Here is a 65,668-nt window from a genome sequence, read left to right on the forward strand (position 1 = left end):
GTCTGAGGGCTCGAGTTCTAATCTCACCTACTGGAATTTGGATTAAGTCACTCAACCATTCTGAGCTCATGGCTTGTAAATGTGATAAGACTTCTTATCATAGTGTATCACAGTTTTCTTGTAAAGATACAATGTAATTGTGTGTAAAGCTTTTTGTAAATTAAATCATCCTTTTGATATGAATTAATGGGGATATGAGCTAATGGCATTTTGAAATAATTAATTCTGCCTATTTATACTTGAAGACTTTTCTCTTTGCATGGGGAAATAGAATATAAATGAGCTTATGTTCTGCTGATGGAAGGAAGGGGATATAATTACATGTTTCTGTGTATATGTCTTATTTCTTATTTCTTTCAGAAGGAAAGATCAAACTTGAAATGAGACTACGAAGAGTTAGACCTTTCTATAAAAGAAACTCACAAGCAAAGTCCCTGTGATTTCACGTGGAATGAAATCTGTGATATATACTGTAAGAATCCTTACAAGCTGTTAAGTCATTAGAATTGATAGAGAAAACAATTATCTAATTTAGCATGATTCAGTATGATTGATCTGATCTTACAAGGAGATGTTATGGGTCAGAACGTGAAACAAGGTACTAAGTAGAACTGATACAAACAATGCTTGTGTTCACACCTTTAGAAAGCCCATATAAGCAAGAAGCTCCCAGGGCCAAAGAGGACTCTGAGACAGATACAAAGGCACTCTGGGAAATGAAGCCCTCTCTTGGAGGCAAGTCAGATTCATTCCAACTTTCACCTTGGTGCTGGCTGGAGACATTTGGAAGAAGAGAAGCCCAAGCTGGCAGAGGCAAAAGATTAGCAGCAAGAGCTCTTGGAACCAAGGAGAGATAGGCCTTTAAGAAAGCTAATTGGGCCCCAGGAAGAAGATTCAGAAACCAGAGTTAATAAAGGATTTGAACTTTTAACACCTGGCTGTATTTGGAGTGATTATTACTCAGAGCTGAAACAAAGGCTGCCTCCAGAAAACCTCCCCAAGAAACCTGCTACCAGAGAGAACCATCTTATATATATATAAAAGGCTAAGGCTTGAGTTGATGCACTGAGGTCCCAAGCACATGAGGCTAAATAGTAATTGGACCATACTCTATTAATATATAAGCTTGGAGAAAGAATGGCCCCCGCCCACTCTTTGTGCAAGTCCTGATGTGTTGTATAGGAAATGACGATTCTGGTGGGTGGAGGCAGGGGAGTGGAAAAGGAAGGGGAAGGAGAGACTTTTTGCATTGCCATTGCAACAACCTTTCTGTTTGTTTCTCTTCTTCTTTTTGCTTTTGCTGAGGCAGTTGGGGTTAAGGGACTTGCCCTTGGTCACACAACCAGGAATTGTTAAGTGTCTGAGGCCAGATTTGAACTCAGGTCCTCCTGACTTCAGGGCTGGTGCTCTACCCACAGAGCCATCTCCTCCCCTTCCACTCCCCTGCCTCCACCCACCAAAATCGTCATTTCCTATATAACACATCAGGACTTGCACAAAGAGTGGGCGGGGGCCATTCTTTCTCCAAGCTTATATATTAATAGAGTATGGTCCAATTACTATTTAGCCTCATGTGCTTGGGACCTCAGTGCATCAACTCAAGCCTTAGCCCATTACATCTCCCGCTTTCTTTTGTTTTTGAACACAGGTGATCATGCCATCCCTGACTCCTCAGGGAGGTCAGAGCCCCCAAGGGGAGGTGATCACACCCTCCCTGACTTCTCAGGAAAGGAGGTGAAAGCACCGAAAAGGAGGTGATCACGACCCCCCTGACTTCTCAGGAAGGGAGGTGAAAGCACTAAAGAGGAGATAATCACACCCTCCCTGACATCTCCCTAACAAGGGAGATAAAAAGCACCAAAGGGAGGTGGGAGTTGCCAGCAGGTTTCTGGGCTGAAGGGTCTTATTATGCACAAACTCATCAGCATGGGAGGTATTACACAAGCACATAGCAACAACGCAGAGGCTATTAGTGATGACTCTCCCCACAGTCAGTGCAGGCTTGATGTGGTGTAACAAACATGAATTATACACCCAAGTAACGGTATAACAAACAATATAAATCAACATTATGATGTAAAAGATTGCCAGAAGTCCTAGAAGGAGAGTATGTAAACAGCAGTCACACATACACCTTCTTCAGCAGCCAAGAGATAGTCCAAAACCAGTCTATTGTCCATTGCTTCACATATCAGGGAATCCAATGATCCCCCCAAGTTTTTAAAGTCCAGCAAAAGTCTTTTTGTGTCTTAGGGAATCCAATGATTCCAGCAGATTTTGAAGTCCTGTAACAGTCTTATCATTTCTCAGAAAATCCAATGATTCCTGAGGGCTTTCAAGTCTTATGTCTCAAAGAATACGATGATTCCTGAGGGATTTAAAGTCCTACAACAATCTAATGTCTCAGAGAATCCAATGATTTCCACTCCCCTGCCTCCACCCACCAAAATCGTCATTTCCTATGCAACACATCAGGACTTGCACAAAGAGTGGGCGGGGGCCATTCTTTCTCCAAGCTTATATATTAATAGAGTATGGTCCAATTACTATTTAGCCTCATGTGCTTGGGACCTCAGTGCATCAACTCAAGCCTTAGCCCATTACAAAAAGAAGAAGAACATCACAATATACCAGAAAATCCACACTGGAGAGAAACCTTATAAATGTAATCAATGTGGGGGTGGGGGGAGGGAGAGAGGGGAAGAGGCAGGCGGGTGGGCAGAGCCAAGATGATGGAGAGGACACATGTTTCTTTCTGATCTTCTCCTATGACCCTCAGCTAATTACCAAATCTAGCCTCTGAATTGGTTCTGGACTGGCAGAATCCACGAATAATGGGAGTGCAACAAATTACCAGCAGAAGATAACTTCGAACATCGCCAGAAAAGGTCTATTTTGGTCAGACAGATTTCATACCCTGAGGAGACTAAAAGCAGACTGTCTACAAATGAAGTTCCAAAGGATGATATAAATTGGTCCCCACACAAGGCTCTCCTAGAAGAAATTTAAATGGATCTTAAAAGAGAGCTACAAGAAAAATGGGGAAAGGAAATGAAAACTTTGCAAGAAGATTTGGAAAAGGCATATAACTCATTAAAAGATTGATTTGACAAAATGGAAAAAGAAAACAACTCCCTGAAAACCAGAATTTGTGAAATGGAAAAAGAAAATGACTCCTTAAAAGAACCTTATAAATATCTTTCAAGAAATGAAACGATACTTTTTGAGGATGTATTTTGATGGAAGTGGATCTCTTCAATAAAGAGAGCTAATTCAGTTTCAATTGATCAAGGATGGACAGAAGCAGCTACACCCAAAGAAAGAACACTGGGAAATGAATATAAACTGCTTGCATTTTTGTTTTTCTTCCCGGGTTTTTTATACCTTCTGAATCCAATTCTCCCTGTGCAACAAGAAAACTGTTCAGTTCTGCACACATATATTGTATCTAGGATATACTGTAATCTATTCAACATGTAAAGGATTGCTTGACATCTGGGGGAGGGGGTGGAGGGAGGGAGGGGAAAAATCGGAACAGAAGTGAGTGCAAGGGATAATGCTATAAAAAATTACCCTGGCATGGGTTCTGTCAATAAAAAGTTATTAAAAAAAAAAGAAACCTGCAAAAAAAATCATCAAGAAAATCTTCCCTGATTTCCTAGAACCAGAGGGAACCACTGATGACCTCCTGAAAGAGACCTCAAAATGGAAACTCCAAGGAGTATTGTTGCTAAATTCCAGGGCTATCAAGCATTTAAAGTATCAAGTCAAGGAGAAAGCTCTGCAAGCACCCAGAAAGAAACATCAAATATCAAGGAAGCATAGTCAAGATTATTCAGGACCTAGCATCTCCCACATTAAAGCATTGGAGAGATAGGAATGTGATATTCCAAAAGGCAAAGGAGCTTAGACTACAACCAAGAATCAACTACCTAGTAAAACTGAGCATAATCTTTCAGAAATAATCATACTGATATATTTAGCTCATCTGTCTTTAATTCATTGTTGAGGGATAAATAGTATACTTAAAATACCTTGTTCCCATTGCATGCATTCTCTATCAAGATTATCCTGAATTTACCAAATATGTCTTTACAATTATTAGGGAGATGTTGAGCCAATATGGACATGGACCTACTGGCCCTCTACCAGGTAGGATGAACTAAGATAATAAAAATGATAGCTCTTCTGAAATCTGCTTATTCAGTGCCATACCAGTGAAACTGACAAAAAATTATTTTCCAGAGCTAGAAAGAAAAATAACAAATTTCAACTGGAAGAACAAAATCTCAAGAATATCAAGAGAAATAATGGGGTGCAGGGCAGGGAATTTAAAGGAAGATGGCATAGTTGTACCAGATCTAAAACAAAATTCTAAAGTGACAGTCATCAAAACCATTTGGTACTGGCTAAGAAACAGAGTGGTAGATCAGTGGAATAGGTTAGGTTAGGTTCTCGAAGAAGACCAAACCGACATCACTTATGTTAGAGTCAAATTACAGTATGTCCAACTGTAGTGTTCTCTTCTTTTTTATAATATATGATGGTTCTCTGTGGGCAGGTTTCTTGGGGAGGTTTTGTGGAGGCCTTAGTTTCAGTTCCAAGTAATAATCATGTCAAATACAGAAGTTAAAATCCAATCTTTTATTGTCTCTTCCAAAATAACCCAATTAGCTTTCTTGGGTTCCGAGAGCTCTTATTGCTAATCTTTTGCCTCTGCCAGCTTCTGCCTCTAGCTCAACTCTGACTCCTGGCAATCTTCCAAACTGAATTTACACCACTGACTCAGCTCCTTTTTATGCTCTTTTAGAGGTGTCAACTCAAAGGTTGACTCCTCCTCCAAGAGTGGGATTATGGGAGGTGTAACTTGTGAATCTCCCGGACTTGACTTGTGAACTCTAATGTGTGAGCTCTAATGTGTAAATTCTCTTAAAGGTTTAAGTTCTAATGTGTGAACCAATTACTTAAGCATGGTTTTTATCAATTCTAGTGAGTTAACACAAGGATTCTAACATTCAACTCTGGCTGATCAGCTCAATACAAACTCTGAATGCTCTGCCCAGGTCACACACAAATAATCCACATGAACATTTGGGGTGGCTTCTATAAATTTATGCACTTCGTAATTCTTTTGGGCTAATTCAGTTCTACTTTGCTCATAGAACCCAGAATCTTCCCTCATGAGGGCACACCATGTTGGGCAGTCTTGTGTCAGAACTTCCATTCTAAAGTTCTCAAGACATATCTTGAGAATGTCCGTGTCACTTTTTTTGACCACCTTGTAAGCACTTGTCCTGTGTGAGTTCTCCATAAAATAAGTTTTGGCAAGTTTTTTTGGAATCCAAACAATGTGACCAGCCCAACAGAGTACCCTTGGAATGCTGGGCAGTTTAGTTCAGGAAAGGATCTTGGTGTCTGTTATCTTATTTTACCAAGTGATCTTCAGAATCTTCTTCAGGCAATTCAAGAAGAAATTCAGTTTCCTGGCATGGCATTAAAGTCGGCAGAATGAAAGAGAGGAAGATTAGAAAGAAGAGAGTCAACCTAGTAATCAGAAAAGGCCACAAAATTCTAGAAGGGGGCTCTGGTTTACATCTAAACCTCCCCTTCTCTCCTCCAATGAGAACGTTTAAATTGATTCTGTATCATTTTCTTATTCATCCTTTTTGCAATTGATTTTGTCCTGTAACTTCTTAAAACATGCTTCTGTGTCTAAATTTAGTTCAAAATTCAGCTGACCTGCAATGGGTTAAGTTCTGAAGTCCTATTATCTTGGCAACCCTTGTTTTATTTTTGCTGTCTTTGGGAGATATGGAAGATAGCAGAAAGCTGCATCTTTATACCATAAAGCTGCCTTTCCAAGATGTCTCCTTTGCTATCCAAAGAAGTCTTAATCCCTATCTGGTAGGTGACTAGATTGATGGCTCTTTATTACCAAACTTCCAACCAAGCACATTACCCCCCACAACTCAGCTAAGTAACCAGTTATATTATACTCAACCCTATGGAGAGTTAAATCTCTCAGTGAATACCTGGTGTGGTCCAAGAAATACAATTTTTCCAGAAAATGATATCATTCCTGAGAGCACAGGGTTATTGTTAAGTCAAGCTGCAGACACAATCTACTTGCTGAGCCTTAGCGCTGGAAAACAGTATATTTAAAATATTCTGAGATTTTCCCTTTTGGCCAAAGGGAAGTAATCTTAAAGAACCCTCACCTTTATGGCCAATAAGAGAAGCAGTTTAGTTTCTTGAAGGGACTTATTGGAGAAGTGTGTCCCAGTTGTCATTCCTAGCCATTGTTTGAGTCATGGAGAAAAGGGGCACAAGGATTTCAGCATGAAAAAATGCTACCACTTACTTGAATCAGGATCTTGGTGGATGGACACATAAGAGGCAAGGAAAAAAAAACTGCTAGGACAATAAACTCAGCCCTTGTCCAGAATCTTGGTATAACTGCTTTATCTGGATGTCAGTTGCTTCTGGGTCCATCCACTCAAGGGCAAGGGATTTCTTCAGACATCTTCCCAGACACATGAGGCTAGAATTTAATAATACAATAAAGTTTTTCTCACAATTCCCATAATTATAGTAAATCAAGTACAGATCAATTAGAGGGTTCACAATGGGCTAGTTCTGAGAAGGAGATTTATATGTATCTTTTCTTGGTCAATAAGTTCTAACTTCAGGACATCTCTAAGGGGGCTCTCTTTGCTTCCAAATCTAGAAGTTCTGACAATGGAATGCAACTAAATTTGGTTTTGAAACTAAATCCTATACTTGATATGTTTAATTCATTTGTAAATCTGTCTGGTCCTAGTTATTTTTCTTAGGAAGTTCATTTATGACCCATTCTGCCTTTTTAAATTAGATATTTTTTAATGGGAAAATAATTTCACTTTCAATACAATTTATATGTAAAATTCTTAATCCTCAATCCAATTTTGAGAATTTATTACTAACATACTTCCAGCCTGAATTTTCATGATAAATTTGGAATCCAATCATATTCATATATATATATATATATATATATATATATATTATATATATATATATATAATTCTTAGAGAAAATAGTCTAACCTTATGACTCTGTGGGATACAGAATTAAAGTTCTATAATGATTAATATAGTACAAGGAACAGGGATTATGAACATGTGATGGATGGCCCTGGGAAATAGGGGGAACTAAGACCCTCAGTAAATACCTAGTGCTAGTCCAAATAATACACTACATAACACACTATACACACTACATATAAAACATTAATGCAAAGGTGAGGTCACTCAGGATGTACCCAACATTCTGGGTGCTGGAAAACAGGGTTTTCTTTAAAGTATTTCCCCTAATGTCTCCTAATCACCTTTTCCCCCAGTTACCTTCATAAATAAACAGTATTATTACTGGGTCAAAAAATACACATAGTTTAATAATTCTTTGGCGTAATTTTAGATTGCCCTCCAAAATGGTTGGATCAGTTCACAATTCCACCAACAATGAATGTTTTTTACCATAACCCCTCCAACACTTATCACTTCACCCTTCTGTCACTTTAATCAATCTGATAGATATGACATATTTCATGATTTTTTAATTTGCATTTCTCTGATCAATGGTGATTTAGAACATTTTCAAATGAGCATATTTTTTCTTCATTATTCTTATCCTTTGACCACTTATCACTTGAAGAATTTGATTCTTATAGATTTGACAAAGTTCTTTATGTATTTTCTACTTTAGACCTTTATCTGATTGTCTATAGAAATTATTCCCAATTTTTTGCTTCCTTCTCATCTTGGCTACATTTGTATAAATGTGATCAAAACTTATGCATTTTACATAACTTTGTTCTCTGTCCCTTGTTTATTCATAAATCATTTACCTATCCACAATCTGAAGTTACATGTTCTATTTTTCCTGTAAAATTTATATCTAGGTCATATATCCATTTTGACCTTATCTTGGTAAATTAGGGTATTATTTTATGCCTAGACTCTGTCACTATACTACTATTATAGAGGGCTGAAACTCTTGAGTTGATGCACTGAGGTCAGGACAGCCAAGCCCTTGAGGCTAACTACCAATTGGATAATACTCTATGGGCATATGGTTGGAAATTGGCCCTTCCCACTATCCTGTGCTGGCTCGATGATTGGTATATACAGAGGATTGTAGGAGGGACTAGGGGGTGGAGTAAGACCAGCCAGAGTCACTCTTTAGCGGTAGATGAGGAAGAAGACAGTTCAGGAGATTCTCTTCCATCCCCTTCACTTCTACCCCTAAAGACCAAGAATAAAGACTAAGGACTTTTGCTTATCCTGACTCCAGCTGATTCTGGGGTGTCCTGGGTGCTAACATGGTGGTCACACACTATTTTTTAGCCCTCCCAACAATTTCCACCAAACAGTGAATTCCTGTCCAAAATACTATCTTTATACTTTGTCAAATACAAGGTTTTTTTTTTTTTCTGCTGTAAATTCTATTTTTATTCTATTCCACTGATCTACCTTTCTATTTCTAAACCCCTATTACTGCCTTTATAGTTTCATTAAGGGATCCCCTGAATTTGTCTTTTTAAGTTGTCATATTTTCCAGAAACATCATATCCAAAGCATGCAGTAGATCCTGAATGTACCAAGAAGAAACTCTCTCCCCCAGTTGACATCATTTGTTTACACTCCAAACTGGATTCTCCGTGGTCTTAGGAGGCAAGATAGGCACCAACGAGTCTGTGAAAAATATGCACCTTTCCCCTTCCATACTACGTCCCTCTTCTTTTCTCCTCCTTTTGTTGTACTGTCATAAATATGCAAACTTCTAATATGATTGTGAGCAATTTGGGTTCCACAAGTGTGTTTGTTTCTCTTATAATAACCTAGTTTTCACCTCGGGCACCAGACATCATGAAATGGGGGCAGTGCTGGGCAATGATTAGAGAAAATGACTCAGACAGACTAGCAGGTTCAGATGTGGGGATTGGTACCAGCATGGGGGTCCCCCCCAGCACTCTCTGTAGCATATCTCAGGTGAAGGACTTCCACTTCTCCACTCATATCTCAGGCTCTTCTCACAAGGGAATCTCACAAGTTATCTGAGGAGGAAAGCCTTGTTTGGTCAAGGGCATTCCAGCCAAGGCAGGTTTGAGAATCCGATATGGATCAAGGTTGTCCTAGCTAGGTTAGGATCTGGACCAGCCTTTGAGCTGGCTGAAGAGGGTCCAGAGCGCTGGCCAAGGTGCTGCAGTAGAAGAGGGAACATCGAAATAAAGTGCCTTAGTTCTCCTGGGTAACCAACCAAATAAAGAAGATACTTAAGACCTCTAGATGTGAATGAGTGGTAAAAATCAAAAGCTTAGGGTTATTTTTTGTGGTCATTTATGTGTCTGTGTGTTCTCTTCTTCACGGGTACTAATGAGTCTTTCTTCTTTGTCTTCCCGTCTCTCTGTCCACATAGGGTGAACATCCTTACCTGTTGGGGCTATGCCCAAAGGAATGTACATTTTGATCACTGAAACCTTGCAAGGTATCTTGAGTTTAAGGATTAGGACCACGCCTTAAATACAAATGACTCTACCTCTCATTGACCAATAACAGGTCCAACCAAGCTCAAGTCCCACTTGGGCATGATTTACATCCTGATTGGTTCAGAGTGAGTATGAATAGCAATTGTTTCCTTATTGACCAGAAACCCTGAGATTGATTTTGGGAGGGATTGTTTCATTTAGTGTCTCCTTTTTTGACTAGATGAGATACCATTTTTGACCTCAAATCTTACCTAGTTTGCTTCAGACTAATCGAAACCTGTTAGAAACCTTAGCTTAAGAGAGCCAAGCTCTCCCATTACATTCAGAAACATCTGCAGCCATCCTGATCTCTATAGCCCTCCCACTTCAATCCAATTTGTTTGCATGTCATGTAATGGTGCTCTTCCAGAATAAGGAACAAACAACAACCACTTCAACTCTATGATAGCAGCTACCTTGTTTTGTTCTTTGTTCTGTAGTCCCCAAAACCTATAAAAGAAAACTCATTCAAGGTCTTGGTTTTGATGAAGCTAAGATTCAATTTATTGCTGAATTCATGCCTTACTAATAATGATTATGCTTGGAATTTTGTGGCTCAATTCTTTTAACTGTTAAAAATTGACTTTGTTTTTGTACCTCTTGACCCAAGTGATTAACTTTGCTTCTTATTAGGGATTGTCCTTACCTGAGTAGACCAGCTCAATTAACCCTTAGTGATTGCATCCCATGGAGCCAATTCCCACTCCTGGTAGTTATCCTCTGAGAATGGAGGTTTGGGGAGTAATGAGAGAAAGCAGTATGCTAAGCATGGGGCAAAAGTCTAGGGATGCTTTCTCTTGCTCCTTGAAAAGTCCAAGTTATGAGGCTAACATACTTGAACCAGACAAAATGTCCAGGGGAGAAAGCTGTCAGAATTGCCCAAAGGCTTTCAATTCACAGACCAGACTGGATCTGGCTTGTGAATGTGCCCAATCCTGCTGTGAGTTACCAAGACAAGAAATTACCGCCTACTATAATACTATTCTCCCACTTTCTTAAGCATCAGAAGTGTGGAAAATACAGCTGTCTGATTCACTGAGCTAAGGGTGGATCCATAGTTTCATAATAGGGAAGACTTGGGGGCAGTCAGATGACAGAGCTAGTCTGAGAAGCAGGAGGATCAGGTTCACATCCAGCCTCAGGTATTCAAACAACAGCAAAAACCCAAACATTATAGGGAAGCCTATAATGAAGGTTTTGCACACCTCCCCTTGGAGATTTAGGGTCCTGGACTTGAACACTAAGGATGCAATACAGACAGAATGTGAATAAGATGAGTGTGTGTGTGGGTGTGTGTGTGCACATAGATATACAGCATAAACCAAAGGCAATTGTAGATCATTGCACCCTTCTCCCCCCTTCCCCCATTTCACCCTCAGACCACAAGCACAGGGTAGGTCATAATTTTCTCCATTGATTTTGCTTCAGCCAGTCCACAGTCGATCAGCCTTAGACCAAAGTGAAGGTTTTTAATGAAACAGCTAGACAGATGGTCATTCCATCACCCCCTCCCTTCTCTCCCCCATATGCCTCAACCCACTTTCTTACACATACATCACCAGGCAGTGGAAAAGTGAACATTCATGGGAATTCTGGGCAGAGGATCTGCACATGCCAAACCAAGTGACTGAGACCCGAGATCAGAAGGGGCCACAGGACAATTCCAATAGACTTGGGATGAAGAGCGCCATCTGCACCCATAGAGAGCACTGTGGGGACTGACTGTGCATCCCCACAGAGTGTTTTCACCATTTTTGTTTTCTCCTTTTCCCCCATTTTAATCTGATTTTCTTGTGCAGCATGATAATTGTGTTGATATGTATAGAAAAATTGCACGTTTAAAAAGAAATGGCCATAGTCCTGCTATAACACATTCTGAGGATGAAAACTTGTTCCAAGTGGTTGGTAATGACTGGAGCACAACTCATGTGTTAGCTTGCATATGCTTTCATTCTGGACAATGGCAAACTAAGACAGAAGACAGCCCCACTTCCCAGTGACCCTTGAGCTGCTACCATGGGCATTCCAGTGCCCATGTCCACAAGCAAACTCCCAGTCCTTGCTAGAGTAAACCTTTTAGAGCAGTTGGAGCTGAGGCTGAGGAAAGTCAATCCACCCCTCCCTCTTATCCACTTTCCACCATGGCCTGAGACCACTTTCTCTCCCAGAGCAATTCCGCTTTGCTAGCACGGGCCATGAGAGCACCGGGGAGCAAGCCGAGCAGCTGGCCCTCAGCCACTATTTACTGTCGTGTTTGAGCATTAGCATGAGACTGTACTGCCACGGTCTTGATTTGGTTCCTTTTATTTTTTTTTAATGTGCCACTGGCCCAGATTGCGTGCTGTGCTGCCATCCCTCTGTGACTTTCATTGTGTGATTTTGTGTAGCCAGGGATGTTTCTGTTACAGCAGAACAGACTGAACAGGGAGGTCTGCTTGGGGTCTGCTTCTATCTTTGACTGCTGAACCCCCTCCTTTCTCTCCAGAATCTGCTGCCTGCAAAGCACGGTTCTCTCCAGGTAGTTGTCCACTCTTGCCTCCACTGCCTTCAGCCAGATGTTTTCCTTCATTTTGGCTTTTGGAGATGCCCAAGGCAATCCATCCACTAAGGATGTAAGGTCGAGGTTCTTTCCCCAGACCTCAGCCACCCGCATTATGTATGGGGTCCCTCATTAAGAAGAGACTCCTCTTCTGCCAACCAGATGTAAATAGCATCCTTTGCTCCCCTTCCCCCAGCTCAAGACCTCCTTAGTCAAGGAAAACCTGCACCTCAGCCCTTTGGACAGAGATTGAGCTCAGCAGAGAGGGAGGGTCTTCAGTCTCCCCTGCCAGCCACCTCAGACATCTGCTGGGAAAGCTTCTTCAGTCTTCCTAATCAGAAGCTTCCTCTCCTCCCTGAGGCTCCCATGCTCTGCTCCTCAGATGATGAGAAAACTTTTTTCTCCTTGGGTTCACTTGCCCAGGAAGGCTGAAGGTTCTAGGCTGAATTCAGACCTTCTTAGAATTCTTTTCCTAACTGAATCTCTGGACTTTTTACTGGACAAAACGGCTGAGCCCCTCTGCTGTGTCCTCTGGGGCTCTCCATCCAAAGTTATTGAACTGATGTCAACAAAGCCATTTCCATGGATCACCTGGAGAAGGCCAGCTCCCTGGGGCAGTTCTTTTTCCTCAACAGAAAAGCCATTTGGGCTGTCTTACCCCCTGGAGTCTTCATGGTCCATAAAAGGTGGCAGTGAGACCCAACACCTCAGATCCATTTCAGAAGTGATGTAATGGGGAACTCATAGGACAGGAATGGCCATGAGCTTCTCCAGGGATGCAGAGACTAGTGGGGACTCCAGAAAAAGGTCCGAAGCCTATGTATTCTTGGAGCAAGGATGTGTCGGGCACCAGCATCGTACCCAACTGATTTCTGCCTTTGCGGGCTTATTCCTGCTGTCAAGAGCATGGCACATTTCAGAATCCATGTGTTGTTGGGAGGGGAGCAGGTCCCCTCGAAGCATCCCTGTCAGAGCACCCACAAGCCCTTTGATATCTGGGTGGGAATTGTTGGTATTTTGGGGGAATGCCAAAAGGGCTTATAAATCATTCCAGATAAGGCAAGAAGAGTTTAGTAGGAAATCTATGTTAGGTTTAAAGGCATCATAAATATTGAAATGTAAATTCAGTATATGTGAACTGGCCGTCCTAGCAACTAAGTGCTTAAAGAAAAAGCTGGTCAAAAAATGAGAAGCAATGAAAAAACCCATCATGAAAGGAGCCCTCAATTTGTGAAGCTCAGGTAAGCACCTTCCAGGGACCAAATCCAATATGTCCTCGTGCCAGCACCTTCTAGGGACCAAATCCAATATGCCCCCGTGGCTATATTTAAAGTTTCACCTTAACCTCTGGCCCTTGTAAAGCTGATGGAGACAGAGCCTAGGGGCTCTGCCCATCCTTGGATTATGGGTTTATGGGTCAGAGCTTGCTATAAGGTTCACCTGGGAAAGCAGAAACATTGAGTTCTTCCAGGAACCAAAGAAAGCAAGAAAGGAGGGAGGGTTGGCTAGGTCCTCTTCTCTTGTTCTTCCTCAAAAAAAGAGCAGCTTCCTGGTAACCAGCCTCCTGTCTGGTCCCTGTAAACTGTGGGCAGCCCTGTCCTACACCCTCTGGATCCTAACAGGATGGGCTTGCTCTCTGTGAAGGTCTCAGTAGCAAGCCTGTTGATGCTGCTCCTCCTTCAGCTCTCTTCCCTACATGAGTGGAGGAAGCCAAAGATGTCTTCCTAGAGAACAGGAGATCTATATTTGGGGATCCACTGATCTTTTGGTTCTCTTTTTATCTGCAGGTTTATCTCAGCCCTTGCCCAGCACAAACCAAGCCTTTAAAACTGATGAGGGTAAGTAAACAAGTGATAAATGAAAAGAATAAATAACTGAAAAGATAGAATGAGTGGTTGGACCTGTCTCTTACATCTCATCACTTTGTAGACTTTCTAGCCACCTCTACATCATCCAGCCTTTCTTCTTCATGGGAGTTGTGCCCGACTGCAGATTCATAGGAGCAAGCAGGACAGAATTAGAAACATGGTCTTCCTCCCTCATCTCTCTGCTGTCTAGACATGGAGACAGGACTCTTCCCTTCCCAGAGCAGAACAAAAGACTCACTATTCATCCATCCATTTATCCAACCATCCATTTACCCATCAATCCATGCTTCTTTCCATCTCTCTGTGCTTCTTTCCTTCCATCCATCCTTCTATCTATCCATTGACCTAGAAAAAAACCTGGAAAAGGCAACACGTGAACCACATTTGTCACTCACTGACTGACCTGATGCTCTGCCTTCTCCTTTATTCCTACAGTTTAGGCCCCATCCCCATACAAAGAATATAAGACACAATTTATTTGGTTATGTGTTTTCTATTTGCTACATCAAAGGAGATCTTGGTGGATAGGAAATGCAAAAAACAAATGACAGAGCAAGTGTAGGGAGACAGCCAAGTGATCTTGTGTTCTGCCCCTCCATCCTCCTCCCAGTTGAATTACAAATACTTTAATGTCAGTCTGCAGAAATATTTCTTAGCCAGATTGAGTGATGTGCAGGAAAAGTGGACAGCAGCAGGAGACTAATGACCTAAAGCCCCTAGAAGTGCAAAGAATTGTGCAGGCTACTCTGGGCCTAAGGAGGAGCATTTCTGTAGGCACTGAGCTGCTCCTCATTTGAATCCATCACTAATAAGCACTGAGGCATTTCCCCCCAATCCACACTCATCATCCATATCAATATTATGTGCATGGACAGTTCTTGCTCTATGCCAACCAATTTACACACACACACACACACACATGAACATACCTGTATATCTATGTTAATACACTGATTTATATGCACAGTCACATTTAAGTATATTACATGGAAAATGTAGATAGGATTTCTATCCTCAACTCCTCTGTTTCTCTTATTCTCTTTTGGTTCCTTTTATTTTTTTTAATGTGCCACTGGCCCAGATTGCGTGCTGTGCTGCCATCCCTCTGTGACTTTCATTGTGTGATTTTGTGTAGCCAGGGATGTTTCTGAGTCTAAGACTCAACACTTCCTAGCTTTGTGACCCTGAGCAAGTCACTTAATCCCAATTGTCTCAGCAATATACATACACACACACACAAACACACATATATACACACACACACATACAATTTATCTGGAAAGCCTCAGCCTCATGAATATTTATCATGGGAAGAAAATTGGGAACAAACAAAATGAAAATACCAACTACTGAGCTGTCTAGAGAATTCTGAATGACCAATGATCTTGATCCCATCTCCTCTAGAAACATTTTAAAATATACTCTTTTGTTCTGCCCTCTCTCTATTGTCATCCCCCAGAGGAACAATAGTGAAGACTTGTCAAAAACCACAGGTTCCCTGCAAATCTTGACAGCCATTAGGAATGAATAGAGTACATAGTTACAAGTCTAGGACCTCCAAAATGTCAAAGAGAAAATTATCCCATAAACAATGTAATAACTAATTATTAAGCAACCAGGGTCACACTGCTGTCTGAAGCTACATTTGAACTAGACAAGTCCAGATCCTGATTTTGGGCAGCAGTCCTGAATGCCATCACTTCCAACAAACAGAATTCTTAAACAGTGCAAAACCTAGATGGTAACACAACGCCTTGTAAGCAGAATAAAAGCATTCTTAGTGTTTACTGTACGTATCAATGGTGCTTTCATAATTTTGTATTTTGGCCCATACGAAAAAGGGAGTTTGTATAAAGACAAGCCTATAATTTCAGAATTGTTCTTAATATCCCCCAGGTTCCTGTGTGCACATTAACAATTGGCACTTTGTGGTCTCCTTGACAACCACAGGTCCCATTTTGGGGGGGAACAGCTTGAGGGGCAGCCCAGCTATGAGCTCTCATAGATCTCCTGTAATCTGTAGCGGGTCACAAGCTCTGTGAATCATCTGCACTGCTTAGCTCCTCCTCACCTGGCAGATAAGGAAATAGAGTCGCTGTGTGCAACCCCTCCCCACATCTGTTGCCCCATCTAAACACAGGTCCACTGGACCCCGGCATATTGGTCAGAGTATCTTGGCCCTTTGCTGGCTACAAATGTTCTTCCTCAGGTACCCAAGTGATACCAGGGGAAAGGGCTCCAGGGCTCTGAAGCCAGAAAGACAAGGTCAAATCTCACCTCAGATATGCCCCAGCTGGGAGATTGCTTCACATAAGACCCACTTGGCAGGTTATTGGGAGGAGCAAACGAGACCGTAGATGTCGTGGATTGGCAAGCCTGAAGGTGCCATTATGGTCCTTGCTAGTGAGGGTCCTCCTAGTGTACAGAAGCGGGTAGGCTTCCCATCCCTTCTTTACTTTCTGGCCGCAGCAGGGGGCACTATCCGGTTCCAACTGTTATGTGATGTAGAATGTCTGTAATAACTTTCTTCTCCACCTCCTTATCTTGGAGGAGACATTTACACTAGAAGAAAAACTATTTCTCTTCCTTTCTTCCAGTTGGAGACACCGAAGCCCTTTGGAAGGAAAAATACAAGGGTTACTTTCTACATGAAGAATAGATAAATTGTGGAGCTGTCCTCAGTCCTGATCAAGAAAAAAGAAGCTTCCTAAGGCTCATTTTTGGAGAAATCAAGATTGACATCAGGAAAATGTTTCAGAGGAGCATGCCTTGTAACTGATGCAGGAAAAAAAAAAAACCCAATGTGGAAAATCAAGAACAATTTATTGTAAAGCTAGTTACTAAGAGAAGAAAGGATGTTCTACTGAGATCTATTCACATTCAGATGATATCCAAAGGGAAGAATGATCATGCTGAAAAGGGAAGGGAATAAGCATTTATAGAATGCCTACTGTGTGCTGTGCACTGTCTGTGCTCAATGCCTTTACAAGTGTTACATCAAGTGATTTTCGTAAGAGCCCTGCAAAGTTACTCTTATCTTCATAATAGTTATTATGCTATTACCTCCACTTTACAGTTGAGGACATGGAAGCAAATAGAGGTTGAATGATTTGCCCAGGCTCCCACATCTAGAAAGTATCTTGTCATCTTCCTGAATCCAGGCCCAGTTCTCTAGCTACTACTGTGCCACTTAGTCACCTCTAAAGGAAAAAATAGAGGCACACTAAAATAGGATCGTACAAAGGGACAAATTTATACTTCTCTTCTTAAGGAAAAGCCAAGACCAAACTACTTGTACTTTGTTGGTTGCTCAGAAGTTGATAAGAAAATGATTTCTATTCACCAACTTGCTCTATTTTCTGTTTAAAGGTGGGGACAGGTTGGGGAAAGGCAAGTTAGGGCGGGAGAAAAAGGACACTGAGCATTATCACATTAACCCTGAAGGAATAATAAGCTCAAAATGTCCTTATGTTCCTGGTAAAACAGTCACTGGGAAAATATGTCTTTGCTTCACATTAAAGTCAGTAAGTATTGAACTAAGTTCCAAAGATTGTACAAAGTCCCTTTTAGCCTAATTCTAAGATTTTATATTTAGAATCCTTCAGGCTCTAAATGAACAAAATGGCAGAGTAGATATTTTCTGATTACCAGAGTTTCTCAGACATCTTCAAAATCAAAAATATGTGCCAAAGATAAAGCAAATCTAGCTTTTTCCATGGCGTGGACACCCAGAATTCAAAAGAAAGGGGAAAATTGGCACTAACCCCATAATTCTTCAGGAGCAAAAATATTTCTGGGGACTGTACCTCAGAAGTACCAGTCTTGCAATGTTTTGACCTGCAGGTCCGGACTGCCAGTGCTGGGCCAGACAACTGAGGAACTGAGGGAGCAGGACAGGTCACCAGGGCAGGAAGTTGTGCATTTGGGCAGCTATATAACACTCAAAAGTCTGAGAAAAGAGTCCAGTATACAACTGGGGCCAGTTTGGACAACCCAAAAGTCAATTGGGATTGAAACTTTGGTGAACTATGAATTAGCCAAGGTGGAAGGGGGCTAAGACATTATGAGATACAGTCCTCAAGGAAACTACAATCAGAGGGGACAAAGAAATGAGAGCTAAGAAAAATAGCAGGGAGTAAAGATTGAAAATACTAAAAGTACTGGGAAAAAATTTCTCAAAGATCCCAATCACAGATTTATTAATCTATGGGAAAACTAGTAAAAAACCGAAGGAAATATGTTCTACTAAAATTCAGACATCAATAAATCCATACTACAAAGTGAAGGAAAATAAACCAGCCCTCCAGAGAGAGAATCCTGTGGAATTTGAGAATGTGGGTGCTTAACTGAGAAATGAGAAGGATGAGAACAGAATTTATATCTTGCAAAGTAAAAATAATGAACAGAATAGAAATACTTGGCAAATCTTCCAAAAATAGAACCATTGATGGGAAACACAAATGCCCACAAAGGAAGAACAATTAGAAGAAAAACAAAAACAGTTAACATTAAAACACAAGATACAGACAGGATGATGGGTCTCCCAGAATATTACAGGACAAACAATTGGCATAACCAGAGAAATAGGGTTATGGAGAGAACTTCCCAGAGCTTCTGAACATAGACAATGAAACTTCAATCCACAGAATTCTCAGAAAAAAAAGGCTGCAAATTCCAAGACAAATTCAGAAACTGCAAGTTCTACAGCCATCAGGAAAAAGACCTTCCCATAGAAAGGAAAGGACATTTCGGCATACCAGAGGGATCTATCCTGCAAATATGAGCTTAATCACATAGGACAAAAAAAGGATATTCAATAAGAGCTGGAAGCATTTTTAAAGTTTATTTCTAATACACATTGCTTTATGAATCAAGTCAGGAAGAAAAATTGGAGCAAAAGGGAAAAACCACAAGAAAGATAAAAAAAAAAACAGAAAAATGAAGTGAATGTAGCATGTGTTGATTTACATTCAGTCTCTTTAGTTCTTTCTTTGGTTGCAGATGGCATTTTCTGTCCAAAGTCCATTGGGACTGCCTTGAATCATTGAAGCACTGAGAAGAAGAGTCTTTCCTAGTTAATCATCTCATACTCTTGCTATTATTGTGTATACTGTATTCCTGATTCTGCTCATTTCGCTCAGCATCAGTTCATGTAAATCTCTCCAGGCCTTTCTATAATTGGCTTGTACATCATTGTACAATAATATTCCATTACCTTCATGTACCACAACTTATTCAGCCATTCCCCAATTGATGGGCAGCCACTCCTTTTGCAATTCTTTGCTACAACTTGAAGCATTTTTAGAAAGAAAACCAGAACTGAAGGACTTATTTTCTTTTTGAACACCTCAAGCAACAGAAATACTGGAGGAGTAAATAAACACAGCAGGCAAGGATAGAAATGGCAAGGTACACAGTGGAGCAATAGCACAAATGGCAAAGATCACACTGAAGAGGTGGACAAGGGGCATTACAGACAAAACATGTCGCCACCTGCCTATGGATGAAGTCGTCATTGTGGACCACAATCCAACACGGGAGGGTATGTGCAAGGTGGGGAGGAAAGCAGGGGATGGAAAGAAGGGAATGGTCCCCTGAATCAAATCAAGGGTCAGAGTTAGGGTTAGACTAGCAATGAGAGGACAGGACTTCTGTGAGCTCACAGGAGCAAAGTAACAAAACGAGGAAATGAGCCTTACTTTGGAGATGGGAGGGGCTTCCACTGATGGAAAGCCCCTATGGGTAAAGAGAGATGAGGACTTTACCCTGGATGAGCCTGGGAACCTAAAAAGCTTACTTGTCCTGGGAGAAGGGAGTTGGGCAGCTGGCACCAGGAGAAGTGGGAGAATATGGACATAGACTACTTCCAGACAAATATAAAGAAGAAAAGTTCAATAAGACAGAGGGTATAGGTCTGTGGTAGAGGAAGAACTTAACCACTGGGCAGTATATAAATGGCATTGTACTGAGAGTAAGACACAATGGAAAAGGGATTTCATGGGGGAAGCTGAACAAGGCATTGGCAGAAAGTGTCCAGAAGGAAGAGGGCAGAGCTCAGCATGAAAACTTTAATTGTATAAAAAAATAGAGAAAAGAGGATTACAGGGGTCAAGAATTAAGAGAATAAGGATCTAGGAGAAATGGAAAGAGAAGATGGATGATGAAAAGAGAAATCTTTTTTAGAAAGGGGTACAAAAGTGAATTTAAAAAAAATCATGAACAGGACTTGCTGAAGGGGGTGGAGAGAAAGGCAAAATCTTTTTTTGAGTAAGAACAGGGCAAAAGATAGGTAAGAAAAATAGGAGAGAATAATTAATACAATCCTAAAAGGGTTAGGGTTAAAAGTCAGGAATCATAGAGATCTTCATTAGCACTGATCTCAGAAAAGGAAATAGATCTAGCTGTAAATCAAAAGCCAAATCCCCAAATAAAGAACTGAGCTTTTTTGAGGAGTGGATATGGGTTATGGGAACATAAGACTTTCAAGCTCCCTTAGTTTGGGTATGTAAGAAGTTAAGCAGAGAGAACTATCCTAGGCCTACTTTGTAAAGTGGGAAAAGGCCTGCTTTCCCTTTGTGGAATTTAGGGTTAGGAGTAGGATTAGGGTTAGGGTTAGGGTTAAAATTAACACTAACCTTAAATAAGACAGGGTCTGAAATTTTGCAGAGCCCTTTCATGCCTGCATATTTCCATAACTCCACAGCCTAATTAACAAGAGTTCAGTAAAATGGTCTTAGGGTTGCTGTGTCTATCTTCATTTTCCTATTGAATCAGGCTCAGATTTTAGGCATCTAGGTTCGATGATTATATATTAATCAATCTGAGTGAGGTATACTTAATGCTGAAGTTCTGACAGTGTGTTCAAGACTGCTAGAAGTTTCAAGAAAAATTTAATTTTGTGGGTTGGTAAGAACCTGCCCACATCAGGTAGATATGATAAAGATCTGAGCTCACAAATTATTAACCTTTACTTTACACTTTGCCTTTTACATGTAATGTTCTCCATTATAGCCGTTAATAATCTTTGTAATTTTTTAATGCTGTGAAGTAGGAAATCATTATTTAAATGACCTTCTACCCAATTACTATTTAGCAAAAAAGCACTTATTTTGAACTGATATGCAACTTTTGTAGTGACCTGTATCCCTGGGTCACCTGGTCAAGCACACAGGAGACTTTCTTAGCCAATAATCATTTGGAAATGGACAGATCAAAAAAGGGTTACACAATTCTTAAAAGTCTTAGAAATGATACAATCTTAGATTGAGAGAATGTCTAGGTAGCAGGTAGCGTTAGAGGGAATTAGTTCCTGGCTGGAGTTTTGTCAGTTCAGCTGTTAAACTAAATGACTTTCAAAGATAGTTGCTGTAAAAAAAAAAAAAAAAAGTGGAAGAATTGGTTTAGCAGACTTCACCAAACTAATCCTTAAATAATGGCAGGTTAAAAGCCTTCCCATGCTCTACCAAAAAATATGATCATGAGGACTGATGGTAGCTACCACAGGTGAAGTCCATGCTTTGTTATTCCTAGTCAGTTCAGAGAGGTATTGGTCAAAATGGCTTTAAATAAAATCACGAATAAGAAATTGAATTGATGGAGAGAACTTCAGCAGAAAAATCTTTGAAACTCCCTTTTTATGACCTTAGTTATTTTGGAACAGCAATAAGATGTGCATAAGAATCACACCCAAATCTATTTGGGCAGCATAGAGCTTTCCTGTTCCCATCCAGCTCTAGAGAATTCCTCATCTTTATAATAGAGGCCCATTCTCCCAGAGTTTCATAACTGAATTAGCACACTAACAGATGGTTTTCACTGGATCTTTAGGGTAATACTGCTGTCACCTCTCATCAGCTTGTTTAAATAGGCCATATTTGCCACATTTTGGCAAGGCAGATAGATTATTACATATTTATGTATTTTCATGAAATGCAACAATCCATTGTATATTGCCAAAATTCTTTAAAGAACTGGGACAGAAGGACAAGGCTATAGGAAAATTGCTGGGGTTTCTACCTATTAAGATAAATTTGTGACTATTTTTTCTAATGCATGACTTTTATTATCTAAAAACATGAATTCAGTAAGTCATTTGGTACAGCTCAAATGCATTTTTCCCATAAGATGGTGGTGCAAGGATCAAAATTCAAAGATTGAAATAAGGAAAGAATTGTTCTGATTTGTCTTAGTTGGATAAAAATGACAGAATCTCTAATAAGACCATGATCTGAATTACTGGACTCTGTCATATCATTCTAAAGATCATCAAAAGATCCCAAGATTTTGATGTTTGGAACAATATGGGTTTCAAAAAGAGTAGCTAGTTGAAATTGGTTTCAGTGAAGTGTTTCCATGAAAGTCCCAACTTAGTTTTTTGTATGGATGGTTAGGAATGAAGAAAGTGAAAAAGTTTGGAGAAAGAGAGAAATTTATTTCCTATGCATTGTCCCATTCATTTTACCCTCAAAGAATGGCCATAATCCTAAATCCTTTGTTCTGAAATGGGATGAGATAGAAAGTCATTATGGAAACTAATTGTTAGCAATCTATTGTTGAGCAGAAGCAACAGAAGATTGTCCATGGTTTGCTTTTAATGTAGTAAGAAAGCCAATACTTGACAAAGTCACAATTTGAAGGTTCATTTCAAGACAATGAGATTTTGGAATTCCTTCCCTAAATACTTTGGTCATTTTGTGACCAAACTGCCAAGGTGCTTTCACCAGAATAGGCAGATGATGAGATGTTTATAAACATTCAGGGAGGCTGTATGATGCTAAAATTCTTTAAAGATGTCCACACTTGGAAAACTGTTTGAAAATTAGTTTCAGGAAAATGAGGATTTTAAAAAAATTTTTTAAACTACCTTAGGCCACTGTAAAGAAATTGATGCTCAGCATTGCTTTAGCAAATGATGAAATTAACAGAGTGTCCTCAATATGGTCTTTGCAGAATTCAGCTCTTTTCTCTAACATCTCTCATCCATTTATTAAAATAGGTTTCGTTTTGACCCAAGGTAGATAGATGACAAGATGTTTCTACATCTGCAAGAGTCATTATACTCAATTTGATAATGCTGCAATTCTGATACTTTGCTTGGAATTATCTGAGTAATTTGCACTCTTTATAATTGATATGGTAGTTCCAGGAAAGAATTAAGGATTTTCAGTTTTGCGAATGTGTAGACAATGGGTTAGACATGGTAAAGAAATTCTGAAAATGCAATACACCACTATTCTCTGTCTTTTCATTTTGCTTCTTATACTTACCATTCACTAAGTTGGTAAGTATTTATAATACCTTCATTGGAAGGAGGAGACATGAGAGGAATAATGTGTGGGGCATCTAGGCACTGGGAGCATTCTTGTGGCTAGAGCATCTGTGTGAAGAGATGTCCCTGTAAAACACAAGCATGCTGGGGTAGCTCATGCTTTGGATGCTGGAAAATTGCTGATGTTTTCTATAGATAAGTTCCCACTGTTCTCTCTGGGACTGGCTCCACTGGAGGCTTTGTAGCCACTGTTCTCCAGGTCATTGTGATGCTCTCTTTTCCTAAGATTGATTGCTCTCCCCTGAACCTAAAGATTATTCTTCATTCTAGGTGTTCCTCAACTCTGGCTATTTTGAGGGCCACCTGATTGCCTAAACATCACACACTTAAAGGATTCTATGGTTTCAGCTCTTTTCCCAGCTCTTGGAGCCATCCACAAGATCCACTGGGATTGTTGTGGTTAATAAGCCTCTCCCTTCCATAGGAGAACCTAGATCCCTTTCAATCAGCTTGCTGAGCCTGCTCTTTCAGGCTCTTTCTGTCCCTGGGCTAAGGTGTTATCACCAGGGCTGTCTGCCTCCATAGTCCTCTGTTTCCTGAAGGTGCTCTCTTCAGAAGTTTCTATGGGATTAAAAACTGAATCCTATCTGTTGAAATTTCCTTTAATAAAAGAACTTTAGGAATGTGGAAACCATTCTATATTTGTATGACCCGCAAGAGCTGGCTCTTTTATGATATTTGGTTCAAAACTCCTTGACCTGTCCCCTGGATCACATATCTCTCCTTTTAATAGCTTGAATGAAGAGTTAATGTTCCTCCACAAGTTGTTGGCAATCTAAAATAATTCATGGACATGGTAGCTCAAAGAATCCTGTTGTCAAAAACACCTCAGCTGGAATGAGAATTGACTCAATGGAGGAAATCAGGGTTCTTCTCAACCATCTGGAAACTGTCTTGGAGGAAGAGGACTAAGGAATAGGGGTGTCTGGCTCCAGAGGATGTGAATGGGAGTTCTAAGGAGTGAGTGGGTATTCTAAGGTAATGGGCTTCATTTTCAGTGTTATTGCTCTAGCAGAAGTTAGTTGACTGTTGGAAGTGTAGGAAAAAAAGAGAAGAGGTAAGAATAGAAACCTTCAAAAACCTCTTCTGTCAGACTATGAAGCTAATTAATGAGGACAAAAAAATTCTACAAAAGGGATCAGAAGTAGGATTCCCACATCATCATGGAAGGAGAGGCAATTCATAAGAAGACCATTATATCTTAGGAAAAGTCTTGTGCTTCCTCACAAAGGGAAATGGATTGCTAGGAGTTGGGGCATAATTCCATAAACTTAAACTAATAAAATTCATGGATGAAGTTCTGTCTGCTATCTTAGTTTGGCTCAAATAAGGACTTATTCAATTCAGACCTCCCTTCTCTATTCCTACTCAAATAGAAAGATATATGGGGAAAAGGAAAATAGGACTAGAAGAGAAAAGGATGTGAAAAAATAAAGGAATTCCCAGCTTTGGAAATAATTATTTTTCTAAGGCAAGGAAGGCTGTTTTAATCTATTAGTCTGAAGATCACTCCTAAATATGAAAACTGAGGAACTAAAATAAGATTCTTTTCCTTCAAAAGGTTGACGACTCAGTTGTCCCTCTTTTAATGTTCATGGTCACTTGAGCTGACATAGCCAACAATACAATTTCTAATATACCTCCCAAAAATTAATGATGTTTTCCTCTCTTGTTTCTATACTTTCACAAGTAAAACAATGTCTTGATTCTTTAATTTACTGGATGTTACTCTAGTTTTTGTTACTAGTTTACAATATGAAAATTTCCAAACAAGTTTCTTTACTTTCTAAATACTCCCATCTTATTTTCTCTAACTCTGATTCCTGAATTGATAATGTCTACCCACTAGAACCAGCATCCCTATACTTTGAACATATTCACCATTAGATAGACCTGAGGAGGTCAAGTTGAGTTTCTAATAAAGACTTGGCTTTATTGTGTTTTGAATCTTGTGAAGATGCCTATCCTGGCAAATTGTGGTTTGGGGAACCTTATATTATTGATCCACATTCCCATTCATTGCCAGAAAAGAGAGATCCTAACTTATTAGTGGTAGGTCCCAGAAATCAATACTTTCAGCACACCAGATGTCACCTGGTCTTCTCTTTGGTGGCTTCAGAAATCATCTTTATTATTTGGGGAAATCCCAGTTCTGAGAGTCAATATTGGAAACACACATCTCCATAGAGATCACTGTCCTCTTCCAGTCCAAGACAATACACACATGTACACATACACACACATATACACACACACACACACACACTATTTATATATAGCTGGCATGAATTCCCTACTGGGCTCCATTAGTTCAGTTTCTAAGGCACAAGAAAATCAGCAGTGTGAACCAACCCAGGCCAAAGTTAGAATTTATATGGAAAAGAAGGTCAATTTTCTATTTCTGGTTCTAGCCAGGACTTTCAATTTTGTAGACACTCATAATAAACAGAATTTTAGAAAAGAAAGACAAAATACACAGAGTAGTGCTCCAACTTGTTACAGGGACAAGATTTCCTTTCTCCCATCACTACTACACCACAGTCTATTGCACTAAACTCCATTTTTTCTGTAGCCAAGGCAGAAAATGAGCTATTTCTAGGTCTGCATGAGGGAACATGTATGAAGTTGTATAATTCTGAAATTCTATAATTAATGTAAAAGTTCCCCAAGTTACTGAAAGAGGTTGAGGATTTCTTATGTCTTACATTTTACAACTAATACCATGAACCAAGTTGTTATAATATTGCTGTTAATAAGATTGGCAAATTGGAAGATGGCCTTTGTCAATTATTATTGAGCAAGAGTAGCATTTTTGCAATGATACCAAGCTCTTGACCCATACCTGATCTGGAGATAATTGTTGCATTTATTTATGAACCCAAATGGAGACTGGAAGCTTTCTTCTCAAGGAAAGAGAGTGTAGAATATCTGACCATCTTCAAGGGAAAGACTAGTGGAGAAAATTATAGGCTTCCCTAAATTTGGCAAGACATTTATAGTTTGACTATGTACTGAATGGCTTCCAAAATGGTCAGCAAAGACAGGAGAAATAAGACAGTGAACTTTACCATAAGAATCTTTAAGGAACAATATTCCTATTTAGAGACCAAATATACTTCTAAAGAAATCTTTTGTTTTGTTCTTTGGTAAAAAGTAAGCAAGGAGGAGTTAAAAAAAAAAAAGTTAATTTCCTTCCATAGTAATTACAGTTAAAAATGGCAAATGCATGGGAAAGCAATGCTTCTCACTTTACCACTTAAGTGATCAGAGAGTTGAAATGGTCTATATATATATACATGGAGTCATAAAATATGATTACTTCAACAATCAGTCTATGGAAATTAGCCTTATTCCTTGATATCAGTTTTGTCAGACATCAAAATAAGTTTAAAAGTAAAATCCTCCAAATAACACACTCTTTTTGGAGAAATGGGTTATAGAGAATGTTGTCAACCTTTCTGAACAGGTCAGCTTCCCCTCCTCCTGCTAGCCAAGATTGTCAACTTTGTAGGTTTTATCACATCCAGAGGTCTTGAGTGGAATTAGGATGTCCTCTCTGCCATCTCTGTTGTCCTGAGATCCATTTTGGTGTAACTCAGGTTGGCAGATGATCAGATGTTTCTAAGTTAAATGAAGGAACATATCATATAATTCTGAAATTCTATGGAAAAAAGACATAAGCTTCCCAAATAATTTGAAGATAGTGAATATTAAATAACAATTTGAATTTACAAATACCATTTCTCATATATGATTTTTTTTTCTTTAAAGGGAAAACTCAGTGATGATTGCTCTGGAAAGGATCAAATGAATTTTTAACTTTTAATCTTCAGTAACATTTTGACTTCAATTGGTAGGATCACAGTATCATAGATTTAGAACTGAATGAGACTTTAGAGTTTAGCTAGTATGTACACTATAATTGATCAATCTGTAAGAAAAACCACTGGGGCAGAGCTCTGAGCCAATGGCCCTTTAATAAAGGGTCTGTGATCTCTTCTAATGAAGTGGATCTCAGATCTTCCTCATACTCTGAAATGCCTCCTCCTTCCAGGGCCTTAATTATATAAGACCTGATGCTAGATTTAATATTTGAACACTCCAAACGGGCTACACAGAATACAGAATTCCATTGATCCATAGACCTTGCTTTGAGGGCCAAAAATTATGGATCAGCCCTCCCAAAATGAAATAACAGTTGGGGGGGGGGGGGACGGGGAGAGAGACCATAGAGCATCTCCACTGATTTAAGTGATCATAAGATGGTCACTTTTTCATGTTGGACATATTGGACCTGTTTCCCCAAACAGCAAAACAAAACAAAAATAAGTTGGGAGACTTTCCATGCAGTTGAATCACATTTACCATGCTGGGCTTGATTATCATAATAAAGAAAAGCAAAAGTGGAGGGCCGGCCCAGGTTAGTTAGCTTCCTAACTAGTGAATTTACAATCTGCAGGCCACAGTTCTGGTGCCTAATATATAGAACTTAGAATCACTATCCCTTTGGAATCATAACAAACTGATTAATACTGATTGGAATAGAATAGGGGTCCAAATGAATCATCTTTCACACTAGTTAACAAAGGAGGATTCTAAAATTATTCTGTCAGAATATCCATCTTCCAAAGCTCTGGAAATTAGAGAACGTATGAGTACAGATTAATTTTTTTTTTCTGATTTGTCTTAGTGGGGTAAAAAGAATAGCACTCTGATTAAGCAATTATAGAGATCATTGTGATTAGTTCTTGCTAACTCATTATACAGATCACAAAAAAGAAAATTATTTTTATCTTGTTAGAATCCACTTAAGTGAAGGACTTGCTGAAAATGAGACTTTTCAGCTGTCATTAAGTTCAATAGGCTTTTCACCTCTATTAATAATCTCACTATTTTGCCACATAGATGAGTTCATTCTGACAAGTTCTACGATAATAGCTCACTTAATTTCGAGAAGATGGGCTTTAAAAGTCTCATTTACTTGTTCTTTAATTGTGTGAAGTATAAATAGGAAGCTTAATTCTGTTATTAGAGACATGGCCTTACAATCCCTTAGTCTGCATGAGCAGCAGATCAACATCTGCAGTCACGTTTGGGGAGGAATCAGCCATGCCCATGCTTGAGAACCACAACTTTACTTATACACATGACCAGACACCCAATCATGACATTTCTGCCAAGTCAAGAAAGGGAGGCCCTACTTGGAATCTCAGGTTGTACATAATCTTAGAAATTAAAAATGCTAGAGCTGGACCATCCCTAACAAGAACATATTAGATGCTCAATAAATGCTTTTTCATTCATTCACTCCCATCAGCACCTTTGAGAGCACACTTTTGTTCCACAATTTTATCAATCTTATTTTTTCCTTTGTGTTGTGGGAGATTGCTGGATGGATGACTTGGTCATGAGCTGGAACCTTTGAAGTTGAGGCACCAAGACCACCCTTGTCATACCATCTTAGAGCCCTAGAATGTTTAAACTGGAAAAGAGAGAGGTTAACTGCTTTAAACCCCACATTCAGCAGCACACTTTTGTAGTTTTATTTTTCACACACTCCTTTCTTGGAGGGGAAGTTATGGTCAACAAGGTTCTTTTTGTTGTTGGTATTCTTTAGCCATTTCACTAATGTCTGACTCTCTGAGACCCGTTTTGGCATTTTCTTGGCAAAGACACTGGAGAGGTTGGCTGTTTCCTTCTCCAGCTCATTTTATAGATGAGGAAACTTGAGGCAAACAGAGTCACACAGCTAGGAAGAGTCTTAAGGCCAGATTTGAACTCGGGAAGAAATATCCTTCCTATCTTCATGCCTATTGCTCTATTCACTGTACCATCTAACAAGAAAAGTTTTCTAGAAACAGCCAAGTCAAGAAAGGGAGACCTCCATCAAGCAAAGAATGATTGAACCATTGGGCAGAATATCACCTCTGTGTGTCTCTGTTAATACCTTCCATTGGTGGTACAATTTTGTGTGTTTGTCAAACCCCAACTGGGTGGGAAAGCAGACTAATAATGTCTGCTTAAGCCAAGCAATGACAGGCTAATAGCATTACTGAATTCTAACTGACCAGCCACCGGTCGAATATAGCTTGATTGCTTCAAATTAGGTTAGACAAGCATTTAATTAAAGAGCTCAAAACAAAATTCCAAGTTAGAAACTCATTTTTTCAGTTTTGTTTTCTGGGAAATGAGTATTTGAGATCCTTTAACTACTTTACTAAATTGCAAGCATAAAAAAGAGTGGAAGGGGAGAATGGGGACCAAACCCAATCTGTAACTGTGCAAGATACAGGAGGAAACAGGGACCAATGTATACTTGTATTCTGTTTGGAGGCAGGAGATCAGAGGAATTGGATTTGGGGAGGGAAGAGATAAAGAGTTAATCATCACACACAGTCCTCAATAATGAGCTGGACTGCTCTTATTATTCCATCTCCTTCACCTAATGGACCGAGTTTCATGTTTAGGTAGTCAGAATGAAGATATGATAGATATTTCTACTTATACAGGAGGCAATAATATTCCATTTTATAATGCTGAAATGCTGTCATCCAAATGCTGGATAATTAGAATTATCCAGACTAATGTTGAGTAATTAATTTCATGGAAAAGTTGATCTCCTTTGTGCTCCTTGCTAGATTCTGGAGCAGACATAACCAAGAAAGTCTGAGAACAGGATACACAAGTACCTCCTGCTTTATACTTATTTTGTATTTCTTAGCTTCCATAAGCCAAATGATAAGCTTATTGTTCTATATTGATGTGAAACAGATTTTCATGGCCCAAGATGGCTTTTGGATTAACTATTCTTTTAGCAAAAAGTGTTTTTATAGAGATGCACCATTCTTGACTGTAGTAACATGTCTACATTCTGGAGGACCTTTGTTTCACTTGTTTATCTCTCCAAGAGAACACAGGAATCTTTTTTGATCAGTAATCATCTGTAAACTATCAGATCAAGAAACACTTTTCTGTGGAGAATAAAATAGAAAAATGATAGGACTCTCATCAAACACTTCCAATAAGGAGGCCAATATCTTGATGGTTCATCCATGATATCTCATTACAGTGATCATTAAAAGATCTGGTGGGAATAGTATGATTGGAAATAATTTCTAATTCTCAAAGTTAAAATAATTTCCAGTAAAGAATTTCCATAAAAGTGGGGTGGGACTTCTGGCTTGGGTGATAGTGAAGGTAAGAATGTTTGGAGAATAAAATACATTTCTACTTTGTGCCTTGTATATGATTTTTCAGTGGTTTTAAATCTATTATTCTTTGATGGTGTGAAATAGAAAACGACTGTGGAAGCTGTCTTTTTAAAGGCAATTCAGCCATAAGTCCATTTCTGCCAAAATGAACCAGAATCAAACTGGGCAATCTGATATTTGGAGGGTTGATTGAAGAAGAATGAAAATTTATAATGCTTTTTTTCACTACACTGATAATTATACCTAGGATGGATTTTGGGGATTTGCCATGTTGATTTCTCAGAATTGATTTCCCTGAAAAGTTTCCTCAGAAGTCCCAATCATTTTGGCAGAATTGGGATTAGGAGGTAGGAGAAAGAGGCTCAGGAAAGTGGAGAGTGAAGCCCACTTAGATTGCTATCCTATGTTTTATATTTAATTTTCATTCTGTATTCTCCAAAAAACAAATCACTGTAGCTTATTCTTTAATACCCTTTGGAGAAATTTGTATGGAATTTTTTCTTCAGCAGCAGATTTGTGAACTAATGAGTCATGCCAATGCTTGAGAACTATAGGTTGACTTCTTTACCTGACTTGTCCACAGTGGTAGATTTTCTTGGCCAATAAGTATCTGCCAAGTCAAGAAAGGAAGAATACATTTAGATATCTTCAGAATATCATCCACTCTTCAAGCTCTCCAAGCCTGTTTGTTGTTCAGTCACAGTCATGTCCAACTCTCTGCAACCCCCTTAGCATACCAACACTGTCCAAGGACCTAGAAGATCCAGGAGTGATTTGTCATTTCCTTTTCCAATGCTTAAGGCAAACATAAATGAGATGAATTGCCCAGGATCACACAGCTAGTAATCATCTAACTCTCAGCCCATCACTGAACCATCTCTCTGCCTTACACCTAGTAAATATATAATAGAGGCTTCTTCTTCATTCAATCAATCAATAAACATTTATTAAGCACCTGCTATGTACACTGTGCTAAGTTCTGGGGATGGCTAGTTGTTCTTTGTGCTCAAAGAGGACCAAAATGATATCACTATGTCAGGGTCAAGGTATAGTGTGTCCAACTGTGGCTGATCAGACCAGTAGGAGGTGAGAGAAGGTTTTACCACAGGTTGGGCATAAATAGTCCACAGGAATGTTTGAATGGAAATGTCTGTCTAAATTTGTGCATCTTCCATTTCTTTTGAGCTATTGCAATTCTGCTTTGCTCACAGAAACACAGTGCCGCCTTTGGTGAGGGCATGCTATGCTGACTAGTCCTGAGCCAGAGTCTCCAATGCTTCAGAATTAATACTTAAGTTCTTCAGAGAGACCTTGAGAATGTCCTTGTATCACTTCTTCTGACCTCCACATAAACACTTGCCCTGTGTGAGTTCTGCATAAAATAGTCTTTTGGGCAAATGTACATTTGAGATTTGAACTATATGGTCAGCCCATGGGAGTTGTGTTCTCTGTAGTAGGGTTTGAATGCTTGGCAGTTTAGTTCAAGAAAGGACCTCAGTGTCCCTTCTCTTGCCACATGATCTTCAGTGTCTTCCTAAGACAATTCAAATGGAATTAATTCAGGAGATCGTCCATACACTAAAGAGGTCGGCACAACAGCTCGGTAGACCTTCAGTTTGGTGGTCAGCCTAATAGCTCTCTTCTTCCACACTTGCTTTTGGGACCTCTCCAACCCTGAGCTAGCTCTGGCAATGCGTGTATCAGTCTCATTGTCGATGTGGACATCCCTGGAAAGTGTATTGCCAAGGTGAAGGAACTTATTCAGAGTATTGTGTCCAATTTCCCATAACAGATGGATCCACAGATGGATGGTGTGGTGCCAGCCGGTGAAAAATCTGTTTTCTTGGAGTTCTTAGTCCAAAATTAGCACAAGCGGGAGAACACCAATTTATACTTTCATCTCAAGTGTCAGAGGCTGCATTGAGGGCACAATCACGTGCAAACAAAAAATCATGCACCAACTCTCCGTCCACTTTAGTCTCAGCTTGGAGCCTTTTCAAGTTGAAGTATTTGCCACCCATGACGGAGCTGAATGTGTTGCCATTTTTGTCCCCATTGAAGGCATCCGACAATGTCGCTGGAAACCTCATGAGAGCAAGCACACGGCCCTGCTTTATTGACATTGTTGGTGACTGGGAAAGTGCTAGAGCCGCATCCATTAATCCTAAATCTGGGCAAGCGCGCTATGGTGAAGTTGACATACAGCACTGATGAACCCTGACCTTCCACCGTCCCTCATAACTGTGGACAGACCTTTCTGGCCTTTCTCCTGGAGCTGTCCAGCAGAAAACACCACACTGACTGGTCTCCAACCCCTTCCAAAGCCACCCTGGCTCCACGAGAAGAACTCTTTGACAGCAATCTTGCCAGCAATGACAGGATTCCCTGCCCCTTCCTCTCCAGCCCAGCAGTGATTATCAAAGAACAATCTACTTCTTTTACCTTTAGATAGACAATGGAGGTGCCCTGGAACTCTGGGAGGAATAACCTCCTCTTGCCACATAACCTGAAAAATTTCAGGTATAGGAATATCAAAAAGGACAAAAGATAATCCAAAGCTTATACTCTAAGGAGGGAGACAGGCAAACAAATAAGAAGCGAATGATGTACAGGATAAATAGGAAGTAATTAAAAGGTCACAGTGGACAGAATGCTGGAGTTGGGAGGCCCCGAACTCAAAACTGGCCTCAGGACACTACTAGCCATGTGATGCTGGGCAAGTCACTTCACCCTATTCGTCTCAGTTTCCTCACCTATAAAATGAGCTGGAGAAGAAATGGCCAAGCCCTCTGGCGCATCTGCCAAGAAAACCCCAAATGGGGCCACAGAGAGTCAGACAATACTGAACAACAGAAAAAGAGGAAAAGGCCGGGAAGTAAGAGGGGCTAGAGGGTTTTAGTTGGGACAGGCATTCCAGGCATGGGAGAGAGCCAGAGAAGATGCCTGGGCTGAGAAATGGAGGTTGAGGAAGAGGATGTAAGGGCTAGGACAGGGTCAGGTGAGGAAGGGCCATCGGGAGTCACAGCAGCTTATTGGGTAGGGGCTGACAGAGTCAGACCTGCCCTTTCTGAAAGGCAGCCCCCTTCAACATTGGGTGACAGGATGAGGGTCTGCACCAGGCTGGTGGCAGTAATAGAGGAGAAAAAGATGTTCTAGAGATGTAAGGGGTGGGCCAGAGCCAGGGGAGAAGGGCCAAAGGGAGCCACAGCAGCTTATTGGGTAAGGGCTGACAGAGTCAAACTTGCCCTTTAGGAAAGGCAGCCCCCCTCAGCATGGGCGATGGGATGAGGGTCTGCACCAAGCCGGTGCCAGTAATAGAGAAGGATGTTCTAAAGATGTAAGGGGTAGAAGGGCCAGGTGAGAAGGGCCATAGGGAGCCACAGCAGCTTATTGGGTAGGAGCTGACTCTCAGACCTGCCCTTTAGGAAAGGCAGCCCCCCTCAGCAGGGGTGACAGGATGAGGGTCTGCACCAGGCTGGTGGCAGTAAATGGAAGAAGGGAGGATGTCCTAGAGGTATGGTAAAAGTGAACTCAACAAGTTTTGGCAACAGCCTGGGTAGTACTCAAGGTTGGGATCTTGAGGAACTGGGAAGAGAGAAGATAGGAAGTAGGGAGAGTTTGACAAGTGTTGAGTTTAAGATGTCCATCCAGAGTGGGGATGTCTGAAAGGTACTTGGAGGTGGGAGGTTGGAGGTCAGCAATTTGAATTTCTTAGGGCAAGGATAGGTGAGCATCCTCAACATAGAGGCGGTCATGAAATCCATGGGACAGTGAAGTCTAAAGGGAAAAGAGATGAGGGCCCTAGACAGAGCCCTCCATCAGTGCCTTAGAGAATCCTATAATTGTCAAACTCACTTTTTCCACCACACAAGTGGAAATAATTGGCTGGAACACTTGATTATTATAACCTGGAAGCTGCAGGCTCAAAAAAGAGAGTTCAATCCTTGAAATCCTGGACCATTCCTTGATCCTGGAATCCTAGAATGACAGAATGAGAAGGAGCCAAGTGTTGTGGTTCACACCCCATATTTGACAGTTCACTTTTGTTCTATAGTTTTGCTTGTCAAACTCATTTTTTTCTTTATCTGATGAGATGTCATCATCACTCTGTCTCGTCCCCAACCATCAGCTGGAAACTGGCAACTCAACAAAGGAGACTCCACATCCAGCCTGGAATGTCCTCTGATCCTGGAATCCTCGAGGGGCCTAGAGGTTTTCGTTTTGTAGGATCGCTTGTCAAGCTCACTTTGTCTTCCTCTTGCATCCATTTGGTACGTGGCCACAAAGGTAGTCACCATTTTTATAGCAATCCTCAGTGAGGTGTTAAGAGGAGGTAATTAATGGCTTGTCTCCCTGTTAGTAGTAGTGGGAGATGACCGAGGTTGTAGCACTGTTAGCATGAGTCTTGAGCTGCCATTATAGTAGAGATTTCTCGAGGACTATTTACACCTCTGTGGTACTGATGCCCTTGTGTGTGTGGGGGGAGATCTCCCACAAAATGATTGCCCAGAGTTCCAGAACCTGTGTGTCCATCGCTACTACCATCACCTTGGTGATCTGGATATGTCACTGGACATTGGCGGGGTCTACCACCCACAAGTCCACGGGCATTGCAAAGCTACCCTACTCTTGGTCAGTGGACTCTGCGTGGAGATCAGGCTCACTCCATGGCGGCTACAGCAATCCCCTACAAAAGTACTAGAGTTTTATGCCCACACCACTTTTGAAATGGGCAGATCAACCATGTGACAAATAGGAAGGGTTGCCCCCCACAATGCAAAAAGCTGTTACTGCATTTTCCCACTCCTGAGAGTATATCCTTTGGAACAGATACCATGGGAAGTCTGGGCGCTTGAACAGAGTCCAGGCTATCGGTCGCATCAAGGCCAGTGAGTCCCGATCGGGCCGCTTGGCTGGGTCCGCTCTCAGTCTTATCGCTGGCGCAGGTAGATGTTCCCGCCAGAGGCGGAGAACGCAGGTGAAATAAGTGTCATCTACCAGATTACCGAAGCTGCGCTGCGTCCCGGCCAGCGGAAGCGACCAGGTCTGGCTGGAGGGGGCTGATTTAGCTGTGATATCTGGAACCAATGGACCCAGAAGCTCCGGGTCTGACAAGTGTCCCACAGCAAGGTGCAGAAGCTCCGGTTTCTGAGCCAGAGTGGCTTTGGCCGCCTGGCCCACCATTAAGGATTTGAGCTCGGATAGCTTGGTTTGCTGCATGCAGTGTAGTCCATGTTTTGGATCATGCTGGTTGTCTTTAAGCCTGAGCATTTCCCTGGCTTGAGCTTCAGGCAGGATTTGTGCTTCTGGGAAGAATCGGCTGCTGTCTGAGCCTCTGTGGCTGCAAATGTGCGCCAAAGGCCAAGACTGGCAGACCCTGAGGCCAGGCGCAACCAAGAGCGGGGATGCGCTAGGCCAGGGGATACAAAGACAGGGCACAGAAAGCCTGGAATGTCCAAGAAAGGCGGGGACTGAGAGGCTTTAGAACATGTTTGTCCTGGAGCCAGGTGGGAAAAGGAGAGGGAAAGATGAAGGGAAGGAGAGGGGAAGCTTTGTCTCTGGGTCGGGCCCACCTTTGTGGATGACCCGGGACCTTGTGGCCTCTGAGCCATCCACATCCGAGAAGGGCAGGGTGGGAAGAGTAGCCCATGTTTCTCTGGATGGGCTCCGTGCCTTTTTGATGAGGAAATTGGTGCGTCTTGCTTGGCCTAATCAGGAATGCTGGCACTCGTGATGCAGTTCCACTTTTGTGGGCCGGCTGGGAAGAGTAGACATGGTACGGCAGGTTTGAGAAGAAAATACAGTTATCCTCTGAAGTCCTGTATTCATTTTTCCTCATCACACTCTCCCTGAACCCAAAGGTGCTAAGCCTATATTGTTCTTTTATGGTGGGAAGGAGAAGGCCATTACAGAGGATGGGGTAGGTCCCAATTGTTGTTAAGCAAGAGAAGCATTTTTTCGATGACTTTTCTAACCCATAGAAATGCTGGAGAATAATTGCTTCATTTGGTCATTTGACCCAGCAGTCAGAGTAGGCTTTCTCATCCATTATCTGAAAACTGTTTAGAGCAAGATTGGGATGCTATTGTTAAGATTCCAGAATGTTATCCAAGCTTAGAGATAAGCAAAATAGAACTTTTGGGGTCGGAATGGACAGCACATTTCTGGAATTTTTACTTATCAAAGTGTTTGCCTCCATATTCAGTTATTGCTAAAAATGGGAGGCAGAGGCAGGAGAGAGGGGACAGTGGGCCACCATCCCACATTAGCCCTTTCCCGTGCTCTATGCAAGTATGGCAAGGTACTGCTGATCATCTGACAAGCCACAGGGCAAAACTGATTAAATATTTTGTGTACAGCCAAAGGCCCCCAATCTTGAACTCAGTTTCCTCGTGTGATGTTTAACCTGTAAATTGGAATTCTCTTTAAATCACTTAAAAGTTTGAGGACTTGATATCATAGAGGAAGGAAGAGGGTCCAGCTTTTTCTTTCTGGGTCTAGACAGACCTTTTCATTAATACCCAGTGGTGGTTAGCAAAGGATGATCAAAGACATAGAGTGGTCCCTCCAAAGTCTTCTCTGGGACAAGACTGTTCACTGCAGTACCTTCTCTCTATCCCTTTGGACCATGTGGGGAGACCAGGTGTGTCTCAGTCTGCATGAGATCACCTATGTCATTCTATAATTTTGAAATTCTTTAAAGCAAACTATATGAAAAGTCTCATCATTATGAGCAGACTGTTAGGTCTTAAATTAATTTCTAAATATAATTTCTCCTTTATGAAGTTTTCTAAAATAGGGAACCCAATTGTTGTTCCTTCTGAAATTGTCTAAATGCATTCTCAGTTTTTAATGAGCACATGGTCACCTCTGATTTCCATTGGTAGCGTTGGAGGCTCAAGTTTAGGACTGGAGGAGAGTGTAAAGGATTTCTAGACTATCTAAGGGAAGTTCTAGAATTCTTCGACAGTATCCATGTAGTCTGGTTCCTGGGGCACGGAGGCCTGTGCCAATCCCGAGAGTGTGTGTGTGTCTCTGCATGGGGATGTTCTTTGTCTGCGCCCTCTCCTCCTCGTTGTCTCCATCAGGCGTTTGCTCCCCGTTCTAGCTGAGTCTTTTTGTCCGGGGGGAGAACTTTCTCTCTCCCATGCTGTGCCCACAGACCCTCTTGGATCTTCTTTGGGCCTCTATGTGAATGAGGACAGATAGGTTTAAGGGAGCACCATCAGGTAGGAGAACTCCAGTATTGTTAGGATTTCTTTTTTTTTTTTCTTTGCCATTTAAACTAGTAAGCTATTATCTAGATTTAAATCTGGATTTGCTTTTGCTGGATGGGTGAGCTTGTTTGTAAAGGTGAGAATTATTTCTTTCATCTTCCTGAATTTGGGAGTAGGTATATGGGAAGCTGGGACAGGATGCTGTTTTAAGTGTACTTATCTAAGCAAAAATCTGTTTTATCTGGTCCTGATCAACCCACATACATTTTTTTTTTTTTTAAACATTCTCCTGGTCTGTGCCTTTCTTGTGCTGATTTAGCTTTAGAAGAGGGAAAGTGTTTCTATTTTATTTTGTTCTTTAGGTAGATTCCAAAATTCTTGAAATGTCTAAAGTTTTATGCTTGCTTAGAGTGGCACTTAATTTCTTCTCATTGGAAATTTGACCATTTTGGGTGAAAAGAGTAGAAAATGGAAGCATTCAAAGTGAAGAGCAAGATCTCTCTTCTCTTTCTTCTGAGATACTGGTGCCTCAAGATTTTTAAAAAGGGAAGCAAGAAGTATGAATAAAACCCACTTGATGAAAAATAAAAAAAAATAAACTTGAGAAAACTAAAATAGTTGATATGAGGTCTAAATATTGTATACCATTTTCATTGGTTTTGCATATATGGAACTTCTAATAATTTTGGAGAAGAAAAAGTTTGAGAATTTGAAGTCATTATTATGACTGAAATTGGTTGATGTTTTATCACAAAGGCAAGAATATATAAAATGGGAGCTCCTCTATTCACCTTCTAGGTTATAGATATGTATTTGAATGTTATGTTTTTTTGAGGATGAAGAAAGGTTTTTTGGTTTTGGTTTGGTTTTGGAAACTAGAACTATGGATTGCTTTTAATTGTGTTAAAAGAAAGTCATCACCTTAGATTATTTTGCTCCATACAAATGCTTTGGGGAGGCAAGTTCCATCAGTGTCACCTGGTTTTGTTAGGGCAATATTTTGCATGTTTTTCATTGAGTTATCCTTTTCCTAATGTGAACGAGGTGTATTTTACTGATGCAGAAGCATTTCATTGCATTTTGTGTAAAAAAAAAATCGTCCAGTACGATGTTTGAAATATGCATGAAAATGAAGGATGTAGAAAAGTATGGTTTCCCCCAACAAGAATACAAAACTGAATGTGGTTAGTTTTAGAAAGATTTTAATGCTATGGATGGGGGAAAAAAAAACAAACCCAAACTCTATAATTTTGAAATCTTATAGTGTATTCGGTCCCAATGCTTTCAAAACAAAAGAATAGGAGAATTGAGAACCTCAGTACAGTAAAAAAAAAAAAATCCTCCAAAGGTAGGATCCAACTCCAGAAGGCAAATGCCCCTGAGCTGTGGAAAGAATCATGTTTGACTTTGAGAATGTGATCTCCTAGTGCTAGATAAACTGTCAGTTGAGAACTAAGTGGGAATAACAAATGCCATTTTATTTACCCCCAAACCTCTGATTCTCTCCAATGTATTTTGAAAGTTTACTTAATTTAAAAAATGTACCAAGATCTTATCTTGAAAAGCAATTTCCATATTGATGGAGAAAGCATCTATGAGTCACTTAGAACTGAGGTTCCCAATGCCCAATGAAGATGTAGGGAAACATCTAACATAATAATAATAATTTAAAAAAAAAAAAAAAACAACAGTACAGCCTAGATAATGTCAATTTGGGATTTTCTAAGTCAATCTATAGTCTGGAGATGGAGTGTTTGACACAAATAGTGACAGAACCCGGGAGATAGACCTCATGTTTTGCACCTGGCAAATGTTGCATTTTTTATAGACTGAAGGTTTGTGGCAACAGCTCTTCAAGCAAGTTGATTGGTGCCATTTTTCCAACAGCACATGCTGACATCCTGTCTCTGTGTCACATCCTGGTAATTTTAACAATATTTCAAACTTTTTCTTGTCCCCACACTCAGAAAATCATAGGTCTATCTAGAAATTCCAAAGAGAGATTCAATTCATAGTTCTGTCCATTATACCATACTGCCTTGAAGCATTATAAAGCCTTAACTTCTAAGTATACCAGTTAACTGTTCTAAAAACTACTAACTCTTCTAATTTGTGAGAAGGTATTTAAACTGAGTTGAGATAATGAGATACAGATTCCCAAACTCGCCATCCACTTTTAAATAATAAATATGCAGGCACCCTTGAAAAAGCTCAATGATAAGACAAATATGAAGTTTGTGGGACAAAGATATCAATTAACTAGGAAAGTTAATATCAGTTATATCTTTTATTTTAAGGAAAATAATTTTAAAGTTGTCTTAGAAGGGAGTAAGTGAACATATATTAGTTATCTTTTACAACTGAAGTTAAGGAAGATCAGGATTGCTTGTGGGAAACAGGTGTTTGTAAAATGTTCTATGTCAACGTGGCCCTTATGAAGACTTAGTGTTCTTGTGATCCTGGTGTTCCATGAGTTTTCTTATGTGCAAATAATCATTGTATTAACTCTCAATGTCCCCTGGGTTCTCTGCCTTACTTAGCAAACGACATCCCCTGTCAAATTCTCAAGGGCTTCAGTTTGGAGGAGAGGCATCATCCCCCTGTCAGAGTGAGAGCAGACCGCTTAGTATCTTCTGCCTGGGCTAGAATCCTAATACCATGCAGAATATTAAGAGGAAGAATTTTGGACAAGAATGGTATATGACATTTAGCTCAACTAAATATCTGACCTGAATTTAACAATAATGGTTGTGAATTTAAACTGGTAGACCCTTCTATGTATTTCCTAATCATTTTAATGTGAAATTAATTTGTTTATGTGATTGCATTTACAATAAGACATATCTTCCCCTCAGGATAGTTAATCAGAACTTTTCACTTTCTGTCATCTCTGTTACTCAGTCTAAAGGGATATGTAATAACATCCAATATCATCTCACACACAACTTTCAGAAATGCATTTGAATGAAGTCATCTATGTCCTATTTTATTTTTTCATATTTTTAAATTCATGATATTGTGAATATTATTCTGTTTCTTAAGTTTCCCTATGTTGTAAATTGTTTGAGATATTGTTTAGGAGGTGATAAAATTGCTATTGGAGAATTAAATTCTTTCTGATTCATATATTGTGAAATTATATTAGACATTATTGTCATAATGTTAGAACCTATGAAACATTTAAAGATCTATTTTAAAAGGAATAATTCCTTATTTTGTGGGGGGCAAAAAAAAGGAGGGAGGGAGACCTAGTTTAAAAAAAAAAAAACTCCTTATATTTCCAGGTTTCCTGGAAACATCTGCTTGAGCAGGGTCATACAATCTCATCAGCCCTGTGAAAGAACTTGTGAATTGGCTTCCTGAGAAAATGGATCTATCACAAACACTCCTTTAACAAAGCAGGGAAGCTCTGCAAGTTTGTTTACAGTACTGAAGTACCTTATGTGATAATTTGTGATTGCAAAAGTTATAATAAAGTTGGAATAACTGGAATATGGTATGTATTAAATTTACATCTTGAACTTAGTCTCCACCATTTTAAGGATGTAATTTTGCTTAATAGGATAACGAACAATACCTTAAGAGATGGATATTTGTTAGTCTAGACCTCTCAGGGGTCCTCAAACTATGGCCCGCGAGCCGGATGCGGCAGCTGAGGACGTTTATCCCCCTCCCCCAGGGCTATGAAGTTTCTTTATTTAAAGGCCCACAACACAAAGTTTTTGTTTTTACTATAGTCCGGCCTCCAACAGTCTGAGGGGCAGGGAACTGGCCCCCTGTTTAAAGTTTGAGGACCCCTGGGACTCTAGAGATGTGTTTTCTGGGACTCTTTTTGGGAAAGATCATCTATTCACTATCCATGTGGAATTCCAGATTACAATCATTTTCTTAATTTTTAATAATTGATTTTTACACCAGGGTTAGTTTTCATTGGGAAAGAATATTTTTTTTTAAGTAAATGATGTTAAGTCTGATAAATTTGTTATTGTAGCTTGAAAATAATACCTGAATCAGCCCGAAGCTAAGATTACTGGTACTTTGCCGTCTAGGCTTGAACTTCTTTGGACTGCGAATTCTCTCTCTGAGCAGTATTTTCTGGCCTGTCTGTGGGAGCCGCCGCCGATGGGTGTCTGCGCTTGGGAGGACCCTGGGAAGCCGGGGAATTCCCTCGGGACTCAGTTTCCCCGCGGCGTCATTCTGAGCCTGGCTGTCCTGACAGCCCCGTTATTGACGGGCTGAGTGAGCGGAGGACCGGTTCTGAGCCCGAGGACCGGTTCTGAGCCCGAGGGGCTCGTTGTCCGAAGCAGTCCCGCAGCCGCTGGGCGGCAGGGCCTTTGTCAGGCACAGAATTCAGACCAAGCCAGAAAAGGCCGGGGCAGCTTCTCCTCTGGGTCCCAATTTGACATCTCGTTATAGTTCCGCTGTTAGGGTCAGAATGATCGGGTTTAAGCTGGCTTTCCCCATCTGAGGTAATTACCGGAAAAGCAGAATGTAAGCGGCTGTGCTAACGGCACTGAGATGCTCTGCCAAACGCCGGAGCCCAAACAGCTGAAGAAGAGAAGCCGACCTGCGGGCGGAGGCTGCTGGGAGGGGGGGGGGGGGGGGGGCTGTCCTCCGCCTGGCCCCTCGCCCACGTGCAGCTGTCTCTGGGAGGAGACTCGCCCACAAGGACCGCCCCCCCCCCCCAGGTCTGCACCCAAGAGCCCTGGCCCCAGGCTGAAGGCAAGAACTGTGCCCTCGGGCCCGGCACCCGCGCCCAGCGCAGCCCTGGATCATGGGGGAGCGCTCCCACCGAGCTCAGTCCCCTTCCCGCGGCCCCTCAGCACCCGCTCCACGGCTGGCACCCAAACCGCGAGGGCGGAGCCCCCATCCCTCCAGGAGCGCATGCCCTCTAACCCGCGGTAGGCTACTTGCCCCTCCTCCACTCCCACGTGTAGCCTGGGCCCCTCGAGCTTGTGGTCATCCAGGGGCCTGAGCGGGGCTCTCTCCGTTACACGCACCCCCTTCTCTCTACCCAGATGCTCCAGGGGTCCGTCCCTGCGGTCTCCAGGATCGCCTGTGCTCAGCCCCCCTCCAGGAGCCCTGCAGCGTCTCCCGGGCCTGCAGGAGGGAGAAGGGGAGGGCTCCCAAGAGCCCTCGAGGACCGAGGCACAGGGAAGATTAGCACCAAAACGAGGCCTAGAGACCAGGCGCATGCGTTTTGCCCTCCCCCCGCCTACAGACTACGTTTCCCAGAAGGGGGTGCGCAGCCGGCGATCGTCCACCCCCCCACTCTTCCCTGGGTTGCCATGGAAACCGCAACTTCTCCCCGGATGTTTTCATGTGATTTCCGTTTCCTTCGGTTTTTTTTCCGCCCCGCTTCCGGGCCCCTGTAGGAGGCGCCTCCGGACCCTGTGACCCCGATCTCAGGCAGGCTTCGTCCGCCCCTTGAGAGGGTAATTAGCCGCGGAGGTTGCGCCCTCAGATGCCCCCAGGGGAGCGTCCCGCGGTGGGGACTGGGGAGAATTGGGGTAGGGGGCTTGTTTGCAGTGCCGGATAATGCTCCGGGTCCTCTCCCCAGTAGCTTCGGGGACGTCCAGACGACTCTAGGGTTGGCATCGGGTCCGTCCCCTTGAGATGGTCCCTTCCCTCTGATCGACGCCCCTGCCCCCATGCCCCGGCTCCCCACCCCGGAGTGCGTGTGCGCTCCGGCTCGGACTTTGGCCTGCCCGGGCGTGCGCCCCCATCCCACCCCGCGCCCCCACCCCCCCCCACCCTCCCATCCCACCCCGCGCCCCCACCCCACCCCGCGCCCCCCACCCCACCCTCCCATCCCACCCCGCCCCCACCCCCACCCCGCCCCCCACCCCACCCTCCCACCCCCACCCCGCGCCCCCACCCCACCCTCCCATCCCACCCCGCGCTCCCCACCCCGCGCCCCCACCCCGCGCCCCCACCCCACCCCGCGCCCCCACCCCACCCCGCGCCCCCACCCCGCGCCCCCACCCCACCCCGCGCCCCCACCCCACCCTGCCCTCCCACCCCGCGCCCCCACCCCACCCTGCCCTCCCACCCCGCGCCCCCACCCCACCCCGCGCCCCCACCCTGCGCCCCCACCCCACCCCGCGCCCCCACCCCACCCCGCGCCCCCACCCCACCCCGCGCCAAGCGCGTTGGGGGCGCGCCTCCTGGAATGTCTCCAGAGGTGACCACCTGGTGGTGACCCGTCACTCCCTGCCTTCCGTCCTGACCCTCTCTTATGTCCGTCCTTCTGGGGGGCTCACCCCCTGCCCTCCTGCTTCCCCCGGTCTCGGCTTCCTGCTGCTGCTTTTCTTCCCCCTTCTCTGGGGCGGTTTTCACTTGGGCCAGGTTCCTTCCAGCCCTTGGGGGAGGGGGGTCACTTCTTCCCGGGTTGAATCTGTCCGTACTTGAGGGGGGGGTTTTCCGGAACACCGCAGGGAGCCTGACTGGCCTCTCCGGGCATGAGTAGCCCCCGTGGGCCGCTCAGGGCGGACACCAGAGGTTTCTTTCCCTGCCGTCACTAGCATGCTGGCGGCCCCCTAGGACCTCCGAGAAGGGAAGCCGCGCGCCTGCCTGCCCAGAGCTCCTGCTCCTGCTGCTTCTCCCTTTCCCAGGGTTCTCCCCCTCATTCTAGCTCCTGAGCAGCCGCCCAGTCCTTCCCGTCTCTCATTGTTCCCTTGTCCCTGTGCCTGTCAGCCCTCGAGGTGGTCGGACTAGATCCCTAACCCGCCTTCCTGCTGTGGGGCCTGCTCCGGCCGTTGGGTTTGGGCTTAATGAGCTTCCGGAGGTATTTTCCGCGAGAGCGGTAAGATTAGGGTTTCTTTTCCTGTTATTCCTTCCCTCTGATTCCTTCCCAGCTCTGTGTTTCCCTAAGAGGAGAGGCCTTTGGAAGAAGAAGAATGGCCCCCGGGCCGGCAGCCAGGGCCCGACAGGTAAGGGAGGTTCCGCTTTCTTATGGGGAAGACTTGGGTACCTTTCGTGATTGAAAAAGGCAAGAATTAAAACCAACCTGAGATTTGCCTATGAAGAATATGTGCACAAACAAAAACAATGCATCCAAAATTAAGTGAAAGCAAGAAACTGGGAGGATTTTTGTTCTTTTTAGAGAAAATTTCTCAGATAAAGGTCTCATTTCTCAAATATATAAGGAATTGAGCCAAATATGTAAAAATAAAATCCATTGCCTAAAAGACAAGTGGCCAAAGGATGTGAACAAGCATTTTTTTAGAAGAGTACAAAATAATAGTTAAATAAAAAATGCTCTTAAATGATTTTGATTAGCTGACCCCATACCTATCGATGACAAATGTTGGAGGGATTAGTAGAAAATTGGGACACTAATGCATTGTTGGTGGAGTTGTGACCCAGTCCAACCAATCTGGCAAACAATTTGGAGCTATTCCCGGAAGGCCTGAACCCTAGGTCTGTGTCCCAGAGAGATCAGAGAGAGAACCGATTTGTACAAGGGTATTTACAGCAGCTCTTCTTGTGGTGGCCAAGAGTTGGGCAATGGCTGGACAATGTGGCGCATGATTGTGATGGAATCCTGAGAAATGAGGAGTCGGATGGTCTCCTAATGTCTGAGCAGAGCCAGTAACAGCAGCGCAGTCATGATGGTCAGCTCGGAAAGACTGGTCAATACAGAGATCCACGACAGCTCCAAAGGACTCCCGACAAAAGTGCCCTCCACCGCCCCAGAGAAACGCAGGTCGAAGCAGATGGTTTTGGCAACACAGCCTAATATGGAAATAGGTTTTATGTGATTTCACATGTGATTGACAAGCAGTCATCAACAAAGCAGACTCCTCAGGAGTCAGAGGCAAAGGAATGATTTGCAGAATTTATTTTTCTAGCGGGATAAGGGAATTACAAGTTACAGGTGTCTTCAAAAACTTGAACTTAATTCAGTTGGATGAGGCAAATCACTTGATCTGCAATTGGGCCGAGTACATCCTGGAACGCATTATTCCTGCCAGTGTTGGGAGCTTAGGGGTCATCCTGCTCATTGGGGGTTATTTCCCCAGCTCAGATTGAGTGGTCTGGAGTGCAAACCATAAGGAAGCAAGGAGGGGGAGGGTGTGTGCCAACATACAGCTTCCTACATAAATTCTCATCTCCATCCAAAAGCTGTCCGAGTTAGGTTTATGAGCTAAAGGAAACAGGAGCATAATCCACATCAACTTGCTTAGGAGTTATTTCCTTCCCCTTTTCCATGGGTGGGGGAAGGGCTGAAGGGAAGAAGAGAATTGGGAGCTGGTTTTTTTCTAATACTTCTAAAGGCAGCCGGAGAAACACTTAAGGTAGCGAGGGCACACTCGGCTTCATAGTCTGTTACAGTGCTCGTTTGCAGGGGTCCCACTGGAGAGAATTGGGGAGCCCTAAGACTGAGTAACGTGGGGTGCTTTACCTGTTTATGGCTTAGGGCCAGTTACCCTAAGTTGGAAAGAGGCTTCTTATCACGAGGTCCTGTTCTCCAGGCAGGAAGCAGGGGGGAGTCCAGAGGTAGGTCTGAGGATCTGAGAGGCGCCTGAGCAGCCTGGGAGAGACTCACATCCGGACTGAGCCCCCCGTTCAGGAGGATGGGCCTAAGTCGTGGTGGAGATGTCCTGGCTCAAGGCTCCAGCAAGCAGTGTCTCCCGCACTTTTTCCGAGCCTTGCAGCCTCCAGGGAAATGCCGTTCCTCCTGACTCGGCATGCCAGGGGAGGGACAGGAAAGCAGAATTTCTTGTACTGGGGCTGGTGGGCTCCTGCAGGGGCTTTGATGACCCTGATATGTTACAGGGGCATATTACCTGTGAGCCTCAGCTTGACTCCAGAAATGGCTCCTGCAGCTAAAGGGGAGAAAATGGTATAGTCTGGGACGTGGGACTGAGGGACAACTCACGAGCAGGTACATCAGCTCTGAGAGATGGGCTGCCACTGCTGGTCCTAGAACAAGGGGGAGGGGGAGGCGGAAGGGATTGGGAAGGCAAATGTGCTTTTGATGAAACATATATATTTCTATTTTTTCTATATATTTTAAATAAAAATTCATTTTCCCTAATGTAAAAACAATCCTTTTTTAAAAGGTAAATTTACTTATTAATGAGCTTAGTCATGGATAAATACAAACATCCCTAAATTCAAAGAAGAATCAGAAAATTGACATGAAACTGAATTTATTTTGGCAAGTTTATAAAAAGCACATGTTACGTATAACATTTTAGAAATGGTATTGGACAGATGGTGGGCAGAATGAGGGTGGAGGATGGAGAGCCTGAGCAATCCCCATGGCATGGAATAAGAATGGAGGAGCCTCTTCCCCTTCCTTGGTCAGATGTGCTGGAGCTGGGGTCCTCTGGAAGAATGTGGACGAGAAGCCTGGGGGAGGGGATCAGTGAGGTCCCAGGCCCAGCAGAGGGAGGAGCAGCTGGCAAGTGCCCAGTGGAAGAGATAGGCTTGGGCTCATGCCTCCTGGGTGGTGGTCAAAGGCAGTGGGTGTGCAGGTCTTCCTGGTTCTGTTATGGCTCCCTTATGTGTGGGACATGGGGGATGGGAGGAGTACTCCTTTCGCTGATATTGTAGCCCGTCCATGCTGGCTGCTTCTGGGCCTTTCTGTCCAGGCCCTCCCATGAGTTTGCCCCACAAGGTGCACCTGAGGTGCCAGAAGCCAGCCTTGAGTTGGGTTGAAATCAGGAGCCCATCTGGGCTGGCTCCCTTCTCTTTCCAGCACACATTTCTCTGATGACGTCGTCCATCTGCCCTCCCCTGTGTCCTGTGCTCTTCCATCTCCCCATGGGGTGCAGGCTTTGTGCGGGATGCCCTCCCTGCCTCTCCATAACAGCCAGGAGACAGACCAGTCCTATGGGTTCTTTGTCCGGGGGCATTTCGGGTCCTGGCCCCCTGGTGTTTTCCTGGGTGATGGGGTCATGTGCCGACAGGAGGGTCAGGGACCTCACCCGTAGGGGATCCCTCCTGGGAACATGACAGTATACGATGGGATGTGGGGAAACTCTCCGGAAGGAAGATCAGAATGAAGGACCGGGGAGTCTGCAAGGCCCAAGAGGCAAGAACCTAGGAGGGCAAAGAACTGGATCCGAGCCTTAGCTTGTTTGGCCAGGAAGCTGCCAGGGAGCTTTTTCCAAACTCCATTTTCCCATCTACATTTGGAGACATTAAATATTTGTATGTAAATGCCCCTGTAAGGCAGGGTAAGATTAGCAAAATGGTGAACAAAACGAGGATCACAGGCTGCCAGGAGTCAGAAGGGACCCTAAGGATTATCTAGTTGAACCATTTTCTTTTCCCCTCTTTAAAATTAGTCTTTATTGGGGCAGCTGGGTGGCACAGTGATAGAGCACCAGCCCTGAAGTCAGGAGGACCTGAGTTCCAACGTGACCTCAGATATTTGACACTTCCTGGCTCTGTGACCCTGGGCAAGTCATTTAACACCAGTTACCTCAGCCAAAAAAAGGTATTGAGTACCTACTATGTGTCAGGCACTAGGCTTTTTTTAACATTTAAAAAATTTTTGAGTTTCAAATTTTCTTCCCTTCACCCCCTTAAGAAGTCAAACACTGTGACATCCAGTGTATATATATGAAGTCACCCAAAACACATTCCCATCTTAGCTGTGTGGGCAAGACAAAGTTTCTTCAGTCTGCGCTCGTTCATCATTTCTCTGTGGAGCCGGAGAAGGGCACGAGCCCTTTGCAGCTGTCACGATCTGGATCGCAGAGGCGAGTCGTTCGCAGTGTTGCGGATGCTTTAGACGGCCTTCTCCCGCTTGTCTCTACTTTGTGGAAGTCTTTCCAGCTTTTTCTAGGAGCATCCCTCTCGTCACTTCCCTCACAATCCCGGGCCACAGCTTGTTTGATGGCGTCCCCACAGCGCCCCCCTTTCCCCCCACCCCGGTTTTCTAGATGGGATGCATATTCCCAACAGACTTGGGGATGGATCCAAAGTCACGGGAGTTGATTTCTGGCCTCCACTCCAGCCTGCTTCCTTCTTCCCCAAGCTGTTTCCATAATTCTTCAAGTCCGCGATTCAGAAGCCGTTTCCAACCAAAGCCCTGATACTTGGGGACATTTCTGTGAGGCGGAACCCCAGTCTCTGGGTCCCTTACTTTCTGCTCCGCGTGGGGATGGACCCTTGGTGTTTCAGGAGTCGGTGACCTTCCAGGATGTGGCGGTGGTCTTCACGCGGGAGCAGTGGGCTTGCTTGGCCCCTTCTCAGAAGGAGCTGTACCGGGACGTGATGCTGGACACCTACCAGAACCTGCTCTTCCTGGGTGAGGGCCTTCCCCAGAGGGGCCTCTGCGCCCTAACTTGGTGACAACCCCTTGGCCTTCAGAGCCCGGGGAGGCCTTGTCTTGTGGGTCAGGCCCAGTGCTAGGAACAGTCTTGGCCTCCAGAGCTTAGCTTCTAATGGGGGGCGGGGAGGGGAGGGGACATGGCACGAGCACAGTTAAGTCAGTACCAGTGGTTTCTGGGTGCCTGGGCAAGGCCACCAGCACCATGAGGTGATCCCCAGGTTCTTGAGCTGAGCATTTTGCCAGGGGGCAGACGGCATGAGTGGGGGTCTGCTGGAGAAGAAGAGCCCACATAAGTTCATTGTCAGTGAGAGCAGGGTCGGAAGGGGAGGGGATTCCAAGGAACTGCGTGGGCGCCATGTTGGATGAGGGCGGACTGAAGAGTTGGACGATGATAGTCTGGAAAAGAGAGACAGCTGGGAGCCACGTAGGGGGAGACGTGGGCCAGACCCCAGGGAGAATGTGGAGAGGTGCCCGGCGCCTAGGGCAGGGGAGGCAGAGCTGTGGTCCAGGACCTGAACCTTAGGAAAATGGCCTTGGAGAGGCCCAGGGAGAGGGGAGACAGGGGAAGAGAGGGAGGTGGGCGGCAGGCCTCCACTTGTCCCCAAGCCCAGAGTTGTGGTCTATCGAGGGGTGACTGATGATGAGACAAGGGGGCAGGAACCAAAGGGATGAGGGAGGGAGGGAGGGAGGGTAGGGTAATGTCACAGGGCTGGAGTCACAGCCTGGGGCAATGAGGAGGGGAAGGGGCCAGAAGGCACAGAGATGAGTTGGCAAGGTCCTCAGTCCAGCCCTGACCACAGCAGCCCCAGTCAGCGGGCAGCCTCCTCCTGGGGAGGACCTTCCCTTCTCCCATCTTTCTGTCCCCCTTTCTTTACCCTGGATCTCCCATTCCCTTGAGCAGGACTGGCCGGGTCCAAGCCAGAGGTGATCCACCAGCTGGAGCGAGGGGAGGCCCCGTGGAGGCCAGAGGGGAGAGTCTCAGGGAGCAGCTGTCCAGGTGAGTGAGGGACTGACCCTCAGGGGGGAGTCATCTCTGCTGGTCAGTCCAGTCTGAGGCCAGGCCTGGGGGAGAAAGCCCTGGTTGTCTGGAAATGGGAGTCATGAAATAGGTATGGCTGTTAGGGCCAGGGGCCCCCAGGAAGTCAGAAGCAAAGTCTCTTCCTTTACCTCTCTTTTCTGTGTATTTTCTTAGGATTATGGCTTATCTTTTTCTTCTTTAAAAAAAAAAAAAAAAACTCTTAAAAACCCCAAGAAAAGGGGCTTCCAAAAGAATTCCTTTACAGGTTTTTCCATTGATGTTTTATTTTGAAGTCAGTCACTTGCTAGTAAAGAGCGTCCTTCGAGAAGACCCTGTTTCCACCTCAAGAAACCCAGAGCAGTCGCACCACCTCCTGGATGACTTGGGACAGACAGGTGGGCAGAGGTGCCCGGCCGCCCCCCTCTTCACGTTCTTTTTCACACTCATCACAGCATGATCCCCTCACCTCGCCCCTGCCTCGGTCTGAGGCATCTTGTTGGTTGATCTCCTCAAGCCAAAGACAGAGAATCCTGCCATCCTTTTTGCCCAGCAGCATTTTGCCTTTTTTGCTTCCTCTCCTACCTGTCCTTGCCCCACCAGCAGGATGTTGTTCCCTCTGGTATTAGCTCTTTCTGGTCACCTTTTACTTTCTTTGCCAGCTTGATGAAAGGGAGGTCATAAGCCCTGGTTTTGTTTCAGTGTACTTCTGGTGGTAGAGATTTGGAACAATATTTTTCTCTTAAGGGTTTGTTTTTAACTGTTAGCCACTTACTTTATGGGGAATGACTCAGTCTAAAATGAATTCCCTCTAGATTTTGAATGTTAGATTTTTTTCCAGAGTTTTTAAGGCAATTTTTCCCCAGTTCACAATTTTTTTTTAATCAGACTACATTTTTATTTATACTACAGTGGGTTTTGTGTGTGTGTATGTGTGTGTTTAATAACAGCTTTTTTTATTTTCCAAAATACATGCGAAGATAATTTTCAACATTCACCCTTGCAAAACCTTGTGTTCCAAATTTGTCTCCCTCCCTCCATCTCCTAGACAGCAAGCAATCCAGTATAGGTTAAACACATGTGATTCTTCTAAACCTATGTCCACCTTTTTGATGGTATGCAAGAAAAATCAGACCAAAAGGGGAAAAAATGAGAAAGAAAATACCAGCTAAACAAACAACAAAAGATGAAAATATTATGTTTTCATGCACTTTCTGTCTCCATGGTTTTCTCTCTGGATGACTATATGTCGGAATTACCTTGAATCACTCATTGTTGAAAAGAGCCACGTCCATCAGAATTTGTCATTGTATAAACTTGTTGCTATGTACAATGTGTTCTCCTGGTTTTACTCAACTTCACTTAGCAGCAGTTCATGTGAGTCTCTCCAGGTCTTTATGAAATCATCCTGCTGATTGTTTCTTATGGAACAATATTTTATAACATTCATATACCATCACTTATTCAGCCATTCCCTGACTGACTGGAATCCACTCAGTTTCCAGTTTCTTGCCACTACAAAGAGGGCTGCCTCAAAGATCTTTGCACATGTAGGTCCCTTTTCCTCCTGTAAGATCTCTTTGGGATATAAGCCCAGCAGAAACACTGCTGGATCAAAGGGTGTGCACAGTTTGATAGCCCTTGGGCATAGTTCCAAATTGCTCTCCAAAATGGCTGGATCAGTTCACAACACCAGCCAGGCATTAGTGTCCCAATTTTTCCACATCCCCTCCAATATTCGTTCTTGTATTTTCCTGTCATCTTAGCCAATCTGAGAGGTGTGTAGTGGTACCTCAAAGTTGTCTTAGTTTGCATCTCCCTAATCAACAATTATAGCATTTTTAATATGACTAGAAATGGTTTTAATTTCATCATCTGAAAATTATTTGTTCATATCCTTTGACTATTTACCAAATGGGGAATGCATCTGTTCTTCTTTTAGCCGTGGTGGAACCCAGTTTGTAGATGGCTGTTGACCATTCATCTGTGTGAGGAACAGCTTTTGGTCAACTGTGCATAAAGAGATATCAAAACTTTATATGAGTTATTTTTTCTGTAGCTTGCAAATGCTGATTGGTTGATATAAAATAACTTGAGACATGGCAATGCTAGGCTCCCTACATCTTTACCTTTTTCATTAGTTACTCAAAACTCTATACATATCATCAAGAATTTTTATTTTACATGAGAAATTCCTTTGGCCATTGGATTAGTATATAACATTAAATCTATAGGTGAATTTAGGTAACATCACCATTTTGTAAAAAATTATTATTACATTAATTTTTTAACATATTTCTATATGAGTCATATTGGGAAAGAAAAATCAGAACAAAAAAGAAAAACCATGGGGAAAAAAAAAGTGCTGAAAATTTAGTGCTACATTTAGTCTCCATAGTTCTCTCTCTAGATGCAGATGGCATTTTCCGTGGAAAATTTATTTGGAATTACTTTGGCTAACTGAAGAGCTGAAAAGAGATAAGTCTATCATGGTTGGTTATTGTACAGTCTTGCTGTTGCTGTGTATGATGTTCTCTTTAATGAGCAATGATTCTGCTCACTTCACTTATCAATTCATATAAGTCTCTGGACTTATCTGTAATCAGCTTAATATCATCATTTTTAATGACTTTCTTGCCAATCATTTGGACCTTCCTTTATTTCTGTAAAGATTGCTTTGTCATTGTTTGCAATTAGTATTTTTATATAAGCCCTGAATGTGAAATGAGGAACCAAAGTCAAGGTAACTTGATCTATTCTTGTGGCTACCTTTTCTAGACATTGACCATTCATCCTCTTGATGATCCATTTTACAGCTTGTGTTCTCAAACTTTTCTTGAAAATCCTGAAACTGGACATTCTCTCCCTCTGACATACAGCTCCAATCTTTTTGATCTCTTCGATATCTTTGGTACAATATTTACATTCTCCATGTTTTGAAAGATTTTTTGTTGTTTTTGTACCTGAAGTTGCCCTTCCTTAGGCCTAGTGATTCATATTCTTCAGCTATTCTTTTTCTCTTCTCTTCATCTTGGGTATATCAGCTTCTCTCTATGCCCATCTTCTTCCAGAGACAATCAAACTCCCAGCTTTACCCAGGTTGGGTAAACAAACTAGTGGATGAATAACTCCCTATTTGTCACGAGCTGCAGAGGCAATCCTAAAGAATAAAATAGACAATTTCAATTCCACAAAATTCAGAAACTTTTTCAAAAAAAGAAAAAAAATAACCAGAGTAAGAAAAGACATTCTCACTGGGACTCAGGCTCCACTTCACATCTAATTAAGAGTCCAGTATCCAAACTGTCCAGAAATTTAACCCACGTCTAGAAGCCATTCTCCATAGAGTCTGTGGTCTCACAGCATGAACAAGAACAAGAAAAACATCAGTTCTCCTTTGGTTAGAGGAAAAATCTATATCCAAACAAGAAACAGAACCGACCCCAGAACACAAAAGGGATCGTTTCAGTGAAGGCATAATAACAGTTTCAGACTTTATGACACAGAGATTACAACAAGCAGGCGCAGAAGCTTTACTTTACAAATATACGTGACCAGGAAGCATTTTCTATCATGAATGATCACAAGACATGAACAAATACTTCTTTAAAAGTTCCATAGCACAGATAATAAATATAGTAATAGCTCATATTGAAATAGCGCTGTCAGGTGTGCAAATTGCTTTATACATAACTCATTTTATCCTTAATACCTTCAAGAAGTAGCTGCTATTATTAATCCTATTTTATAGATGAGGACACTGAAGCGGGCCAAGGTGAAGTGCCTTTTCCAGGACCACTTAGCTAGAAACAATCTGAGGTTGGATTTGAATTTAGGCCTTCCTAACTCCAGATCTAGTAGAGGCACCTTTGAACTGCCTGAATAAAAGAAACAGTGATCCAAATGCCTCAGCTGGCTTTTGATCATCCTTTGTTCTTGTAAAGGACCCTAGTGTCTTGATTTGCAAATAAATTGGATTGAGGTGAGCCAGACTTGGACAAAAGCACCCGCCTCTCCTCCAGAATCATTAAAAGTCAAGGCAACTGGCAGGGTCCCAGGATGCAGTGGGAAACCTTGGTTTTTCCAGGTGAAGGTCTTCCCTAGGGAGCAATGCCCCTTCAGGGACCAAAGGATAGATAAGAACCTAAGCAAAAGATGGCCCAGTCCCCAAAGAATCCATTTGCGAGAAGAAGAGGCTCAGAGTTTCTTCTTGGAAGTAGCGTCTCTCACTCATTAGGTTGCCATGATGACAGGGCCAGATACAGAATCCACTTGGTTGTCCAAGCCTGTCACGACCTTCTTCCTAAACTTTTTTCTGCTCTCCCCTCACAGCCTCCAATCCACTAACAATGGTCTCCTTCCTTTTTTGGTTCCAGGTATTTTCTCCAGCAGTCTTCTCCCTTTTCATCTTCATCTCCTGACTTCCTTTAAGTTCTGCCTAAGATCTTACCTTCTATAGGAAGCACTGTCCTAGCCCCTCTTAATTCTAGTGCCTTCCCTCTTTTATCAATCTCATACTTATCCTATATCTCATTTGTATGTTTGCTTATCATGTCCCCCACTGTTAGACTCTGAGCTTCTCAAGGGCAGGAACTACCTTTGACCATTCTTTGTTTCCTCAGTGCTTAACATAATGTCTGTCATATAATAAATGCTTTAAAATGCTTGCTGACAACTCCAGGCTTCATCCTTACATTCTGTCATTTAGACCTACATTAAATTTGTTTTGATTCGTTTTGTTTTTGCTGAGGCAATTGGGTTTAAGTGACTTGTCCAGGGACACCCAGGTCTTCCTGACTTCAGGGCTGGTGCTCTATCCACTGAACCATCTAGCTGCCCCTAAGCTACATTAAATTTTAATACTTATCTCATAAAACATGTAGTTACCCAGAAACCTCGTACCTTTAAATGTCACATATTGAGTTCTATGGTACACAGACACATGGAAAAAGAAAAGTGTTCTATTATCCTAAGCTTAAGGAAGATTTAGATTCAGAATCTGAAATTTGTATTGCAACTGATGTCTAGTCAATCCTCCACATAATGCAAGAAGATGACCTTCTACCTTCTACTTAAATATTTCCAAATGTTGTAGATATGCTCCATTGTGTGGATCATGGACATAGAAATGACAATTGAGTTCTTGTGTTTCGGTACTATTTCGTTGATAATCCTTGAAGAAATCACCAACATTTTTCTGAGATTCAGTTTTCTGCTATAAACTGTAATCACTGTCTTTCACAAGGTAGTGGGAAAGCTCAATGGGAAACCTTTGTTAGACTGGAAGTGAATTCCAAAAAGGCTGATTTGTTCTCCCTTTTAAAGTTTAACAGTAATTGCTTCTGGAAGAGACACAGAACAAGAATTAAGTGTACAGTAAGTGGGTACCAGGGATATTTCCATTTTCTTTCTTTTTTTCAGATTGGGAGATTAGACTTGAAAACAAGAAGTCAGCTCCAAAACTGGGCATTTCTGTAAAGCAATTGTTCCAGGACAGATTCACAAAGAATGATTTCTGTGGCTCTATCTTGAGAGAAGCCTGGGACTGTGATGCCAGATTAGAAAGGAAGCAGAGCATGGAAGATAAAAATTCTCAGCAAGTAAATGTCACCGAGAGGGAAATTCCAAGTACAGCGACTTGTTGTGCAGGTGATAAATATGTCCAAAGCATCAGTTTGGGACCACAGCTTTTTGTACAGCATAGAATATCTCTAGGAAGGGATCCTCTCAACAACAGAACAGGCAGAGAGAGCTTCACTTTATCTTCAGAACCAAAGAAAGGTCATAAAATTTGCTCTAGGGAGATAGTTTCTACATCTAAATCAGATATTACTGTATATCAGAGACTATATTCTGGAGAGAAACCTAGTGAACCTAATGAATGTGGGAAATCCATCTTCCTAAGCCCAACCATCAATCCCCATCAGAAAATTCTTAATAGAGAAAAAATTCATAAATGTCATCAGGTTGGGAAGGCTTCCTCCAAAATCTTAGAATTAAATGAAATCCAACAAATTGACAAAGCAGACACACCTTCTGAATGCACTGAACATGGGAAACCTTTCGATCACAACCCATCCCTTCTTTCCCATCAAAAAATTCACCCTGAAAAGAAATCTTATGAATTTTTGAAATCCTTCCTCCAGAGTTCGCAACTTCCTCGCCACCAGAAAATTCATAATGGAGAAAAGCATTATGAATGTAATGAATGTGGGAAGACCTTCAGCCAGAGAGGTTACCTTCCTGGACATCAGAGGATCCACACTGGAGAAAAGCCTTATGACTGTAAGGAGTGTGGGAAGGCCTTCCGCCTGAGAGAACACCTCACTCGACATCAAAGGATCCATACTGGAGAGAAACCTCACAAATGTAATGAATGTCGGAAAGCCTTCCACCTCAGCACAGACCTTACTCGGCATCAAATGGTTCATACTGGAGAGAAACCTCATAAATGTCATGAGTGTGGGAAGGCCTTTAGCCAGAGAGGGCATCTTACTGTGCATCAGACGATTCACACTGGGGAGAAACCTTATGAATGTAATGACTGTGGGAAAGTATTTCGCCTGAGAGGACTTCTCACTAAGCATCAGACAATCCACACTGGAGAAAAACCTTATGAATGTCATGAATGTGGAAAGGCCTTCCACCTGAGAGAACAGCTTACTCGACATCAGGGTATTCATACTGGAGAGAAGCCTTATGAATGCAAGGAGTGTGGGAAGGCCTTCTATCTGAGCACAGAGCTTACTCGACATCAAAGGATTCATACCGGAGAGAAGCCTTATGAGTGCAAGGAGTGTGGGAAGTCCTTCCACTTAAATACAGACCTCATTGGACATCAGAGGATTCACACTGGAGAGAAGCCTTATGACTGTAAGGAGTGTGGGAAGGCCTTCCATCTGAGAGCACACCTTTCTCGACATCAAAGAATTCATACTGGAGAGAGACCTTATGAGTGTAATGAATGTGGAAAGGCCTTCCACCTGAGCTCAGATCTTACTCGACATCAGAGGATTCATACAGGAGAGAAACCTTATGAATGTAAGGAGTGTGGAAAGGCTTTCCTACTGAGCACAGATCTTACTCGACATCAGAGGATCCATACTGGAGAGAAGCCTTATGAATGTAATGAATGTGGGAAGGCCTTTCACCAGAGAGAATATCTTACTCGACATCAGAGGATTCATACTGGGGAAAAACCTTATGAATGTAATGAATGTGGGAAAGCCTTCTGTCTAAGGGAACAGTTTACTCGACACCAAAGGATTCATACTGGAGAAAAGCCTTATGAATGCAAAGACTGTGGAAAGTCCTTTCGCCTAAGAGAACTCCTTACTTTACATCAAAGGATTCATACTGGAGAGAAACCTCATAAATGTAATGAATGTGGGAAGGCCTTTAGCCAAAGAGGACATCTTACAGTACACCAGACAATTCACACTGGGGAGAAACCTTATGAATGTAATGCATGTGGAAAGGTTTTTCGCCTGAGAGGACTTCTTACAAAACACCAGATAATTCATACAGGAGAAAAACCTTATGAATGTAATACATGTGGGAAGACCTTCAGCCTGAAAGGACATTTGACTCGTCATCAAAGCAATAAAAGGCATCCCTTGTAAATTGACCTATCTGGGATTCTTAGGCTTGGATATGATGGAAATAAGAAATAAAGCAACTAAATAACTGGAGGGTATTCAACTTTTGTAGATTTATCAGATTAGCATAATAAAGGGGATAATTCTTGTAATAAAAAAGATAATTCTTATAAAATTGATTTACATAATGTAACATCCATCAAAATACCAATGGGTTATTTTTTGGTTTTGTTTTTCTCACAGAAATAGAGAATTTTTTTGTTTTTGTTTTTTTTAATTTCATAGTGAAACAAGCAGGCCTTAATTTTAAAATGTTGATAAAAAACTCGGCTATTTATAAATGGTCTCTGTACTCTAAGTATTCTTAGAGTCTTGTGGTCTTGTGTAAGTCTTATGATAAAAAGACACAGCTGAAACTATCTTTGCCCTCAAGAATTTGACAGTCTGTGGGGGGAGACACTGTGTGTATGTAATAACTAGAAATTATGTAGCATCTATTGTATGCCAGGAATTCTGCTATGCACTTTGCAGTTATCTCATTTGAATTCTATTGTGATCGCCATTTTACAATCCAAGAAACAGGCAAACATATTGTGTCTTGCCCAAGATCACACACTAGTAAGTTTCTGAAGCTAGATTTAAACTCAGATCTTACTGACTCCAGGCCCAGTGCTCTATCCACTGTGACAATCCACCTTCTATTTAAATGTTTCCAAGTGTTGTAAAGATGCCCCATTGTGTGACATGAAATGACAATTGAGTTCCTGTTGTGTTTTAGGTACTAGTTAGCCTTGAACAAATCATTGGAGACTTTCAACTCACAACCCAGTCTTTATCATAAGATTCACCCTCAGAGAAAATCTTACCAATTTATTAAACATGGAAAGATTTTTCTCCATAGTTTACAGCTTCCTCCTCACTGGAAAATTCATAATGGAGAGAGGCTTTGAGAATGTAATGAGTATCTTAGTCAGTATAAAAAAATTCATACTAGAGTGAAAACAAACGAGTGGGGAAAGGCCCTCATCAAGATGATGAGGTCTGGACCCTTTATGGAGTACTTAAATGAAATTAGGATTTAATTGAGGTCTAGTGGCAGGTTCGGGGTACAGGGAGTCAAATAGAGCTCCCCTGCAACTCCTTTGTATTTGGCGCAAGGATACGGAGTTAAATAAGGTCTAGAAGTGGCATAAAGAGTCCCCTATAAAGGAATTTGCAGGCCCAAAAAGCTAGATTGATAAAAGAGGTTTATTATGGGATTTGGAAGTAAGGTTAAAGTCTAGGTAAGGAAATAGGTGAAGGTAGAGATAAGAAGACACCAGAAATGGGATTCCAGTGGACAGAGATCCCTGGCATGCCAGGCATAAGGCTGGCATGTTTAGAACCTCTGCAAAGAGAGAATTCCAGTTTGGCTCTTTTATAATGAAAGATTCAGCTAAAGGGGCTTGTGGGTGGAGTCCCAGGTTGGCTCCTTTTGGCTTTCAGTGGGAGCTTGAGTTTGCTTGGTAGGGGTTGGGAAACCTGAGCAGATTATTAGAATGGGGCTTGGGACAGCCCAAGTTGGCTCAAATCCAATGGAGGTTGGGAGAACCTAATTTGGCTTAGATCCGGGTTGGGGCTGGGACAGGCCCAGATCTTCTATTGGAATTCAAAGGGACCAGGATTTGTAAATCAAAAGTCCTAGCTTCTTGGATTGATGATGCATCAGCTAAGGAGGGGTTGGGAATCAGAAAGAAAGGAATAAATCAATTCTTAGAGGGATCACAACCCGCATCAAAGAGAGGGCAGCTTATTGGACATTTAAAAATTCAGACTCAAGAAATCTCAATGATTTTGGAAAGGCTTCTGTTAAGGGAGAATTTTGCTAACATCTGACTGTTCATACTAGAGAAAACCTTATGAATATATGCATTGTAGCAAGATTCTTTATGAACACAGCTTTCCCAATGTTGAGTCCATTCTAAAAAGAAACCTTTTAAAAAGTAATCAATATTGGGAAGTTTGCCCTTATGAAGACCACATTCAACATTAAGGATTTCATACTGGAGGGAATAAATGTACAGAATATGACAACACATTCTCTATGAGCAGAGTTCTTACCCTCCAGAAGATAACTATCAGAAAATTTATACTGGTAACTTTTTAAATGCAATTAATTTAGGAAGGTCTTCCTCCAAAAATTTATAAAGGTGGAAAGACCTTTGTTCTGAGAAATCAGGCTTCATACTGGAGAGAATCTTATGAAAACATTGAATGAAGGAATGCCTTCCATGTGAACAAAGAGAGATTACTCGACTTTAGATAATTCATATTAGAAAGAAACCTCATCAGTCTAACCAATTTGGGAATGTCTTCTGTTAGGAGACAGAACTTGTCCTCCATTAGAGAATTCATACTGAAGAGAAACCTTAAGGATACATGGGAAGGCCTTCCACCTAAAAAGACTGCTCCCTCAAAATCAGAAGATTCATAAGCAGCCTTATGAAGTAGAAAGACCTTCTGCCTAAAAAGAATACTTATGCAAGATCAGAGGCTTCGTTCTGGAGAGACCCTTTATGAATGTAATCAGGGTGGTAATCAGTCTTTGGTTGGAGTACATACCTTACATCAAGCGAATTCACAGAAAATTTATGGATGTGAGACAGCTTTCCACCTGAGAAAAGAATATACCCAACATCAAAGAATTCATAATATTATGATTCATAATAAAAGCCTTATGAATGTAATTGTAATGCCGGAGAAATTGAGCAAGATAGAGATTAGAGAATAATTTAATAATTTACTTGAAAGGAAGAAGTTTACTGGGACCAAATGGATCCATGGTTTGGTCCCAGGGCCGAATGAGACTATCAGCTCAAAGAATCCAGCAGTGAATATCAGATACAAGATTCTTTTATAGGGTAATGAGACCAATGACATAATGGGGGAGGTACCTGGATGGGGATGACCTAATGGGGGGAGAAACCTAGAATGAGGATGCATAATGGGGGCAGGCACTTAGGATGACATACTGGAGGGAAGTACTGGAGAGGCTCCTGATATTATAATGATGTCTAAAATGGATTAAGACTTATCTCATCAAACATTAAGAGGGAATGATTATAGCCTAAGGTCTAAGCTATAAGATCTTTAATCTAACATTAAGAGGGAATGGTTATAACCTGAGGCAGAGTAACTGAATAGGACAATTAGGACTGGGTCAGGACACTAAAAGGGAACATAATCAATATGGGAAGGCCTTCTCTATGAAGACAGCCTACCCTCTATCAGAGAATTCATAATAGAAAGAAATCTTAGAAATATGAATATGGGAGAGCCTTTCATGTGAGCAAAGAGTGTACTTACATCAGAATTCTTACTGAAGAAAAATCTCATGAATAGTATATACAAACTGTCCTATGAGCATAGTAGAGTGATTCTCAAAATGGAACAGCTCTGTAACCATACCCTTTTCCCTAAAGGTAACTAAATTACTAGTTTTTTTCTCTTATCATCCCTGATTTCCTGTGCCCAGGATTTCCAGTTCACAGAGATGTGATCTTATTTTGATCAAAGGAAGCCCCATGGACGTTGAAGCAAGAAGACCTGAGGAGCTGTTTGTCCAGGTGAGTGAGGAAAAAACGGGTATATGTGAGCTGTGATTACAAGAGGTGTCTACATGTTATGGTGGAGTAAGGACTAGATTTGGGAGGGCTGGAAGACTTGACTTGGAATTCTTGAAAACTTGAAAAAGTTTTTGTTTTTGTTTTTTTAGCAGTGGCTTCCTCAGCAAATCCCATGAAGCCTCAAATTCCCCATCTATAAATTGGACAATTGGACTCCATGATTTAGCTCCCTTCCAGGTTAAATCTTGATCCTGTAAGAAGTCAGTGTTTGGAATTCAGATGCATGGAATTCAAAAGTGAAAAGAAAAAAAAAAAAGATTAGCCTTTCCAATATAAGCACTTTCTTAGACCTTCATGTCAATAAACATTTAAGTGTCTGTTGTATACTAAGCTCTGTTAAGGATATCACTTGTCATGGAGTTCACAACCCAGTGATGGCCTGACAGCATCTGTATAGAAAGCTGCTATGGGCAAGATAAATTGAAGCTAATCAAGATAGGGAAAGCACTAAAATTAAGGAGGATTAGAAAAGGTTTATTCTAGAAAGTGGATTGTAATTGGGAGCATTCTAGGCAAAAGGGATGTAAAGGAAGCCCAAAGAGTCAGGTGATGTAGTGTCCTGTTCACAGTACAAAAAGTAGGCCTATTCCACTAAATTATAACATATACTGGAAAAAATAAGGTGAAAGAACAGGGGAGTACCAGGTAGGGAAGATTTTATATTTGATTCTTCTACTAGGGAGCCACCAGAAGTTGTGGAATGGTGGTGATACAGTCAGGTGAGAGCTTTTTAGAAAGATGAACTTGACTGGATGGAGGATTGACTGAACTGGGAAGAGACATGAGACTTCTATAAGCTCTTGCAGTATCTTAGGTGTGAGGTAATTGGAACCTGAATCAAGAAAGTGACAGTACTGAGAAAGAAGGGGGAATATGGGAGCTTGGACTATTGGAGGATGACTTGGAAATCATTTGGAAAGGAGGGAGAAAGGAGAATTTGGGGAAAGATAATGAGTTTCATTTTGCATATGATGCAATATGAATATGGTAAAAGGGAGAAAGTGTTTTCACTAAATCCTAGAGGAGAATATCAAGAAAAAAAGGTAATTGACAATGTCAAAGCTTTCAAAGAAGTCAAGAAGGATGAGGATGAATGGCCACTGAATTTAGTAATTTAAAGATTATTGGTAATTTTAAAGAAAGAAGTTTCAGTTGAGTAATGAAATTGGAGCTGGACTATGGAAAGTTTCAAAGAAAGCAAGGAAAAGTTACAAATTGTCAGCTCTCAATGTTTAACCCTGAAAAGAAGGAAAGATTTAACAGTATTTCATTGGCTTGCATGGATCATTGGGAGTATTTTTTAGGATTAGAGAGGAACTTTTTGGTTTGGGGGAGGGAGATTGTGGCCATAAGAAAGGACTTATAATGGGAAAGACTGAAAATTAGTGAAAAATGGGATTACTAGATGAGAATATACCAAGGTAGGTGATGAGAAATTTGCATACATAAAACGATTTACTTTAGCAGGCAGAATGATGTTTCATCATTCTGATAGGAATGAGTGACAGGAAGAGCATAAGATGGCTCTTCATAAAGTACAATTTTTTGGTTTTGTTTTTTGTTTTTTCAGTAAGATAAGAGGCCAGGTTCTCAAATGAGAAGTGGGGTGGGGTGGAAGAAAGCTATAAAGGGAGGATTGGGGAGGAATGAAAAAATTTGGAAAAGCTGCTGTGGGGAGTGTTAGGGGATAAGGGAGATTTCAAAGGACTTCTTTGCCAATGGGGCCCAGCTGAGATTATGTTACCTAAATTTGAAGTGGATCTGGGCAGCAGTTTCATGATTTTTGCTCTATTCAGCAGCATGAGTAGGAGTGAAGGATGCTATGTAATCCAAGGCAAAGTTTTGCATAAATCATCATCCCAAATCCCATTCCTGCTTTCTGTGGCTCATTCTTTGTTATTCTTGGAGACTAATCCCATAGTGGAAGACCTCCAGGAGTCTTTTCTATGGGCTCATGATAAGAAATGTGTTTAAGAATAAATGTGCTTGAAGGTCAGTTGCACATATTGCTTCCTTTTTTTGTTTTTTAAACATTGTTTGCATATAAAACAATCTTTATAAGAATTGAATTTCTTTAGACATTACTTTCTTTTTTCTATTGCTGGCAAACCAGCTACACTCTCACTGAAACTACGCAATGACTATCCTGTGTAGCCAATGAATTCCTTTGAGAAATTGCCAAATGGAATAGTAACAGAAGGAAAAGATAAATTCATGTGGGGGGGGGGGGGGACCACATCACGATGAATGGCAATTTAAGGTTTATTTTTGGAGTTGCGGTAGTTCATAGCATGGCTTCTACTATACATTCCTATTGATCATGCTTTTCAAAGAGCCTGCCATCTCCACTACAAGAATACAAACCCAAGTAAAATCTTGATCTCGTTATTACAGTTTTGATAAGATGTGACTACAAGAGCATCTAGGAAGGCAAAATATTCTGGTGCAGTGATGGACCCCATTTGCACATGAATGTCTAACCTTTCTGGAAGTTTAGAAACAATCTAATATCAAGTTGAGAATGTGCAAGAATATATTTCACTCGGAAGTAATCATATTTGATTATATGATATATAATCAATGATATAATCATTGCATGAAGCCTCAAAGCATTATATGCCTGTTCATGACAGTTTGGAATCACTGCAGAAAGAATCCTATTATGACTGAATATGCACCTGCTTGTTGTCCCAGAGAAAAAGTATCTGTGTAGCAAAACTGGACCATTTCTCAAATCCCTTGAACCATTGTCTCAAAGACCCAAGGGTTTTGTGTACCACTAAATGGGAAGTGCTGCAAGAGGACTAATAATGGAGTATGCTATCTGTTTCCTTATAAGAAGATGATGGACTAAACTTGATTACTTATATCATTTTTAAAAATTTGTGTTCATTATAAGGAATTTATTTTTATCTTAGAGAACATTTAAGCATTTAAAGATTTTTTTTAATTAAAAAAAAGGAAAATGACTTCCAACAAAGTAATGGGCAAAACAAAATCTTTTATGCTATCAGCAAGTACCAAAAAAAAAAAAAAAAAAAAAAAAAAAGGCAGTAAGATGTGATCTCAGGCAGTGCAAGAGAAAAAATAAAATTGAAAGTGACCATCAGGGAAATTAGATTATGCTTACAGATATGAAATCATGAACAGTACATGTGCACCAAATGACATTTTTGTTTGTTTCTCAAAGGAAAACATAATATCAGGGAGGGGTGGACTTACTGTAATGAATAGTGGATATCTCTGAAAAAAGATGATGAAAGAAGATATCTTCCCCTTAGTTAAAGGGCCCAGAGGATTCACTACCAGGATAAAAAGCTTTCTCTTCTGGCAATAAGATTGGATTCCCCATTTAAGGTATTTTGCTTTGTGCTAGAGATAATTCAGTAAGTAGGAAAAAAGGTTTGTCTTCTCAATGGTATAAACACAAAAGACTTAATTAAAATCCATTGAAGGGAAGGAAAATGAGAAGTCCCAGAGCACACATCACATCAGATAACTTGCCATTGATAGTATTCCCTCAAAAATAAATATGGAAATGTGTGTGTAGGCAGGCATGCATTTGTGTGTCTGATGACCCAATCTAAAGAGAAAAGTCCCAGGGCATTTGGTAAGTTCCCAAGAACTTCATAGAAAAGGAGAATTTAGAAGGTTCTTTTTACTTTTTTCAAACAACAAATTCTTATTATTCATTTTAAAGGCAAATGGAACAATTTTTAAACATTGTAATCACACTCACGACTTGTTTCATACTTTCTTAGCATCCAGATCCAGTTTTCTAAGGATACAATTGTATCAACCTCTAGAAATAATTTTTCAAATTATAGTATTTATTATACAGTGGTTTCCCAAATATTTCAATAGAAGAAAAATTAGAAGCATGATAACAGCATAAACAATGTGAGAGATTTAAAGCATAAAACAAAATTGCCCAGTGATATCAATTCAGTTCAAAGCATTTCTGAATTATCTAGAAAATTCACTTCATCCACTATCCTGATACTCTTGGTTGATTGCATTTGAAGTAGAAGAGAGTAATTCTGATCCAATTGCACTTAATTCAGCTTCTCATCCTCCGCGGGGCTGATAGGATTTGATAATCTTGCCTGAATATTTGATAAGTTCCCAAGAACTTGATAGAAAAGGAGTATTTAGAAGGTTTTTTTTTTTTTTTACTTTTCTCAAAGAGCAAGTTATTCTTATTATTCATTTTAAAGTTAAATGGAACAGTTTTTAAACATTGTAATCACACTCACAGCTCAATTCATACTTTCTTAGCATCCAGATCAGGAGTTAAATTTCTAAGGATATAACTGTATCACCCTCTAGAAATCATTTTTCAAATTACAGTATTTCTTATACTGTAGCT

At 41.8% G+C, this 65,668-nt stretch overlaps 1 protein-coding gene and 1 long non-coding RNA gene across 2 annotated transcripts; one reads left to right on the top strand and one right to left on the bottom strand.

The window, feature by feature from the left end:
* Positions 1 to 39,996: 39,996 nt before the first annotated feature.
* On the bottom strand, positions 39,997 to 42,818 carry LOC127547255 (uncharacterized). The gene is made up of 2 exons (XR_007950113.1): positions 42,729 to 42,818; positions 39,997 to 42,149 (listed from the first exon to the last, which is right to left on the bottom strand). It is a non-coding gene; the product is annotated as an uncharacterized LOC127547255 (long non-coding RNA).
* Positions 42,819 to 43,084: 266 nt separating this feature from the next.
* LOC127547254 (zinc finger protein 345-like) lies at positions 43,085 to 57,839 on the top strand. The gene is made up of 5 exons (XM_051974046.1): positions 43,085 to 43,163; positions 44,586 to 44,660; positions 48,871 to 48,997; positions 49,923 to 50,018; positions 55,458 to 57,839. Exons 2-5 carry the CDS (start codon positions 44,628 to 44,630, stop codon positions 57,656 to 57,658), a joined length of 2,457 nt encoding a protein of 818 aa, XP_051830006.1. The 5' UTR covers positions 43,085 to 43,163; positions 44,586 to 44,627; the 3' UTR covers positions 57,659 to 57,839.
* The last annotated feature ends 7,829 nt before the right edge of the window (positions 57,840 to 65,668 follow it).

The sequence above is a fragment of the Antechinus flavipes genome, chromosome 2 (assembly GCF_016432865.1).
Source record: "Antechinus flavipes isolate AdamAnt ecotype Samford, QLD, Australia chromosome 2, AdamAnt_v2, whole genome shotgun sequence".
Classification (NCBI taxonomy): domain Eukaryota; kingdom Metazoa; phylum Chordata; class Mammalia; order Dasyuromorphia; family Dasyuridae; genus Antechinus; species Antechinus flavipes.

Bases quoted from the DNA above. Each gene is read 5' to 3' on its own strand.
- LOC127547254 (XM_051974046.1), top strand. From the start codon at position 44,628: ATGGCCCCCGGGCCGGCAGCCAGGGCCCGACAG. The intron at 48,998-49,922 runs GTGAGGGCCTTC...TCCCTTGAGCAG, and splicing joins CCAGAACCTGCTCTTCCTGG to GACTGGCCGGGTCCAAGCCA. The intron at 50,019-55,457 runs GTGAGTGAGGGA...TCTTTTTTTCAG, and splicing joins CTCAGGGAGCAGCTGTCCAG to ATTGGGAGATTAGACTTGAA.